The sequence below is a fragment of the Carya illinoinensis genome, chromosome 11 (genome assembly GCF_018687715.1).
Source record: "Carya illinoinensis cultivar Pawnee chromosome 11, C.illinoinensisPawnee_v1, whole genome shotgun sequence".
Lineage (NCBI taxonomy): Eukaryota > Viridiplantae > Streptophyta > Magnoliopsida > Fagales > Juglandaceae > Carya > Carya illinoinensis.
In genome coordinates, this window is record NC_056762.1 from 8,089,818 (window position 1) to 8,161,906 (window position 72,089).

The 72,089-nt window shown below is 36.3% G+C and overlaps 3 protein-coding genes, 2 non-coding genes and 1 pseudogene across 16 annotated transcripts; 4 read left to right on the forward strand and 2 right to left on the reverse strand.

The window, feature by feature from the left end:
- Positions 1-506: 506 nt before the first annotated feature.
- LOC122283573 lies at positions 507-610 on the reverse strand. Its single transcript, XR_006230971.1, has one exon. It is a non-coding gene; the product is annotated as a small nucleolar RNA R71 (small nucleolar RNA).
- A 27,672-nt stretch (positions 611-28,282) lies between these two features.
- LOC122282568 (pentatricopeptide repeat-containing protein At1g74600, chloroplastic) lies at positions 28,283-33,916 on the reverse strand. 8 transcript variants are annotated; one of them, XR_006230417.1, is made up of 4 exons: positions 30,895-33,915; positions 30,419-30,580; positions 29,735-29,796; positions 28,649-28,884 (listed from the first exon to the last, which is right to left on the reverse strand). XR_006230417.1 is itself a non-coding variant. In XM_043094504.1 (2 exons), exon 1 carries the CDS (start codon positions 33,767-33,769, stop codon positions 31,091-31,093), a length of 2,679 nt encoding a protein of 892 aa, XP_042950438.1. In that variant the 5' UTR covers positions 33,770-33,916; the 3' UTR covers positions 29,614-30,580; positions 31,077-31,090. The 8 variants fall into 8 exon arrangements, 1 of the variants encoding a protein (XP_042950438.1); XR_006230419.1 differs by lacking the exons at positions 28,649-28,884; positions 29,735-29,796 and adding an exon at positions 28,283-28,479; XR_006230414.1 differs by having other exon boundaries at positions 28,648-28,884; positions 29,735-30,580.
- On the forward strand, positions 33,877-33,957 carry TRNAL-CAG. Its single transcript has one exon. It is a non-coding gene; the product is annotated as a tRNA-Leu (tRNA).
- A 3,277-nt stretch (positions 33,958-37,234) lies between these two features.
- LOC122281841 (putative pentatricopeptide repeat-containing protein At1g74580) lies at positions 37,235-42,849 on the forward strand. 5 transcript variants are annotated; one of them, XR_006230330.1, is made up of 5 exons: positions 37,235-37,543; positions 37,646-40,101; positions 40,725-40,812; positions 40,931-41,137; positions 42,683-42,849. XR_006230330.1 is itself a non-coding variant. In XM_043093649.1 (2 exons), the coding sequence occupies exon 2, from the start codon at positions 37,710-37,712 to the stop codon at positions 40,038-40,040; it is 2,331 nt and encodes a 776-aa protein (XP_042949583.1). In that variant the 5' UTR covers positions 37,235-37,543; positions 37,646-37,709; the 3' UTR covers positions 40,041-40,102. The 5 variants fall into 5 exon arrangements, 1 of the variants encoding a protein (XP_042949583.1); XR_006230328.1 differs by having other exon boundaries at positions 42,705-42,849; XR_006230331.1 differs by having other exon boundaries at positions 40,731-40,812; positions 42,705-42,849.
- On the forward strand, positions 42,847-45,204 carry LOC122282182 (glutathione S-transferase U9-like). The gene is made up of 2 exons (XM_043094136.1): positions 42,847-43,167; positions 44,830-45,204. The coding sequence occupies exons 1-2, from the start codon at positions 42,847-42,849 to the stop codon at positions 45,202-45,204; spliced, it is 696 nt and encodes a 231-aa protein (XP_042950070.1).
- Positions 45,205-63,381: 18,177 nt separating this feature from the next.
- LOC122282184 lies at positions 63,382-68,573 on the forward strand (annotated as a pseudogene).
- The last annotated feature ends 3,516 nt before the right edge of the window (positions 68,574-72,089 follow it).

A 72,089-nucleotide genomic window follows, 5' to 3' on the forward strand; every position in this document is an offset into this window, starting at 1 on the left:
AAACGGGTAGATTGAGAAGAGAGGAAATTATTTTAAAAGAATTGATTAATACTTTGTCAGGTGATTCTGAAAATTCTCATACCATGGCTGACAATCGTAGTGTTCATGACGAACTAGAAAATGAAGAGGCACAAAATAATCCGCAAATAAGAACTTTGCGTGAATATTTGCAGCCTACAAGGACAAGTACTCCATCTTGTATGATTTTTCCTACGAATATGGAAAATTTTGATTTAAAACCGGGAGTAATCCAATTACTTCCCAAGTTTCATGGCTTGGATTCAGAAAGTCCTTATTTGCATCTAAAAGAATTTGAAGAAGTTTGTGCAACTTTACAAAACCAAACTATCAATGATGATGTTGTTAGATTAAAGTTGTTTCCATTCTCTTTGAAAGAAAAAGCTAAGAATTGGTTGAACTCCTTGAGACCAAGATCTATTGGCACATGGCAAGAAATGCAAAGGGAATTTCTAAAAAAGTTTTTTCCTACTCATAGGACCAACACTCTTCGCAGAAATATTATGAATTTTTCTCAAAAGGAAAATGAAACATTTTTTCAGTGTTGGGAACGTTTTAAAGAATTGTTGCTAACTTGCCCACATCATGGCTATGAAACTTGGCGCACCATTAGTTTCTTCTATGAAGGTTTAACATCTCAAATGCGTCAGTTTGTAGAAATGATGTGTAATGGTGATTTTCTAAATAAAGATCCTGATGACGCTTGGGACTATTTTGACCAGTTAGCTGAAAATGCCCAATCTTGGGATAACACAGATCGTTCTGATCGGTCAAATAAGCCCAAACTCAGTGCCATGTCTCAAGAAGGTATGTATGTTCTTAAAGGAAATGATGATGTGAATGCTAGGATAGCAAGTCTGACAAGAAAAGTCGAAGCCATGGAACTTAGGAAGGTAAATCCGGTTAAGGCCAGTGAAAAAGAAGAAGAAAATTGTGGCATTGGTGAGATTAGTGGACACCTAACTCAAGATTGTCCAACAATCCCTGCTTTTAAAGAGGTGTTGCACGAACAAGCAAATGTCATGAATTCTTATCGGAGACCATTTTCTTCCCCATATTCGGAAACATATAATCCTGGATGGAGAAATCATCCCAATTTTAGTTGGAGGAATGAGTCCAATATAAATCAAAATCCTCAAGGGCCATCTTCTTCTACTCCTTATGTGCCTCCACATAAGAAAACCCTTGAGGAGACATTACAGACTTTTATGCAGGGGCAAGCCAATATCAACACTCAGACAATGCAGGCCATTACTGAGATGAGAAGTTCTATCAGCGACTTGACCTCTGCATTACATGCTCAAGAAAATGGTAAGTTTCTTGCTCAACCTCAGCCAAATCCAAAAGGTAAATTTGAGGTAAGAAATTCAAATCCATCTGATTCAAAATTTGAACATGCCAAGTCCATCACCATTCTACGCAGTGGAAAAATAATTGATAAGAGTATTTCAACAACGAAAGTTGATGAGACCAACAACTCTTTAAATTCCAAGAGTGATGGTGAATTTGAGAAGGTTGAATTAGATGTGCCTGTGAAAGCCCCAATACCTGCACCATTTCCCCAAAGATTGCAACATTCTCACAAGTTGGTTCAAAATGCTGATATTCTTGAAATTTTTAAACAAGTAAAAATCAACATTCCTTTGTTGGATGCAATCAAACAGATTCCTTCGTATGCTAAATTTTTGAAAGATTTGTGCACAGTAAAGCGTACGATGAAGGTGCAGAAGAAGGCTTTTCTCACTGAGCAGGTAAGCACCATCCTCCAGAACAATTCTCCACCAAAGTACAAAGACCCGGGTTGTCCAACAATTTCCTGCGTGATTGGAAATTTTAAAATTGAAAAAGCTTTACTTGACCTCGGAGCTAGTGTTAACCTTCTACCCTACTCGGTATATGAGCAGTTGGATCTTGGTGAGCTTAAACCCACCAAGGTAACACTCCAACTTGCTGACCGTTCAATTAAAATACCGAGAGGGATAGTTGAGGATGTGCTAGTTCAAGTAGGAAAATTTTATTTTCCAGTGGATTTCATTGTTTTGGACACGGAACTTGTCTTTGATGTTTGCACTCAAATTCCTATAATTTTGGGAAGGCCATTTCTTGCGACCTCAAATGCTTTAATAAATTGTAGGAGTGGTGTGATGGTAATTTCTTTTGGCAACATGACTTTGGAGTTGAATATTTTCAATATTTGCAAACAACCTGGTGATGATGATGATGTGCAGGAAGTGAATCTGATCCAAACTCTTGTTCAAAATAAATTTGATTTGTCAAGTTTTTCTGACCCTCTTGAGGCTTGTTTGGTTCATGGTATAAACTTTGATGATGATTCTGTGCTTGCATCTATGAATTTTTTGCTAGAATCTACTCCTATAATGGACACTGATAAATGGAGAACACGTTTTGAGGAATTACCACCTCATGATGTCGTGTCTCTCCCCTTAAGTGTGCAAACACCAAAACTCGACTTGAAACCTCTACCTGCTGATCTCAAATATGCATTTTTAGGCCAAGCAGAGACATTACCAGTGGTCATTTTATCAAGACTGGATGAAATTCAGGAGAAAAAATTAATTGGTGTTCTCATTGAACATAAAGAGGCAATAGGATGGACCATAGCTGATATCAAAGGTATCAGTCCTTTGATTTGTATCCACAGGATTTATCTAGAGGACAATTCTAAACCCTCTAGAGAAATGCAGTGTAGACTGAACCCCAACATGAAAGAAGTTGTCAAAGTAGAGGTGTTAAAACTTCTGGATGTAGGGATCATTTACCTTATTTCTAACAGCAAATGGGTTAGTCCCACGCAGGTGGTACCCAAGAAATCTGGTGTGACTGTAGTTAAGAATGCTAACAATGAATTGATCCCAACTAGAGTTACTACTGGTTGGCGTATGTGCATTGACTACATAAAACTGAATTCTGTCACCAGAAAGGATCATTTTCCCCTACCATTCATGGATCAAATTATTGAACGTGTAGCGGGCCATAAGTTCTATTGCTTCCTAGATGGTTATTCTGGATATAACCAAATTGAGATTGCTCCTGAAGATCAAGAAAAAACCACTTTTACATGTCCATTTGGTACCTTTGCATATCGAAGGATGCCATTCGGACTTTGTAATGCTCCTGCTACATTTCAACGATGCATGATGAGCATATTCAGTGACATGGTAGAGCGTTTCGCTGAAATATTCATGGATGATTTTTCCATTTTTGGTGATTCATCTGATGAATGCTTTACTCATTTGGAAAAAGTGCTGATTAGATGCAAAGAAAAGAATTTGATTTTAAACTGGGAGAAGTGTCATTTTATGGTCACTCAAGGGATTGTTCTTGGTCACATTGTTTCTTCTCAAGGTTTTGAAGTGGACAAGGCCAAAATTGAATTAATTTCTAAATTGCCCATCCCAAAGAACATCAGGGATATCAGATCTTTTCTAAGTCATGCAGGTTTTTACAGGAGGTTCATTAAAGGCTTCAGCACAATTTCTAGACCTTTGTGCAATTTGTTGTCAAAGGAAAATTCTTTTGTGTGGACTGATGATTGTGAGTTAGCTTTTACAAAGCTAAAATGTATGTTGATTTCAGCCCCAATTATGCAATCACCTGATTGGAATTTACCATTTGAGATTATGTGTGATGCTAGTGATTATGCTGTTGGAGCTGTGTTGGGCCAACGTAGGGACAAAAAGCCTTGTGTTATTTATTATGCAAGTAGAACTTTAAACAGTGCTCAAATGAATTATTCAACAACTGAAAAAGAGCTACTTGCAGTAATTTTTGCACTTGACAAATTTTGCTCTTATTTGATTGGATCTCAAATTGTCATCTTTACTGATCATGCTGCGTTAAAGTACCTTTTAGCGAAAAAAGATGCAAAGCCCAGGTTACTTAGATGGATCCTTTTGTTGCAAGAATTTGATTTGATAATCAAAGATAAAAAAGGAGTTGAGAATGTTGTTGCTGATCATCTGTCTAGACTTGTTCTTTCAGATTCCGTAGAGACAGTTCCTATTAAAAACACATTTCCAGATGAGCAACTCTTTGGTATATCTCAAGTGCCATGGTACGCTGACATTGCTAATTTTCTTGCTACAGGTGAAATTCCTCACATTTGGACTCAACAAGATAAGAGGAAATTTTTTGTGGAGGTAAGAAAATTCTTTTGGGATGATCCATATCTGTTTAAATATTGCCCAGATCAGATAATTAGACGATGTGTTCCCAATAACGAATTTCAAAGTGTGATATCTTTTTGTCACTCTGGGGCATGTGGTGGCCACTTTTCTGGAAAGAAAACTGCTTTTAAAATTTTACAATGTGGCTTCTATTGGCCTACCATTTTCAAAGACACCCATGAATTTTGTAAAACTTGTGAGTGCTGTCAAAAATTGGGAGGGATTACCCGCCGGAATATGATGCCATTAAATCCAATCTTGGTTGTTGAAATATTTGATTGTTGGGGCATTGATTTCATGGGACCCTTCCCAGTTTCTTTTGGCAATCTCTACATTTTGGTAGCTGTGGATTATGTGTCCAAATGGATTGAGGCTATTCCATGCAAAAACAATGACCACAAAGTGGTACTGAAATTTCTGAAAGAAAATATTTTATCAAGGTTTGGAACACCTCGAGCCATTATCAGTGATGGGGGCAAACATTTTTGTAATAAGACTTTCGAGGCCTTAATGCGAAAATATGGTATTATCCATAAGGTTGCTACCCCTTATCATCCACAGACAAGTGGCCAAGTTGAGGTATCTAATCGGGAGATCAAAAATTTTTTGGAAAAGACGGTTAACCCAAGCCGCAAAGATTGGTCTTTACGACTAAGTGACGCACTTTGGGCATACCGTACTGCTTTTAAAATCCCGATTGGTATGTCCCCATATCGACTCATTTTTGGAAAGGCATGTCACTTACCTGTGGAATTGGAACACAAAGCTTATTGGGCAATCAAGAAATTTAATTTTGATTTGGATAAAGCTTGCTCTCTTCATAAGTTTCAGCTTAATGAGTTAGAGGAAATCAGGAATGAAGCTTACGAAAATTCTCGTATTGCCAAGGAGAGAACGAAAATTTTTCATGACAAAAATATTTTTCAAAAATCTTTTGAGCCTTCACAAAAAGTTTTGTTGTATAATTCAAGGCTCCATTTGTTTCCTGGCAAACTTCGATCCCGATGGATTGGTCCCTTTGTTGTAAAAACTGTTTATCCTTTTAGGGCCATTGAGATAGAAAATCCAGACAATGGTAATGTTTTTAAGGTTAATGGACAAAGGTTGAAACCATTTTTGGATGATTTTACTCCAGAGGTTGAGTCCACTACTCTGGAGGATCCTGCGTATCAGAATTAATTTCTGATTCCTCATTGTATATACCGTATGTGTTTGTTTTGTTTTTCCTTCTTTTGTTTTTTTTTGTGCTTTTAACTTTGACAGAAATCTACTCCTTGTGTGCACTCGAGTATCTCAAGTGAATTCTTTCCTCTCTGTTTAATCATTTTCGTCTCAATATATGTTCTGCAGTGTTTATCTTGCTTCAATTCATGCCTGTATAGCATACATCATCGAATATTCAATTGCTGAACATTGAGGACAATGTCACATTTAGTTGGAGGGAGGGTTTTCTGTTAAAAATGTGTTAAAATTCTGTTAAAAATGTGTTAAAAAAATAAATAAATAAATAAATAAATAAATAAAAAAGAAAATGATTTGTAGAGGTCATAGAACATGTGGAATGTAGTGCAAATATGAGTATATGTCAAAAGAGGGACTTATCCATTTTATTTAGTTGTTAAATCAAGGGAAAAATGTTAAAAGTTTTGCTAAAACACACACAACACATACCCGGAAGGCCTAGAAAGACTACATTGAGTCATTGTTGGTTGATTTACACTTCAATTGTTTGAGACTCTAATGAACCATATCCTAATGGCTTAGGAAGAGATCTGAAATGAATTAAATGAGAAAAGGGACAAGCCAGGGATCCAAAAAATAAAAAAATAAAAAAAAAAATAATAATAATAAAATCCTTTAGGTAGACTAGTGGTAAGGGCTGACTTGTGAAAGTGTGGATAGGCGCACATTCATAGGTCCGCTTCCCCACTAGGAAATCTAAAAACATAAAAAAAAAAAAAAAAAAAAAAAAAAAAAAAAAAAAAAAAATTCGTTTGTGTAGTGGAAAAGGCTACCTATTACCGGGGTTCTTACAAAAAAAAAAAAAAAGTAGGCGCCTTTCAAAGTGTAATAGCGTGAAAGCCGCCACTACAATGGTTTTGAATTAGAGTAAGACCATGTGGTTTTCTCAGATTGGTTGTTGTGATTGAAACTGTTAATGTCTCTTGATAATCGATCTTGGAATTCTAACCCCATTTCCATGCACTTGAAAGAAAGCAAGCTTTGTTACATGTAATTCCCTTGGTTGATTAACTAAATTGTGTATAAATCTCTTAGTTGATACAAAATTCAAATTAATCTATCTCCAGTGTTCTTAAACTCAACAAATCTATTTCATAGCATGTGATTCGCAAACTTCTTTTGAAATTGTAGTTGGAAATCTCACCTTTGCATGAATTCATTCGCTTTGTTTGCTAGAGTCTAGCAATAAGCTAGTTGGGGGTGTGATGAAGCACTAAAATTGCATGATTAAGTTACTTAAGCGAACAAATTCTTTAATAAAAAATGATTTAAGTACTTAATTATGCAATAGATCACATTATTTGAGTCAATTGATACATTCTAGTATTTTGGTGCATAAAAAGATTTATAATGCAATTGATTCACATGAAACAAGACAAGCACCTCACATGCATGCAACACAAACTCACACATGCTAAAAGCAAACAAACTCACTCGGACATCACATGCACACAGCTGGACCCACAACAGCACTCATGCAAAACACATGCACATGCAGAACAAGAAGAATCATTCGGATGTGCACACATGCAGAACACATGCAGAACAGAAAGCAGGAGAAGAATCTGCAGCACATCACATGGACAGCAACTCACACTTGCAGCAGCACATGTACAGCAGCAGAAAAATCCTTCAAAGCAGCAGACAATCACGCTGGAAAAAAATCACATGCCAACAGCAGACTATTCAAACCAAGATGCAGAAAAACACATGCAGAAAAATAGATGCAGAAAACGTGGACCTACAAACCAGCACATGCACATGCAGAATAGAAAAAAACAGACAGCAATCAATATGCAGAAAACGTGGACCAGCTCACACATTCAAACATTTAGCAGAAGATCATTCGGACCACAACATCACACATGCAGAAAATTCAACCATGCAGCAGACCAACACATGCAGACATGTAGAAAAATGCAAACATACAGACCAAACTCACATGGACAGCACACCAATGCAGAAAAGCCGGACAGCAAGAAATCACATGGGCTGCCTTTAATTTTCAACTGGGAGTTTTCGGTTTGGAAGAAAAGCAAGGGGGCAAGCAGCTGTTTTTCTTGACTTTTATCTTTCATTTTTTCTGCTTGCTTTCGGTTTGGCAGCAAGAGCTGGAGAGTTTGAGTTTTTCTTCTTTCTTTTTGATTCGGCTAGCAGCAGATTTTCAAGGTTTTTCTTTTGGTTTTACATTCGGGCAGCAGAGTAATGTAGAGGTTGGTGTGTAAAGAAAGAGAGGTGCCGTGATTAAAGGGGAGTGAAGAGTGGAAAATCGGTGGTGATTGGAGGAGGGGGTTTGGACTTTGGACGACTAGAAGCAGCTTTATATTTATATATATATGTTGCTGGACGTGGGGGAGGAGAATTGGAGAGAAGAAGGTGTAGAGTGAAAGAGATAGGTGGGGAGTTGAGAGAATTGAAGAGAGGGAGTTGGCTGTAATTATTTCTTTCTTGGAGGAAGTTGAGGTCGGTTGAAGAGAGGGAAAGAGAGACGTGTAGAGAATTTCCAGATTGACTTTGGGGATTAATGTGAAAAGAAGTTGATGTGGGGGATGGATGTGTAGGCCGGCTGGAGTAATCTAATTGGATGGGATTTATTTTGGTGGAGAAAGGGACATGATGAGATAGATGCTTGAGTTTAACGTGGAGTTGAAGTGGTTGGAGTTTTATTTTTTATTTTTGCTTCTTCATGTTTTTCGTTTGGCATCTGGTGGGGCTGTAGCTTCTTCTTGATGAATATCTTTTAATTTCAATTTCTGTTTTATCGTGAGCTTTATTCCTATGTATCAATTGAATTTCAAATTTTGTTGTTTTTAAGTTATTGCTTAGTATTTCTTGTGTTAGTTATTTAATGGAGAATACTTATGTGATTACTATAGTATTTGCAATGAATATGTTTGGCTAAATTTTCATACTAAGGTTAGAGGTGAAGTTTAATGATTTACATATTGTTTCCGAATCCATGTAAAATCTATTTTGCGAGCTTGATTGATTGAAAGATTTTATTTGGATAATTTGATTATCTATATACTCGTCTTGATTCATTGTGATTTCTGAATACAGTGAATGCTTGAGGAATCCCTATGGTATTCAAATAGATTTGTAAATGTTTTAATCATCAATCGTTCACGCTCAATCATAAGCATCTGTTTTTCTCGATCTTAAATGCTAAATCTACCAATTAAACTGAATCATTATTCTAATTTAATTGAGGTAAATTGATCGGAAACAATATCATAAATTATTAGACGGATCCTCGAAACCTTAGTCTTTTTCCATTCATTTTATCATTTTAGTTTGATTCATTTTTTCAATCTTCATTTGATTGCACGTTTCTTTTAGTAATTTCGTTTCATTGTCTGAATTTATTTTCTTTATCACAAAAGTCAATCCCTGTGGATTCGATCCTGTAAGATACTACAACACCTATATACTTGCAGGTAAAACTGCACGAGATTCTTGATTCATTAATTTGAGTCAAAGTTTAGTCGCAACACTGCACATTGCTCTGCATCATAAGAGTGCCTCCCGGTTCTAATTGCTACTCAGCTTTACTTCAGTGCTGGGTCCTGCTGCTTTTACAAGTGTGTTGTCGGCCAGCTCAATTGATTGCTTAATTCCAAAATTACCCTACGTTATTAGAGTTAATATTTCAGCATACAGGGGTAAATTGGAAAAACCAACTTTGGTGTGTCTTAACAATATGAGTGTGCCAGCTACATTTCAAACTTTTTAAGTGAAAAATATTAGAATTTATCAATTTACTTAAGTGTCATAATCTACTGCATAATTAAGTACTTGAATCATTTTTTGTTAAACAATTTATTCCCTTAAGTAACTTAATCATATAGTTTTAGCACTTCATCACACCCCCCAACTAGCTTATTGCTAGTCTCTAACAAATAATGCGAATGAATTCATGCAAAGGTAAAATTACCAACTACAATTTCAAAAGAAAATCCAAGAAGTACATGCCATGAAATAGACTGGTTGAGTTTAAGAATACTGGAAGTAGATTAATCTGAATTTTGTATCAACTGGAAGATTTATACACCATTTAGTTAATCAACCAAGGGAATTACATATAACAAAGCTTACTTCTTCAAGTGCATGGGAATGACCGAATGAGGTTAGAATTCTAAGATCGACTACCAAGAGGCATTAACAGTTTCAATCACAGCAGCTAATTTGAGATAACCATAAGTTTTACTCTAAGTCAAAACCATTATAGTGACAGTTTTCACGCTATTACACTTTAAAATGTGCCTACTTTCTTATTTAGTAAGGACCCCGGTAATAGGTAGCATTTTCCACTACATAAATATAAATCATTTTTTTTTTTTAACTTTCCTAGTAGGAGCATCAAACCGATGAATGTGCGCCTAAGCACACTTTCACAAGTCAGCCCTTACCACTAGGTAGAAAGAATTTTTATTTTATTTTTATTTTATTTTATTTTTTATCCTTGGCTTGTCTCTTTTCTCATTTAATTCATTCCATATTTCTTCCTAATCCATTAGAATATGGTTCATTAGAGTCTCAAACAACCGAAGTGTAAATCAACAAACAATGACCCAATGTAGTCTTTCTAGGCATTCCGGGCATATGTTGTGTGTGTTTTAACAAAACTTTTAACATCTTTTCCTTGGTTTAACAACTAAATAAAATGGATAAGTTCCTCTTTTGACATATACTCATATTTGGACTACATTACATGTTCCATGATCTCAACAAATCATTTTTTTCAGTTCACTTTCCAGCATGTAAAATTCAAGAATAGGAAATTTAATCTGTTTTGAACTTAATACCAACACTCCCCCAAGGTGGACCAACATAAGTGTAAGGCATGCAAACAGGAAAATAAATTCTCTTCTACCCCCAACTAGATTGTAGCATTGTCCTCAATGATGCAAAAGAAATGAAAGAATTTACACAAAGAGAGCAGTGAAGGAGTAAAACAGCTATAAGAAAAACCAAATAGGAAAAGAAAAATTTGAAGGAAAAAGGAAGAGGAATTACCTGGGTAGCTTTGCAAGGAATGCAGCCAAAGTAAAAATAAAAACTGAAGAACAAAAGAAAATAATGAAAAGAAGTGGATGGATCAAAAACCATTAATTAGGATCAAGCAAATGCAAGGTAGGTTCTTCAGGTGCAAAATTAGAAATAAAAGGCTTGAGCCTTTGACTGTTGACCTTAAAAGCATTTTCATTTTGAGGATTGACAACCTCAATAGCATCATGAGAAAAAACTGTTTTAACCAAATAAAACCCACTCCACCGAGACTTTAACTTACCAGGATCAAAAATCTTACTTTGGATGTGTTTGTTGGGTATACATCTTCAAAAAATTTGATCAAAACAATATTTAAATAAGTAAAGGTCATCATAAAAAAAATGATTTAACCTCATATTTGAACTTTAATGTCCTGAATGCTCTAATGAGATGGTGCTTGTCATCTAAAGATAACTTTATGGGTGCTACCCAAGATGGCGACTCTTCAAACATTGGTTGCCAAAGCACCCCATGATCAGTTCATGCAAAAGAAACATTAGAAGTATCATCAAGTATATTCACATCACTTAGAACACTTTCTAATGACAATTGTAAATCAATGGAAGAAAAATTCAAGTGAAAATTCTCATCAAGGATATTTTCCAACAAATTAACTTCCTAAACTTCTTCTAAATCCTAAGGTTGCCTGCAAGTATTAAAGATATTCAGCTCCAATGTCATGTTTCCAAAACTCAATTTCAAAATTCTACTTCTGCAATTAATTAATGCGTTAGATGTAGCAAGAAATGGTCTACCAAGAATTACAGGAGCTTGGAAAGTAGATGAAGTTGACAAGTTTATATCAAGCACCACAAAATCCACAGGATAGTAAAACTTATAAACTTGAATCAAAACATCCTCAAGTATACCCCTAGGCATTTTTATAGATCTATCAGCAAATTGAAAAATGATAGGTGTGGATTTCAATTCACCTAAACCAAGCTGTTCATACATAGTGTAAGGCAATAAATTGACACTTGAACTAAGATCCAACAAAGCGTGATCAATTTTTGAATTTCCTATCACGCAAGCAATTGTAAGTGCTCTAAGGTCCTTGTATTTAAGTGGTGTATTACTCTGAATGATAGCACTAACATGCTCAGTAAGGAAAGCTTTCTTATGCACATTTAATTTTCTTTTCACAGTGCAGAAATCTTTTAAAATTTTTGCATAGGCAGGAATTTGCTAAATAGCATCTAACAAAGGGATGTTAATCCTAACTTGCCTAAAAACCTCAAGAATTTCAACGAGATGCTTATCTTTATGCAATGGAACTAATCGTTGAGGAAAATGAGCAGGTATAAGACAATGAATTTTCTCATGCTCATCAGACACATGCTTTCCATCTTTATTAGAAGGGTTAGAAACCTTACCAGAATTGTATGGCTCATATGATGGAGTGTCTACCACCTTACCGCTTCTTAAAGTAGTCACCGCTTTGACCGACTTTAAGTTAGGATCCTCAGTTATTGCTTGCACTTGATGGGGCTACCCTTGTGGATTTGGTTGTGACTGTGCAGGAAATTTACCCTTCTCTTGGGTACTTAAAGATGTAGCCAGCCTTGTGAGGGAACTCCTTATGTCATTAATTGCCAATGAATTCTGGTTGTTGAGTGTTGTTTGACCTTGCATGAATTGTTGAAGTGTCACACTTAGCTACTGAACCATATCTTCAAGTCCATTCTTTTGCATTGGAGGTGCTTGAATTGCAAGTTGAGAGGGCCCCAGAGCCAAGGTTGCTGGAGCTACATTCTGGTCACCCCTCCAACTGAAATTTGGGTGACTCCTCCATCTTGGATTATAAGAATTAGAGTAAGGACCAGAATATGCTTTATATATTATGTTTACAGCATTAGATTGGTCCAACAATACTTCTTTGAAAGCAGGGATCGTGGAACATTCATTAGTTGAATGCCCATGATCCTCACATATGCCACACTTCTCAAAAAATTTAGGGACAACATGCACTTCATTTACTTTCTTCAATTCCATGGCTTCCACTTTTCTAGACAGCAAGATTAATTTAGCAAGCAAATCAACATCTTCATTTATAGTATATTTCCCATGACTAGACTCAACTTCCCTAGATCTATCATGCACATCAGTTCTGTCCCAAGATTTGGCATTTTCAGCAAGATAATCAAAATATTCAAATGCCTGTTCAGGCTCTTTGTCAAAAAATTCTCCATTACACATAGTTTGTACAAATTGGCGCATTTTAGGTGTCAAAATTTCATAAAAAAAAACTAATCACACGCCAATGTTTATAACCATGGTGTGGGCATGAATCTAATAGATCTTTGAACCTTTCCCAACATTGATAAAAAGTTTTAGAATCCTTTTGAGAATAATTCATGATCTGTCTTTTCAAAACATTTGTCCTATGTATTGGAAAGAATTTTTTCAAAAATCCTATTTGCATCTCCTGCCAAGTGCCTATGGTTCTGGGTCTTAATGAATTCAACCATGTTTTAGCTTTATCTTTCAAGGAAAATGGAAACAATTTTAGTCCAATGACCTCCTCAGTGCAGGTTTGGTCCATGAATGTAGAACAAACCTCTTCAAACTCTTTGATATGCAAATAAAGGTTTTCAGATTCCATGCCATAAAAATGTGGAATTAATGGTATCATTCCAGGTTTAAAATTGAAATTATAAACATTCAAAGGTGTAATGATGCATGATGGAGTGGTGGTCCTAACAGGATGCAAATATTATATAAGTGTCCTATTGGGATTTACCATTTCCCTATCATTATGTCCTTCTTCTTCAGCCATGTTACTATGAGTGTCAAATGATGGTTCAAATGCTGAATTAAGAGAAACAGATGATGCACTCAATGATGAGGTTGATAATTCAGTCCTAGCAAGTCTATATGTGCTATCTCTAGCCCAACCAGACATGCAAGTTCAGCACAAAATAAGATAAAAGTAAACAAGTAAAATGAGAGGTAAAGATATCACCCAGGCTGTGAAGAGGTTCACAGCTCCACAAAACGTTCTCTCAGGAAAAAGAGAATGCTTTGACAAACACCAGTTGTCCTCGGCAACTGTGCCGAAAATTTGATCAACCTATAATTATTTCTTCCAAGCGTAGAAGCTGTCAAAGTAATACAAGGGTAAATCCCAAGATCTAATTCACAGGGATAATGAGAATTAAGCAAACCTTTTATAATCATAAGATAAAATATTGACGTTTATGGTGACAAGAAATTTTGAAAAGAAGAAAGTCTTGAACTAAAATGTGGATTATTTACTAAGGAAGTGTAGACTGAATTAAGAGTATGATTAGTGGTTGTGTTGGAAGTTCAAGCTCGAATTAAACTGAAAATAAAAATAAATCTATGATTTTAAAATTATTAAAACTAAGAAACTTAGAGAAAGTGTGTAGCAAATGAATTAAACTTGTAAGAAATAAAAGAACAAACACTTGGGATGTAATTTTCACTCACTGATTTAGAGATGGATTTACTTCTCTTTTCATGTTCTCTCAACCATGCTCCCATTCTTAGAAGTCATGGTCCTATAATATAATAATGAATCCCAATTTTTAACCTAATAAAACTACTTGATAGATTATATAACAATTGTAAAATAGTGAAAGAAAGTCATCAAAGTCTTGTTACTTATTCAAGTATCAATTATGCATTTACGTCTACAACTAATATAAACCAAGAACAAAGAACTTCAATCCTTTCTAAATGTAAACTGAAATATCATCTAACAAGTTAATCATTGAAATCACATAACATTGAAGAAAATCCACTCCAAAACAGTAATAGGTTACTCATTGAATCCCAAGCTCAAAAATCTAGTCTACCCTCTCTAAATTAGTAAAATACTAAAAAATGATGATGAATCCTAACATTTTAAGTTGTTGTATGAAAATAAATACAGAATAAAAACTAAAACTCTGCCGACTAAGATTTGGAACGAAAAGGTAAGGCAACTAAGAATGAAAAACAACTAGGAAAAGCATAAAAAAAAAAAAAAAAAATGAAATCTGAGAGAGAGAGCTTCCACCGCCTCACGGTCTGCACGAAAAAGAAAAAATAAGAACTGTAAAATGAAAGGAATGCCGAACGAAAGGAAAAACTGGAAAGGAAAAAAAAAACTAAACGTAAAGTAAGGAAAAAAACAGCTCCGCTCCAAATGAAAAAAAATGAACTAAAAAATGAAAGTACCGTCTCAAGGTCTAGGACCTAGACAAAGAAAAGAAAAAAAAATATGGAAAAAATAAATCGAAAACAAGAGTGAGTGAGAGCTACTCCCTATGCCTCCTACCTACTAAAAGTAAAACCAAGTCATGACAAAAAAAAAAACCCCAAGGTCTGCCAGCCGAAAAGGAAAAAAAGAACAAAAAAATCGTAACCCCCCATAATAAAAAAATAAATGAAGAATAAAAGTTTTGTCCAAAAGCCAAAACTGCCCCTTTCTCCATGCATCTTGATATGCGTTGAGCGCTGCTGCTGTTTGAGTGAGTACCAGCTCCCTGCGTGATCTGCTGCGCATTGCTCTGCATCATAAGAGTGTCTCCTAGTTCTAGTTACTACTCAGCTTTACTTCAACGCTGGGTCCTGCTGCTTTTCCAAGTATGTTGTCGACCAGCTCAATTGATTGCTTAATTCCAAAATTACCCTACGTTATTAGAGTTAATATTTCAGCATACAAGGGTAAATTGGAAAAATCAACTTTGGTGTGTCTTAACAATATGAGTGTGCCAGCTACATTTCAAACTTTTTAAGTGCAAAATATTAGAATTTATCAATTTACTCAAGTGTCATAATCTACTGCATAATTAAGTACTTAAATCATTTTTGGTTAAACAATTTATTCACTTAAGTAATTTAATCATATAGTTTTAACACTTCATCAGTCTCATCTTAGAAATTCGAATTATCTGCATGATTTTTTCCATTCTGAATTATTTGCTTGATTTTTTTTATTGGTTTAAGGTGATTTTTAATATTATTAATGATAATTATTCTCTAGATGGAGAAAGGGAAGGAGCACACATCTTCTTTAACACCTCCTACTGTAGATCCATCAACAAATTCATCAACCCAGGTATTCATCAATTAAAGTTAAAATTCAATTTTTGTTCATTGAAGATGACTGATTTTAATCCTTAGGTGATAGCATGATCATCATATCCAAATTTCTCAATACCTCCTACGAGAAATCCATCAACCAATATACCAACCTAGGTATTTTGAACATTAAATCAAATTCATTTGACTATTCTAATAATGTCTATACTTAAATAAAAAAATTCTAAAAATGTTTATATTTATATTACTAAATCTTGAGGATTAATCATTATTGGTTTATATGTTAGGTGATACCAATACCATTTTATCCAGATTTTTCAAATTATATGCATGGTTGCCATCCACCAATGCCAAATGTGTGGTTATCACCATTTTTTCCTCGTCTTGATGTCAACCCATCTACATGGATTAGTCTAGTGATAAGTTGGTTCGTTAAGTAGTATGCTTATTTTTCACCATGTTTCTAATTGATTTAAAAATATGGACTTGTTTTGTTGGTGTAAACTGCATGGAAATCTAATGCCCACATTTCACTCATCACTTAACCCTTCAATTGGTCTACATTCTGCAAGTTCAAGTCATGTGGAATAAATTCAAAGTGCCACACATGACTCTAGAGAGGTTGAAAGTTTTCTACACCCGTTATTTCTAATATTGTTGAATCCAAAGATGACGATGAGTCTAGGACACAGAATACAGTACATACTGAAATGGGCAATAGTATTGAGCCCACGTTGGGATGATGTTTAAATCCAAATAATTACTTTCTTATTATAAGAAATATGGGAAATAATGTGGTTTCGGGATAAGTGTGCAAATGAGTAATGATGTGATTTCAAATATTTTTCCAAGTGTAGAATTGTTAAGTTGTATCAAAGATAAATACAGTATCATATTCCACAGGGACAATGGATTATCAAAACATTTGTAAACTTTATTGTAAAAAAACATGTTGACTGTGAGAGATGAAAATAAAATGGAATGCAATGTGAAGAATCTTTTTTGTGCTTTTGTTATGGTTGTATAAAAACAGAATATGTTATGCAAAACTAAACTTAAATTAAAATGGTGAAATTCACTTTTAGTAACTTAACACATGAAGCTTCTTGAAGATGAATTAAGAAAAAGTATGAATTTAATTTAGCAAAATTAAGTCAGAGATGGAATTAAAGTTTCCAACCAACAAGGCAAATTAATAAACACTTGGGTTGTGCATGGGACGTTTTATTTCAGTTCCTAGATAATTTTCTCAATTAACAATCTAGTCAAAACATTGATAAACGGAAGAAAAAAAAAAGGTTATACTCATGTTTTGCAATATTTCTTTAAGGGATTCACTATTTTACTAGCCAAACACATATTAATAATCAACTGAGAAAAGTCTTGATAATTTTCAAGTTTTTGTTGTGCCTTATATCAATAACAAATCAAGAGCAAGAGCTGTAATTTATTTTCAATTTGAATCCAATTAAAAATAAAGTGAAACTAACATTTATCAATAAAATATTGCATTAAACTAGAATCCAAAACAAATCAAATCTCATTCCAAAATCTAAGCTTCAGAAATTAGCTACATATGGTATTTCTATTAGCAAAAATTAATCTAAATAAATCCATATTAAAATCTAAGAAAATACCCAAAATGAGATAAATCCTAAAGTGTAAACAGTAACTTTCGAGATATAGTCAAAAAATTGAAATGGAAACATAATGCTGTAGACGTAGAAAGAAGAGTCTCTCTTTGAATCCGAAAATGAAAAAAGAATAAAAATCCAAATGTTGACAAACCCAAAATGAAGACCAAACAAAAAACCTCAAAAGAAAATAAAATATGCCGCGAGGAAAAAAAAAACTCCCATTTGCAAAAACCAATCTACTAAAACACCAAGAAGCCGCAACTCAGAATAAGGAAAAAAAAAGTCCAAGAGAAAGAAAAATGAAAACAAAACAAAAATGCTGTCTGAAAAACCAAAAAAATAAAACCAAGTAAAAAAACTAAGAAGAAAAAAATTGCCATAATGCCTGATTCCCTTTTTATATTTCCCTCTAGCGTGCGTGATTCTCTCATTTGCAGCTCTTGGTTTGCCCAGTACTTCAAGCCTCCAGTGTGCGTGATTCTGCATTTCGTGCATCCATGTCCTAATTCGTAGCTCCATGCACTGATTGGCAGCCTGCAAGTCATTCGTTCAGCGCTTGCATTTGCACCAGCATTGAGTCCAAACGTGATTCCCATTTTGTTCCAACCCATAGTTTCTAGGCATGCTCCTGCACCCATATGTGTTCTGCCTCTATGCCGCAAATCCGTGCGTTCCAGACCTCCTTATCTCATTTTGGTTCCCATTAGATGGGTTCTTCCAACCCATAAATCAATTCCTCAATTTACTTCTAGGTCTCGCATCCACGTAAAATTATCGTCCCACTCTTTCTCCATGGCATGAGACTTTTTTTTTTTCTTTCTTTTCATAAATGCCCTGCAACGTATAAGTAAGATACAAGTGTTTAGTTATTTCAATGGTAAATATGAAACTTTTGTGTGCAAAATATTAGCATCAATAACTTTTCCATCATGTACTAAAATATGATGCATAATTAAGTAATCAACTCTTATTTGATGTAACAAATCACTCACTTAAGGAACTTAAGTATGCATTTCTAACACTTTATCAAGTAAGTGCTATGACGATGAAATTATCATATATGTCACACTTGGTTGTGCTCATGGAAGAAAGACATGGAACCGAAGTCAAATGTTGTGAAACCACGTTTGACACCAAAAACATATTATAAGGTAAAGATAAATGCTACGTTTATTGATGGGATGTTGAAAGTGTTGAGTGTACACAACGAGCACAATCACGGTCTAAGCCAATAGAAATTAAGGTTTTTTCGCTGCAATAGAGAAGTGAGCGGGTCTATAAAGAGAGTTTTAGATACAAATGATCTAGTAGAAATCCGAATGAATAAGAGTTTTGACTCTCTTGAGCAAGGAGTGGGTGGGTAAGAGAAGTTGTCGTTCTTAAAGAAAGATTGTCATAATTACATTGATAAGGCAGGTCACCTTCGAGTTAGGAAAGGTGGTGCTGGAGCCTTCTATGAGTATTTTGTTAGGATGCAATACAAGAATGTGTAATTTTTTTCACTAACGAATTTGGATAATGACAGAAGGTAGAATAATGTTTTCTGGGCAGATGCATAGAGTAGGGCAGCCTACGAATATTTTGGCGATGTCGTCACATTCAACACCACATATTTGACTAACGGATATAAGATTCCCTTTGTACCATTTGTGGGTATAAACCACCATGGCCAATCAATCCTTTGGGGGGGTATGATTGATCTCTAGTGAGGATACCAAAACGCTTACATGGTTATTTGAAACTTGGTTGAATTGAATAGATGGTAAAGCCCCAAAGGCTATTATCAGAAATCAAGATAGAACAATGAAAAATGCGATTGCTATTGCCTTTCCAAATAGTTGACATAGATTTTACTTATGGCACATGCTAAAAAAAGTACCTGAGAAGTTGGGCTCCCACAGTACATACAAAATCAGGTTGAAAAGTCAGTTGCTCAAGTGTGTTTATGAATTTTGGATCACTGAGGAGTTTGAAGAATGTTGGGATGTGTTAATTATGACATATAACTTGCAGGAGCATGCTTGGTTGCAATCATTATACACTGAGCATACCTATTGGGCACCAAAATTCCTTAAAGATTTTTTCTCGACTGAAATAAGTACAACCCAATGAAGTAAAAGTAAGAATATTTTTTTCGATGAGTATGTTCATGCTAGGACAAACTTAAAAGAGTTTGTCGACTAGTTCGATAATATATTGAGGAAGAAGATTAAAAATGAAAATGGGACAGATTTTCAATCATTCAACGTCATAATCCTAGTTGTATCTACCTCTCCACTAGAGAAAGTGTTTCAGAAGTTGTACATGTTTCAAGAGAAAATGTAACAAGTAATAGGGATGCTTGGTTGTCTTCCAGTTCTAAAACAAAAGAACAGTGTAATTGTAACGTACCATGTAGAAGATGAAGTTCATGTTGATGATTTTATAAAGGAGGTTACCCATTCTGTACATTTTAATAAGGTTGAGTGCAAGGTGAAGTGTTCATGTGGATTGTTTGAGATGAGAGGTATCTTGTGTACACATGTTTTTGCCATTTTGAAGAATAACTGAGTTTGTACGTTGCCCGAGAAGTACATATTAAACCGATGGAGGAAGGATATAAAAAGAAGATACCCTCAAGTTTTTTAAGTCTAGTGCAATCCATTTTGGCGAACCAGTGATTGCGACTCAAGAAAGTGTATTTAATGATTCCATTTTGTTTCAACTCTGTTTTGATATTTTGGTGTTGGCATGAACTTAAATCTAGTGGATAATTAATAAATTATGTTATATTATCTTCATAGATGCTACTTGGGGTGGATGGAACATAGCCAGCTCTAGATGGGGATTTTGGTTTATGATTTGGAGATGTATTGAGTGTATTTTGGATTGTAAATAATATATGAGCAACTGATTACAGTATAACACAATTGGGTAATGGGGATGGGATTAGCCAGATTGTGATGCAAAAAATATATATGTACTATGTTGTGTATTGTAAAAATGTTGATGATATTTTGGTATTAGGCAAAGAAGTAATTTAACCTATCCTAAGAAGTTAGCATTTACCAGTTTTGATTAAGGGTCAATAATGGTATGTTTTCCATTGATTTAGGATTAAAATCTGCTTGTGATAAACTCTAAATTGTGACAAGGTGATGAAGCTCTGTAGCATAAAGCATTTAACAAGGTGATGGGAATTGCACAATTTCCTTATTCCAATCTAGGGGCTGAGAAATGTTGAAGTAACATGTCTAGGAAATGTTATATGTAATGAGATCTTGAAATGCAAAGACACATCGGAACTTGTTTTCTTTTATGCATGGCTTTCCAATCATGTTATTTGCATTTTCCCAAGCCTCATAATCATGAAAAAAATGCTGCTATCTATATGAACAAATCCATCAAGACCGCTCAAGAACTTGAAATTCAACCATAGGTTCCAAAATAAGCATTTTTAACACTAAGTTGAAATTTTTTCAATTGAACATTTTCAACACTAACTTGAAATTTTACTAATTGTTCCAAAATACAAAACAACTATTGAAATAGTCCCCTACATACAATGTACAAAGCTCTCATTAAGCAAGGCTTCATTTCGATTGTATTTAGTAGAATGATATTAAAATGGTAATAACCTAATACACAAGAAGTAGTGTGTGTTCATGCCGAATGTTTGCCTGTTGTCTTTCAATATTAACTTGTTTGTTGTGAATTCGCAACTCCCTCTTCACAATTTGCTCCTCTCTTTTTTCAAGCTCTTCTTCATTTCTTAAAAACAGAGCTTCTATCTTTGCAATTTCTTGTTCATGACCTTCACTGTTATCTGCTCATTTGAAATACTTGTAGCATGGTAGTCCTTGATTATGTACAAACAAAGAATGGGTATGCCATGAAACGTTTAATTACACTGAAAATACGTTATACTTATGTATTGTACTTTGGACACTCAAAGAATAATCACCTATTTGATAATCTAAGTAGAGCTTTATGACTGCATATGCATGTTAGGTTATTCCTCTTCGAGTGATCAGTAAGAGAAGGTGATGAAACTGACGATACCATTCCAAACCTGTCACTTAATGAAGAAAATTAAATTTGTTAAGAAAATTAGTTCACTTCTACTTAGCATGTTTTGCTTGCGTGAATGACTAAAATATGGTACTAGGGAAAGTAATGATGAATTAAAGACTAGCATGTTACCTTTTTCTTCTACAATTTAACCACACTGTTATTTTACTTCCTTGATAAAGCCTAGCTTTTTATCAGTGAAGGCATGGATAGCTTAATGATTCCTATCTTATATTGTTTGACAAAGCAATTATAAAGAGAAGGCTTGAGCCAATAAACATAATAGGATATTAAATACGCATGGCAAAAGCAGGTGGGCACGTTAGGAAGAAGATCAATGCATGATGCAGCAATAGTATTTTCTATATTCTAAACACTAGGCCTGAAAACCGACCTAGGCGGTTTGGTTTTATGGAAAAACCGAAACCGACCGAAATATGTATTTATGCCTAGAAACCGCTTGACACCGACCATGGAAGGGGGGAAAAACCGGCTGGTTCACGATTGGTGGTTTGGGCCCCTTTTTTGGACTTTTTATTTTACACAGCAGATTATATTATTGGTCTTTTTTTTTTTCTCAATTCATCATCCAAGATCTTTCAATTCATCATCCAAGATCTTGTAAATTCATCAATCATTCATCATATTTAGTAACTACTAAGTTACTAACTACTAACTAGTAACTAATAACTATATTACTTACTACATAATTAAAAATAACTGCACTAGATGTTTAGTATTACATATTATAAATTTACAAAACAAGTCAAGTTGTCTTAAGCATAGCAAAATAAAAGTAAAACAATAACATAAATAAATGAAAACAAATTGTCTTAAAGACTTAAACTTAGCAAAAATAAATAAATCTATCTTCATGTTCGCTCATTGCTATTTCTAGCCTTCAATCTTCAATTGTCAATAGTTATCACATTCGATTGTGTAGCCAACTCTATAAGAATAAATAAGAATAAAATATCAAATGTTAGTGAATTCAGATTATGAAAAATACTTAAATTAAATTACAATGAAAACAAAGAAAATATTACCTGGTTCTACTACGAAACTCTCCACACTATCCATAGCCTCCTGGATATCAATGAGTGTTGACAAATGCCTTAACCGATTTTGAGTGCAAATAAGTGTCTCAATAGTTCTCGAAACCAACGAACTCCGAAAAGGATCAAGCACACGAACTCCCGTACTAAATGCTGACTTAGATGCAACCATGGAAACAAGCATGGTCAATTAGTCTCATGCAATCCTCACAAGTATAGGATAGTTAGCCTCATTTATTTTTCACCAAGTCAACAAGTCAAACGATGCGCTAAGTGCCTCACAACCATTTGATAAATATCGATCCACTTCAGTTTTGGTAATACTAGATCCCATGGCGGAAGATGCCCTATACTACTCCTAGAACCATTTGGTCTCAACTTTGCCATCACCTTCATTCATGGATTTAGATGTTAGAAGGGGTTGAGGAACCTGGGTACTCATGGTGGAACCGAATGTAGCATTATACTCTGCATACAAATCTGCTAATACCCGTCTCACATTCGAGACCAATTCCTTAGCACGAAACTCATCATGAATTTTCTTCAAGTGGAAAGTAAGAAGTCCTAACTTGCTTCGTGGATCAAGCACAACAGCAATTAACATGAACAAGTTCATCCTATCTAATGACCTCCAATACTTATCGTATTTGGTTCTCATATGTATGACCATACTTCTCAAACAACTATTAGTACTCTCGCTCAACATAATCAATTCAGTTTGGAGATCACAAATCTCTTGTGATATCTAAAAAACTGGTGTTGGTTGTCACATATAAAGATCTAGAAAATCTAGTAGTAGCTCCATAAAACATCTCAAAAAACTTGATAAACACCCGCACTATCTCCTACTCCCTATCTTTAGGAGGTCCCATGTGCCCATCATCAAAGTAAGAGAGAAAATTATAATCCTCACTCTCTATTTTTCTGAAAGCCTTTTCAAACTTTTCAGCCGCCTCCAACATCAAATAGGTTGAGTTCCATTGTATATGTACATCAAGACACAACATTTTCTTACAATCAATTTTTTCTTTTTCTACACATTTCTTAAACTTGTCTAATCTTGTAGGGATGAGCGCATATATCTAACTGCATTTCTAACCATTGTAATGGCATCATTGCACTCATTCAAATCCTCACTCATAATAAGATTCAATATATTAGCATAACATATCATGTGCATATACTTACCCCCTAACACATTCTTTGTCAAAAACTGTTTCAAATAGGAAATTGCAGTATCATTTGAACTTGTATTATCAATAGTTATAGTAAATATTCTATCAATGCCTCAATCAAGCAAGCATGACTTAACATATCTCCTAATAGTGTCCCCTCGATGATTAGGGATTAAACAAAAATTAATTATTTTTTCTGCAATTTCCAATCCTTATCAATGAAGTGGGCAGTTAGACACATATAATTCAAATTCTGTATCAATGTCCATGTATCTGTTGTTAACGAAATCATCATGCCACCATCTTTGGACACTTTTTTAAGTTTCCCCTTTTCTACTCCATATAACTTCCTACAATATCTTGCAACTGTGACATGACATGACACTTTAAACCGAGGTTTAAGAGACCAAGCAAATTTTCTAAATCCCTATCCTTCAACAACCTTAAATGGCATTTTATCAATAATTAACATTTCTACAATAGCCAACCTCGCAATCACTTCACTATATTTGTGAGTTACAAGAGTCCTTAATAGACTACTATCACTCTCTCCAACCCTCTCCTCAGGTGATGCCTCATCTATCAATATTTTTTGGTATCTATCTAAAGGTCCACGTTTATGAAGATTTTTATGACATGAAGGCAAATAATTTTGCATCGTTGAAGTTTCGTTCCTCTTTGAGTGGCAAGCGTACATCTTGCCACAATAATTACATTTAGCATTCGGATCATCTACAGGACAGCCCTCCATCTTCATAAAGTGATCCAATATAATCGATTTGTCTGTCCCTTTCCGTTTCTTAGATATTGGACAAGTACCACTGGTAGGGGCACTAGGGGGTTTTGATGTTTGGGTCTCCCTCATATCATCTTCCAAGTTAATTGTTGGTTGAGGTTCATTTGTATCAACATCAATCGGGGACGAAGAAGAATCCATCTAATATATAAAACAAAATATAAATGTTATATGTTTATAATTTATATGATCCTATACACAGTAGCTAGTTTGCAACATGGCAAACATCACAAGTCTAAGACTCTAATCTAGGTTGTTCACTCATCTTTCCTTATGAACTATTTTTAAACTTACAGAGTCATAGACATAGTGTATTTTTATACATTCAGAGTTATAGACAAATTCAAAAAATATATTAGATGCTCACGGGCATCGATATAAATTCTAAAAATATATTAGATACATACAGAGTCATAAACATTAGACAAATCCATAAATTCACAATAGCAGTACTGTTCGACTCTGTGAAGCCATAGGTGGTGTTGATCAAGTCAATCATAAACGTTTCACATTTCCTAACTACACACTCTCTTCATATTTCATTAGGATTTTTTAAAGAGTTACAACCTCATTTAATCTTGATTCAGATACATAAAAAAAAATGGTTATGCTCTTGCAAAACAAAAAAAAAAATATTAAGATACATAATAATAAGTTAATAACAATGTCCTCATTACCAAAAAAAAAATGATACAAGTTATACAACCATAAAGGGATTAACAATCACAGATTATATAATATATATATATAATTTATATATGAGAGGGAAAGAGATAAGAATGCTCACGGGAGTCACAGAGGCGTGAGGGTTCGTCTGCGGCAACTGGGGTTGAATGGAAGTCATGACTCACGGAGACGCCGTTGAATGGGAGTGAGAGACGAGAGTGAGAGAGTGAGAGAAAATGGGGGGGGGGGGGTGGCGTTGAAACAATCTGAGAGAGTGAGAGACGAAGAATGGAAGAAGAAAGAAAAAGGGAGGGGGGAGTAACCCTAACCCATAGATTGAGAGAAATGATGCTTTAATTTTTTTTTGAAACATTTAAAAAAAATGACGCTGTTTCATATGACATGGTGTTGTTTTGTGTAAGGTATATATAAAAGTTATATAAATATAGATGGTCGGTTGGTTCAGCGGTTTTCTGTAGGGTCGAACAGGGACCGAGCCGATTGAAGTCGGTTTTCATAATTTTCTACTGCCGGCTGACTGGTTCTTCGTCCATTTTGGTGTCCAGTGGTCAATTTTTGTCTGTAGAGGTTAGTTTGACAGTTTTCTGTACACCCCTACTAAACAAACATGAATGGGGAAAAATCAAGTTGTAATAGTAGTGGTTACAATTGAATGAAACTATCATTATTGATTTACATATAGAGCATATTATATGGTTTTGAGTGAAACAAAATATCTTATTAACCAAATACCGAAACATGGTGAATCCTAGTCAACACTATAAACAAAGTTAGAGGGTCAAGCTAAACAACAAGAACAGACTACAAGAATATGAAATCTCATAGCTGTACTACTGGCAAATGGATGAATGTCTAAATTTAGAATCCCACATTCCATCTTTGTACTAATTGGAATGAAACTTTGTATCACAATACGTGATTCCACCTAATCGTGTAACCATCCTCATACCCAAACAATAAGAGTTTGACCAAAAATTCATAGCAAAACTACAAATTAAATACTTAACATTAACAAAAATGCCCAATACATGATATTTGCTAATCATGTAACTTTCACATCCCACATGCTCAATCGCAAAATTAGAGAGAGAGAGAGAGAGAGAGAGAGAGAGAGAGAGAGAGAGAGAGAGATAAAATTTTAGGTTAGGGTTCACTTTTGTTCGTGCCTTGTTTAGGGTTCTGTGATCATGGATGAGAGGTAGATGGGTTAAGGTTTCGCTATTGTAAGGAAGATAAGGGTGAGGAAGGGTGAAATGCACCGTTTCATTTTACACAAAAATGCCCCATTTTGCTAGGTAGATAGGGGTGCATAATTCATGAGCCAACTTGACTATGTTTAGGTTTTTTATTATTATTTGTCCCAAATTATGTCTTTATGCATAAAATGCCTGTGTATCATTTCTTGCTTTAGTCGTAAAAAAAAATTATAAAATTAAATTCATCAGACGTGGTATATCAAATTGTAAAATTATTTTTTATTATAAAATAAATATAACGTATTCACGAAAATACATCAATTTGTAGGTTTATTTTGTAAATTTTTTTTTTTTTGGTTGTAGCACTTCTCATTTGTGTTAGTTTACCTCAATGTTTTAAATTTCTTTATGGTGATTATTCTAGTTTAAATACTGGAACAAAACATTTTGATATCGATGCATTTCGATGTACAATTTTGAGATTAGCTATATATATATATATTTATATATAGAAAACCACATGAGAAATTAAGGGATCTCACATGTTTTTCTTTATTGTCTTTTCTCATGTCTACTTGAAAGGGATAAAATATCCCAGGTCCAAATGAATCAGTCCCCGTTCACCATAAGGTACATCAAGATGCTATAGGAAGAGAGAGTAAAGGAAATGAGGAGACAAAAAGGGAAAAGATGTAAGAGGGAAAGAAATGAAGTGACAGAAAAGGAGATAAGCAACATAAAGCTGATTTTCTAACCAACCATCGACAAGAATAAAAGGAATTTGAGAATAGATATTTTGGGGGGGGGGGGGGGGGGGGGGAGACTTGAACAAGGCAACTCCATGAGAGAGCTTCTTTAGCCTCTAGACGAAAAGTATCAGTTTTATTATTTTCTCTACGCAATAGGGGTTATCGACCCCATTTATACAGTAAGCTATGAGAGATCATGAGGTTGTAAAATACTCCCATTTATAGTGGATTTTCCCCTCCAAATGACCCTTGGATGTAAGCCCTGTGTTGAATCATGTAAATTTGTGTGTCTCATTCTTTATTTATATTTGTTATTATATTTACTACAATGAATGTACGTGCGTGCATCGTACTACTCACTAGATCGCCATCGTGAGTTCTAAATGACACTGACCAAGGCTCAAGCAGCTATCGTGGACTAGAAATGACTCTTTCTCCATTTCCGACCAGGTGGTTACAAAACATACCTTAACAACCCTCGTGCCCAGTGACGGACCCACGTTATACCTGGCCCCTCCCAAACTTTTTTTAAAATATAACATACTCTCTAGATTTTATACATAATTATATAGATATAGAAAATGGCCCCCTTAAAAAACTTATAATCTCTACATGCTCTCTAAAATTTTCTAAAATTTCAATATATCTAGAAATATCTAGTCTTAAAATTTTGTTTAATTTCTATATATTATTTATTTTCAAGAATGTGACCCCCCAAAATTAAAATTAAAACTAAGTTTAGGAAAGATAATAAGCTTATTATATGAATCCCAAAGTTTTTTGATATACAATATTGGCTGGTTTCTTAATATGGAATCTAAAGTGGAAATTTAAGAAAAATTATTTAAGATCGATGATCTATATAAAAAATAACTGAGAGATTTTATCATCTATACTTCATTAAGCAAGAAAAAGAATTTATTTAAACTCTCAATTATAACATTATATCTTTACTGTGATATGAAAATATTAAACTTTTGCATGAAATCTGATAAAATATCTTACGTACTAGAACAAAAGATGATATTCTAAAAGATCCCTTAATAGTTTACATGAATAAAAATAATAATGGATAAATATTATTTCGTGAAATATTATCGTTAGAATCTAAAACATATATTAAGTTGTGTTTAGAATTTTATTGTATGTGTATGTAGCAAATTACCGAGATATAATTTTATATGTAGTTATATTTTTATAATTTTTCAATATATTTTTTTAAATTTACATAAGAAAAATGATGTTGGCAATTATAAGATGTGCAAGCATCTCCCACTCCCTTTGAAAAAGTAGGTAAGTCTAGGACCCACATAAAAAAATTAATTTTTCATTTTTTTTCAAATAGAGTGTGTAAAACTTACACATCCTACAACTATATCTAACATTATTTTTTACAAAAAGGTGTCGCATAGTAAAAAAGTTGAGCCCCCTCAACACAATTACTAGTTCCGTCATTGCTCATGCCCCTCCCCCGCGTCTTTTCCTTTTCCTTCTCGAGTTTCAAACTTGTAACTAAGTTTCTGCATTTATACATATCCTGTGTACTTGGACTATGCATTTTTACTTGTCCTCAACAAAACTTTTCTTACCTATAAGGAAAATATATGAAATCGTCAAAAAAAAAAAAAAAAAAAAAAAAAAAAAACCAAAAAAACAAAACAAAAGCTAGCAAATGAAGTAAGAGTATTGATACAATCATAAATTATGTAAGCATAACGCACTTCTTTAAAAAAAGAGTAAAATCCACTAAAAAAAAAATTATTTTTTCATGTAGATCTCATATTTATTTATTTTATTAAAAAAGAGTACACGACGCTTATGCACACTATGACTAGTCATATAATTTCTTACAAAGGAATTGCTCATACTTTCCAGTCCGATCAACCCAAGCTCTAACATCTTTAATGTCACGTTAGATTCATTTTGGAATTTGAAGTTGTCACAAATTTCCAGTCCTACTACTTTGACCAAATCCACCGATGAGGGTTCCCAACCTAAGCCACAATTAAAATGGTTCACGGAAGCATGAGATTGGATTTGTTTAAACGACTTTCAAACTTGGTACAAATCTAATAAAAAATTAAATTAAAAAGGTTAGGCTTTATCACGATAAAGATGCATCGATTAGACATGATCAATTGATAGTCAACTCGCAAAACTTGCAACTAATCCACATGACACAAATAAAATGATCATTTTGAAGATCTGGGGATTGCAATCGAATCAAGATCTATGAATCGATTTAATATTTAACCTCCAATTTAACATAAAAATCTCTATTTGGGACAACTAAACACCATGTCTTGTTAAAGAAAACAGGGGAAAATACACTTCAGTTAAAATATACATGTATTCTATAATAACTGTCTGTCTTTTCAAAACACCATACATCCATATCTATTCTCTCTCTTTACTCCAAACCCCCCCCCCCAACCCAATAATCAAAATTTGGAAACTCTTTTTCCCCTAAACATTGTTTTCTGCAGTGCTAGTCCTTCATCTCTTCTCTGATCCAAAAGCAAGAGCAACCACATGCTAAGAACTAAGAAGAGCATATCAAACTCTGGTGAATATCCTTGCCTAAATTATTATCTTTGTATCTTTTCGTTCTTTCAGCCCTTTGATAGATAATATCCCTATTCAGACTACAAATGAGTTAAAAAGAAAAACAAAAACTAGAAAAAAAAAAAAAAAAAAAAAAAAGTCCCATTAAACACATAAAGAGGAGCAAGCTGTAGTGAGAAAGTGCAATATAAAAACTGTTGTAATCAAAAAGGAAAAATCATGTAAAGAATACATGTAGACTTTTCGCCCTTTGGGCCTGATTCTATGACAGGGTATTACCAAGATGCACGGCAGCGTAGTAGAATGCAGCCACATTGATTGAGCATAAAAGAATTTTAAATCTGTGGAATAAGATTGAAGATACAGAAACCAGCAAGTCATGGAAAGGCCCAACATCAGTTGGAGCAACAAGATATAATGCAATAAGATATAATTGTAATATTAACAATGTTGTCGTTGACACGAACCCGTTTCTCTATGCATTCAGTATACTAAAACCATCATAATCAGCTAGTATTGGGATGAGACCGCTAAAATTATGACCTAGATGTAAAATATTGAGCAATAGAATAGGAAGCTCATCCATAAAGTCATTATGGTATTGAGTTGAATATTTTATAAAGAAAGCTTAGTAATGTCATTTTGCAGGATCATGCAATTTGACGTAGTTACACAAGTTAAAATCAGTGTTTTAACAGCCCCCATTTAAGCTGTCTTTTAAAAGAGGCAGGCTTCATCAAAGCTCCCTGCGCCTCCATCTTTGGCCGTCATTGTCAAATGTTAAGTAGAAAGGATTATATATTAAAAGGGGTAGCTTGTGGAACATAGATATAAAATGGTATAGGGTGGACATGTATGAGACACATGATGCCCCGAAGTAAACATACGCCTACACCAACTTGCATGTTTGTATACCAAGATTAGAGTCAAGGAGCATAAATACAATGGGTCTCAAGGACTTACATGTGTACACAGTATGACAAGCTCCTCTAGCCCAAGCGGGTCTCTGAGTCACCCCTTTTATATCAAGTGTCCAATCCGTTGGGGTTTCCGCAGGTTATCATCAGATCAGCCAGATTTAAGGTGAGCTTAATGCTGGTCTTGGTGAGATATAGACCAGTTGTACTGCAAGGAAGTGCTATATATCAGCAAATTAATGTGTCATGAGTGAAAATATTTCTACATTTGATCAAGAAAGTTGGGCTTCACCCTAGAATATTAGTCTAGCTGTCATCTAACTTTTAGTCCCCAAGGAATACGAAATTGAAAAAGAATATAGATGTCTGTAGGCTCTAAACTGAAAAGATTAAAACAAAGGGAAGGAATAAGAACACGAGATCAAACCCCATCTACCACAGTTAATATACAAACTAAAAATGCTGAATAAGGAGAAAATTGAAAAAAAAAAAAATACAAAAGCCCTTTAAGGCATGTCTCACCAGTATGCATTTTTGGACAGAGCACAACCTCTCATTAGTTAAAATCAGTCCTTGTTGCTATACTTTCTCATGAGACATCCATCAACTTTCTTGGCCCTCCAAATTGTAAGGGTTTCAATTCCATTTGAACCTTACAAGGATATAACACTGAAAGATCTAAATCTCCAAACATCAAGACTCACCACTCATGGCAACATCACACAAAGCTCCAGCCAGGTTCCTTCTTCACCCCAGTTCCCTTCATCAGGCTTCTAATCTTCAGGACTTCTTCCCATTGGCCCACATCCGCGCAGATGTTTGAGAAGGAAACATAAGCTCCAGCATCACATGGCTCTAACTCCATAACCTTTTTGGCTGCTAGCTTCCCAAGCTCAATATCTCCATGTACTTTGCAGGCAGCCAGTAGGGTTCCCCAAACCAAAGCATCAGGTTTGATAGGGATGTCATTAATGAAGCTTTCAGCCTCTTTCAATCTCCCTGACCGACCAAGAAGATCGATCATGCAGGCATAATGACGATAACCAGGTTCAATCCCATGGTCTTTTGCCATCGAATTAAGATGGATATAGGCTTCTTCAACCAATCCATTATGGCTACAAGCCGATAGAACCCCAACAAAGGTCACTGAATCTGGTTTAATTCCTTCTTTCCTCATAAGGTCATATAACCTTAAAGCCTCAGTACCTTTCCCATGTTGAGCATAGCTGACAATCATAGCCGTCCAACCAATCAAATCAGGCTTCTCTATCTGATCAAATGCTTTGCGGCATTCTTCTATGCTTCCACACTTTGAGTACATTGTCACCAGTGAACTTCCAACAGAAATATCTGAATCCAAACCCATCTTTGCGATGAGGGCATGCATTTGAGTTCCAATATCTGATCTATTCAAAAGTGCAATGGCACCCAACACAGATGAAACCGTGAAAGAGTCAATGGCCAAATCAGCCATGAGCATATCAAAGAACAGCATAAGGGCCTTTTCAATGTATCCATTTTGGGCATAACCTGAAATCAAAGAAGAGCGTGCAACTTGGTCCTTTTGAGGTAGCATATCAAACACACTTTTTGCCAATTCAAGGGTTCCACATTTTGAGTACATGGTCACAAGTGCACCACCAACAACTACATCTTTCCCAACTCCAATACGAAGAGCATAACCATGAATTTCTTTACCTTTCTGTAAAGAACGAAGAGCAGAACATGCAGTTAAGGTTGCAGTTAAGGTCATCTGATCAGGTACAATTTCTTCAAGCAGCATTTCACCAAATAATTTAATGGCTTGATCAGCACATCCATGTTCTGCAAAACCAGCAATCATTGAAGCCCATGAAACATTGTCTCGTTCAAGAATTTGCTCAAAAACTTTGTGGGATTCCTCCAAACTACCACTCTTTGAGTACGTTGTGAGAAGCGCACTACCTACTGAAACATCAGAGACTAATCCGGTTTTAAGAGTGTAGCAATGGATCTGTCTCCCCAAGTTTAAACAGCCTATAACGCTCAAAAGACTAGAAATACAAAACTTATCTAGTCTCAGGCTTTCTTGTAACATCTTCCGAAATATTTCTAGTGCTTCTCCAGGATTCTGATTCTGAGCAGAAGCAGATATCATTGCAACCCAGACAACGGGATTCTTTAGACTTCCAACGTCTTTGAAGACCAACATAGATAGATCAAACTCTCCTATTTTAGAGTACATGTTGATCAAAGCAGCCCCCACTGCTGCATCCGAATAGAAACCAGCTTTTAATATCCAGGAATGGACTTGGATTGCCTCTTCAATCATGGCCAGCTTAGCACATGCAGTAACTACACTGGTGACAGTGTAGTTGTTTATTTCTACACCTAGTTCTCTCATATCTTTGAAAAACTTGAGGGCACAAGTAGAATCGTCCGTCTGCACAAAACCAGAGATAACCGTAGTCCAAGAAACCACATTTCGAATCGGCATCTGCAAGAACTCTTCAACAGCTTCTCCCATAAGTCCGCACTTGGCATACAAGTCAACTATAGCAGTTTCCACAAAGACATCTCCTGCACCACATTTAATCACCCACCCTTGAACTCCTTTTCCGACATCAAGTTCTTCAAGAGCAGCACAAGCACCTAAAATGCTTGAAAATGTGTAACTATTTGGCAGAAACGATCCACAACACATTTCGTGAAAAAGATCCAAAGCAACCCGGTTCTCTCCATTTTTAACGGCCCCAGAAATAATAGCATTCCAACAGACGACATTCTCACAGAAAACATCATGAAACACCCGCAAGGCATCCTCGAAGCTGCAATTTTTCGAGAACAAATCTATCATTCCAGCCCGAACATAACCATTCGAAAAGAACCCATTTTTCATAGCAAGTGAATAGACCTGCTTACCGAATATAGGGACCTGAAAAGCAGTACAAGCTGAAAGAACACTCCCATAGGTAATCTCATTGGGCTCGAAACCCAATGAATGCATCCTACAGAAAATCTTCCACGAATCCTCGAATAAATGATCTTGATTACAACCCGAAATAAGGATATTCCATGAAATAACATTTGGGCTAGCCATTGTATCGAACAACAGGAGTGCATCAACCATGCCCGCGTATTTACAATACCAGTCCAGTAAAGAGTTCGCGACAAAGATGTTAGAGTGTAATGCAGCTGATTTGAGCAACTGGGTATGTACAACTTTTGCAACTCTGACGCTACACTTTCCTGATTTTCTATGCTCACGGAAGAAGTGAAACGGGTCAAAAGGAATGAGATTTTGTCCATGTTCGGCGAGAAAATTTGACGAGTTTTCAATAACGGCAAGCGAGGATACGAGTCTGGAAGCGAAACTCGGGAATTTTTTCCCCAAGTTTTGGCCGATGAGAAAATTCATTTGGATTCATACAGAAAGGACTGACGAGATTCACGTAGAGGTTTTGAAGAAGAACATGAAATTGAGTTTTTACCTAATTATAACTGCCACACTCGGGTAAGGAGTATGTCAAGATGGCCGAGTTGGTCTAAGGCGCCAGTTTCAGGTACTGGTCCGAAAGGGCATGGGTTCGAATCCCATTCTTGACACATGTTTTGATAGTTTCCCACTTTTTCTTTCACTTCTAACTACTACACGTATTCGTAGGGCTGTAATTAGATTGAGTAAAGAAATTGTCGTATAACCGTTTTAAAAATATATATATATATATAATTAACATAAAAAAATTAATTTTTTATTAATAAATTTCATTTTTTTTAAAATAATTATACAATATTTATGTACTTTACGATTGTATATAAAATTATTCAGTTAGATTTATACAAAAATCTTATAAAATCGAGTTTCGATAATTTGATATATCATATCAAGATGTATTAATTTATAAATTTTTTCTTTTATAAAATTTAATAATATATCAAATCAAATATTTATTATTTGTGAATATGTGATGGTTGGATGTATTGACCACTTCATCATTATTATCATTTCTCTCATGTGAATGCTTGTAAAAATCACTCACCGAATTTGATAATTCTCCACTCACTCAACTCTTTGAATTCATATTAAATTTTTGTCCACCATATATTTAGGCCATCCAAGGGCACAATAAGGATTGAAAAAAAAAAAAGGAAAAAGAGATCTAAGCTTAAGAAGAATACAAGATGTGGACAAATCCTTCATTATTAAACCTAGATGGAACATCCACAACTCCAATTGACTTTGGTTCTAAGAAAGCAAGAAATATCTTAAAAACAACAACTTCCACGCCATCATTATTGTGGGAAATGCCTCATAGATTTGAAAAGTTATCTTGAAAGGGAAATCACAAACCTCTTTGATCAAGTGTTTGTGAACAACATTCTTAAGATCCAACAATCGAGTCGAGGATGGATACTCTCAACTCGTTGCCTTAGTCTGACAGAAGAGGAGCTTTCATGATTAAGACAATCTATCTCTTAAAGTGATATAATAACCGTCTTATCAACTCTAGACCCCTAGAAGGATCCAAAATATTGGATGGTTTGTTTTAATGTAAGATGGTTTTATATATTGTATAAGAGTGTGTGAATAGTATTAAGATGATGGTTTTATAAAGTTCTTAGAAAGTAGCGTGGTGGGACTCTTATAAAACTACCTCTTGAAAATTATCTATTGAAACAAAATGAGCTCAATTTGTTCAACCAACTCTCTCTCTCTCTCTCTCTCTCTCTCTCTCTCTCTCTCTCTCTCTCTCTCTCTCTCTCTCTCTCTCTCTCTCTCTCTATGCCATATGCACGATAGCAAATCAAACTCATCAATACCTTTTTTTTTAAAATTTTTTTATTTTAATTGTGTTGGCAATTATCCATAATCCTCTAGCGTGAATCAATTTGGCCTATAAACATCAAAATTATGCAATAGCCGATATCCCTCATTAGACTTGGATAGTTCTTAATCCATCATCCACTCTTCAAATTCATCACGAAGAAAGAGGCTTAAGTTATAGGCATCGAAGAAGCAAGATGTGAATAAGGCATCCCAGGCAATGAGGAAAAGATAACTCGAAAGAGAACAAACAACCTCATCCCACCCGTGTTTTAGAAAATGCCTCATGGATTTGGAAAGGTCGGAAGATATTCTTACTCATCCATTCTTTTTGTAGCTATAGGCTTTAGACATGATTTGATTCCTTCACAACCAGACTTTTTGGGTCGTAGGTCCTCTCTGTCAAAAGAACAAACACGAGCATTTGAAAGTATATATGGATGTCCACCACCACACAGCAATTCGACATGCCCATCGATGCATGGACAACCACGGCTTCGTTTGGATGGTAAGAGCCTTTCATATTATTTAATTTCAATATTAAAACATTACAAATATAAACACTTTTCAATTTCAAATTTTCAATCTTTTTTTTCTAATTATTAAGACTTTTCTAAATTTAAAAAAAAAAAATCAGTTTTTTTCAAATTCAAAATAAAAATAATATTATAACAATATTTTAACTTTATAATAATTTTATTCAATTTTTTCTATCATTTTCCAAAATCTCATTAAATATCTCAACTTAAATTATTTTATTACAATTCACATATCATCTCATAATATCTCACTATCCAAACCAGACATCTTATTGCACCGAACCAAAGCCACTCTCCTCACTCGCATAGACAACGTCGTTTTAAATAGAAAGAATCATCAATGAAGTAGACTCCCTACATATCATTACCACAATAAATCATGACCACATTGCTTTAGATTGGCAAATTTATTCCTAAATCAGATCAATGGCAATGCCATTGCAATGCTTTTTCTTTTTGTTTAGGCCTAATATGAGCTCCAAATGCTCCCCATCGGAATAGACAAACATTAGTCGTTTTGGGTTATTGCTACTGTCGTTGCCCAATGATACAAAATCTAGAATTCTCAAAATGAGATTGTAGGTGATAAGGATGATAATGCACACTTTGAAAGCGGTTCAATTATCGAAGTTCTTGCGCTCACAAGCTCGACTTATTCAACATCATACTTTCATTTTATTTTTATTTTACTATTTAAAATATTTTATTAGATAAAATGTTACTTTTATCCCACTTGGATCATATTTTATTTTTTCAAAAGAGAAATTTATAGATTGATCAATAATGTCACATTATTGAAATCAAATGAAAGTAAAATTGGTTCCTGTTTGGATATTGAGTTCAGTTGAGTTATTTATAAATAGTAGTGAGTTAAGATAATTGAGTGAGTTTTATAAAGTCTACCTAAGATGAGTTTAGATTTATTTAGATGTTAAGATCAGTTTAGATGTATTTATAAGAAATTGAAAAAAGTTATAAATCCCAAGTGTAAAGAAGTATTGAATTGAAAAAAATTATGAATCCTATGTGTAAAGATATTTTGAGTTGAGATAAGTTTAGTGATTTAAAAATTGAATGTTAGACTCGGTTTAGAGTTTGGTATAATTTGTTTTTTTTTCCCTAATCAAAACGACATCGCGCAATGTTTAGCCCTTCTGGCTAATTAGATCCCTTCCACGTTGCACTGTTCATTCAAGTATACTTGGATCCGAGCATATGATGCAGCCCGAGGACCCCCCCTAGGTCATAAGTTGGGCCGGCACACGGAAGAATTTAAGTTTTTTGAAATCCATAATCCGGGTTACACCAAGTTTATTTTTTTTAGTTTTTAAATTCTGTTACACGAGTTGTACCGAGTTAAAAATATATATATATATATACCCGACTTGCAAGTACCGGATTTTAAATCCGATATCCGTCCCTAAATATGGGCGGGTGAAGAATCCGAACAAAATAACCGCCTCCTGACCGGGTCTCAAAAAAATGGGCCCGGATGAACGTGGGTACCTTTCTACATGTAACCTCTCTCTCTCTCTCTCACTCACAAAAATACATTCTTTCCCATCATCCTTATTTGTTGCCTCTTCGGAATTCATTCACAACGCATCTATGATTTTTCTTCTTCCTCCTCCTCCTTTTTCCCCTTCAATTCACAGCTGAGACTTTTTTTCTTTCTTATTTCCGTACCCAATGACTTCTCCTTGAATTCGACTGTCTCTCTCTCTCTCTCTCCGTCCCCTGTGCTTCGTCAGTGAACAACAAGTGCACTTAAATTCCCCCACCCCCTCCATTTTTCTCTCCAAGTGCCTGCAAATCTGGTGAATCACGTGTGAGTCTCTCTCTACCCTTTTCTTATTCTTGTTTCCCCTTGAGAAGTGAATTCGCTTTATGCTTTTTAGTATATGAACGAGGTTGTCTGTTTCTTCTGTAGTGGTTTATTGTATTTACGTGGCTTCGCATACGATTGTGTAAAATCATTGTGTAGTGTTTCTGGAATGAGTCCTGCTTTACTTCCTAAACATGTCGCTGCGGTTGTCAAATACCAAAAAGATCCCCTTAAAGCACTTGCAATGTTCAATTCAGTGAAAAAGGAAGATGGGTTCAAGCACACATTATTGACTTATAAATGCATTATTGAGAAGCTTGGGTTTCACGCGGAGTTTGAGGCCATGGAGAGCATGCTCGCGGAGATGAGGATGAATACCGATAATAGTTTACTAGAAGGTGTGTATATTGGAGCCATGAAGAATTATGGAAGGAAAGGGAAGGTTCAAGAGGCCGTTGATGTGTTTGAAAGGATGGATTTTTATGACTGTGTGCCTTCGGTTCAATCTTATAATGCGATCATGAATATACTTGTTGAGTACAGTTATTTTAGTCAAGCTCACAAAGTGTATTTGAGGATGAAAGATAAAGGGATTGTTCCAGATGTGTACACTTTCACCATTAGAATAAAGTCCTTTTGTAGAACAAGTAGGCCTCATGCTGCACTGAGGCTTCTAGATAATATGGCTTCTCAGGGATGCGAGTTAAATGCAATTGCATATTGTACGGTGATTGCTGGGTTTTATGAACAGAATTGTCAAGTTGAGGCATATGAATTGTTTTTACGGATGCTTGGGCATGGTATTTATCCCGACATCACCACATTTAACAAGCTTGTTCATATTCTTTGCAAGAAGGGGGATGTCCAAGAAAGTGAGATACTTCTCAACAAGGTACTAAAAAGGGGAGTTGTGCCCAATTTGTTTACATTCAATATCTTCATTCAGGGGCTCTGCAAGAAAGGTGCGCTTCATGAGGCTGCCAGATCATTGGATGGTGTGACGAGTGAAGGTCTGACTCCTGATGTTGTCACGTATAACACATTGATCTGTGGCTTATGTAAATACCGTAGGGTTGTGGAAGCTGAGTTTTACCTGCGTAAAATGGTGAATGGTGGGTTGCAGCCTGATGGATTCACCTACAATACTATTATCGATGGGTATTGCAAACTGGGTATGATACAAAATGCAGATGAGGTTCTCAGTGATGCAATTTTCAAGGGGTTTGTGCCTGATGAATTTACTTATTGCTCACTAATCAATGGATTTTTCCATGATGGTGATATAGACCGTGCCAATGCTGTATTTAATAAGGCATTGGATAAAGGATTGAAACCTAGTATTGTTCTCTACAATACCTTAGTCAAAGGGTTGTCTCAGCATGGACTAATTTTGCAGGCCTTGCAACTGATGAATGAGATGTCAGAAAAGGGTTGCAAACCCAATATATGGACTTACAACTTAGTTATCAATGGGTTGTGCAAGATGGGGTGTGTCTTAGATGCCATTAATCTTATGAATGATGCTATTGCTAAAGGCTACATTCCTGACATATTTACCTTTAATACTTTGATTGATGGTTGCAGCAAACAGATGAAGTTGGATGATGCACTTGAGATAGTAAATAGAATGTGGAGTGAGGGTGTTACTTCTGATGTGATCACATATAATACTGTGTTGAATGGACTTTGCAAAGCTGCAAAGTCTAGAGATGTGATGGATACTTTCAATGCAATGATAGAGAAAGGGTGTGTCCCTAACATAATTACATATAACATAGTGGTAGAGAGCCTGTGCAAAGCTCGAAAAGTAAGTGAAGCTTTCAACTTACTTGAGGAAATAAAGAACAAAGGTTTTACTCCAGATATTGTTAGTTTTGCAACGTTGCTTAATGGGTTTTGTTCTAATGGTGATTTGGATGGAGCTTACGAGTTATTTCAAATGATGGAACAAAAATATAAAGTTTCCCATACAACTGCAACATACAATATACTGATCAATGCTTTTGCTGAAAAGCTAAAAGTTAATACGGCAGAAAAGCTTTTCTATGAGATGGGTGACCATGGCTGTGCCCCAGATTGTTATACTTATCGTGTTCTTATTGATGGCTTCTGCAAAACGGGGAACATTGATTCTGGGTACAATTTTCTCTTGGAAGAGGTCGAGAAGGGATTTATTCCATCACTGACGACATTTGGACGGGTACTGAATTGTCTTGCTATGGAGCACAGAGTTTGTGAGGCAGTTGGTATCATCCACCTTATGGTGCAGAAAGGCATTGTCCCTGAGGTTGTAAATTCAATTTTTCAGGCTGATAAAAAGGAGGTGGCAGCCCCAAAGATTGTTGTAGAAGATTTGTTGAAGAAAAGTCATATAACTTATTATGCATACGAAGTTCTATATGATGGCATCAGGGATAAAAAAGTACTTAAGAAGGTTCAAACTAAGCCTTCTCCTGACTTGAGAATGAGGTCTTTAAATGTTGATGGACCAATATACTGATTTAGAAAGCTGTGAGGGAGGGCTCTCCAGTGGCATCTGGAAGGGTACTGCAGCACACTCGGTACTTATCTACTTTATAATTTTTTACCTCTTAACTTAGATTAAGGGTGGTACTTATCTACTTGATACAACTATTCGATATGTATCAAAGCTTTAAATTAGTTGCCATCCCTTGTCAAAGGCACGCCATAGCCATCTAGTTTAAGAAGGAATATCCCTAAATTACTCTATTGCTAAAAGCTCTAGCTGGCGAGTGTTTGAATCTTGAGAATGGCTGCTACGCTAGAGGATAGGATTATCCAGAGTGCCCCTCCTAGGACAAATGGCAGGATCAAACCTGGCTAATGGTCTTTTGTGCTTTTGACTCAATCCTACCCCTTTGCCCTTAAGAACACCGTTATGGATCCCATATGGCATAATTGTGTTGCTGCCACTGGTTACAACTAAACAATTGGCCCATGTAATCAGGGGATAAAACAGCTGTGAACTTGCCATACTTGCTACACGTTGATCTTGCAAGTTCAGATATTTTATTTTCTTAAATTGAAATGAAAATATGAATGGACTGAACTGCTCAATGCTCTTTGTTAGATTATCTTTAAAGTTTTCTGGATTAAATTTGCAGGCTTGCTTCTCTTTTTTGGCTTTATTGTTTGCTTTTAATATCTGGTCTTAATCTGTTAGATGCAGGAAAAAGGATATTGGCATTGAAACTCGGCTAGTCGGAAATTCAATCGCGAATTGACTACCAAGGTGACTCTGCGGTGAAAGGGTGAGTAATGAAACTTGTTGGTGCTTTTTCTGGCTTAGATTCATCTTATTTTTATTTCAGTAGTGTGTGATTCATACCTGTAGATTTTGTGATATAGTTATGGTCGCCATTGTTCCAGGCATTAAATCCAGAATATGTTGGCATCATGCTTGATAGAATATGAAGGGGACCTTCTGAAATATTCAGGATGCAACATTACCATCTCTGGAGCCAGCGATCGGTAAAAGCTAAAACGGTGAAGACAATAATGCAAATTCAGAATGTAAGCTAGAAACAGTGAACCTTACAATCTTCCCAGCGTTTCGAAAATTAAGTAATGGATATTGTAAGTTCTCTCCCTGTGGACTTGGAAAGCTCCTTTGCTTTTTTTAATAAGGTTCTCTAACTTAAAAAAAGAAAAGAAAAGAAAGTAATTTGATATTTCATTTAATTAAAATAATAATTTAATTTGGAGTTCTTGTAAAAGTATTGTTTTTCGTGTACGTGTACACTTGTGTGTGTGTGTGTGTGTTTTTTTTTTAATGAAAACCTAGGCAATGATTCTATGATTTTGTTTCTTGAGAAATTGAAATCTTTTTTTTTTTTTTTTTGTTCAAAAGATATTTAGATTAAAGTTGAAAGTTTTCTTTGAAGAATATTTTAAAAAAAAGGAAACCCAACCTAGAAATTAATGGTTCGATAAGATTAATGTAAATGGTTATATGACACTACACGTGTTGCAACTTATGCTATAGAAAATACGAAAAGATGCCAATACAATTATTAAAGTTAAAACAGATACTTGAAAACTATAATCAATAAGAAAGTATTTTAATCACAATGCCAAAGTCATTTAAATGAAGAAGGTTTATTTTATAAGTAGGTGGGTGGGCAAAGGTGATGATGTAATATCATCAACAAAGGAGGTTATTGTTAAGATATAATATTAATTAATAAAACCTATTTTTTCTTGTCAGCTTAAATTTTTAAGACAAATGATGATTTTACATGGTATTAGATGAGAGATCTTGAGCTCAAACCTTGTTCTGCTTTATATCTTTAGTCAATCTCACATATGCAGTGTCATCTTCAAGCTCACAATCCTAATATGGGCAGGGGAACAAAAAAAAAATTAAAATTACCTCGAGACCTCTAATTGCAATTATTTTGTGAATATGGTTGACCAAGGTTTCCTCGTTAATGGTTTGGTCAATGACCTTATCACCATTCTTTGTTTGAATTAATAATTCATAGTTGTTCACTTGGAAGGGCTGGCTTGGCTACCATCATTGTGTGCATAAGTTCATCTCCTTAATTGTTCTGCAGTCAATGTAGAGTCACTCTCAAACATTGGTATCATTTCATCATAAAGAAGATTTGATAAACATATTGAAGATGGTGCAAGGATTAGGAACATGAACTCATTCTCTAAACATGGATGCTTACAAGATCTGAAAAACACAAAACTGAGAAAAAAGAGCGATAAAGATTATACAGACGAGGAAAATCGAGTGATCCTCAATGGAGTGGGGGATCGTCCATGATTAGAGATCGGTAACATTTCATATCATGGTAAAATAAATTTGATATTAATTCAATCTCTCTTTTGGTATCTTCTTTCTTTCATTATCTGGATTTGTTCAATGGCTCCAGTCACCATCGTAGCCCCCCCCCTCCCCCTTCTTTTTTTTTCCTTGGTCTGCACCATAATGCCACCAATTCAAGAACCTTCAAATACCATAAAATAACTTAAAAATGAAAAATAAAATAAAAAGAGAGACACGTATTAATGTAGGAATACATGCATTTTAATTAGCATTGATTAAGACTACGTGAATAATCTATATATTTGCTGGATGACCATCAGGCTATATTTATTGATTATGACTAGGATGATTGTATCCATGACGTAGGAAGATGTTTTCTTTTTCTGCAAGAAATTAAGTTAACAAGCAATTGGAGGGAGGTGACTTTATATATTAACCTTCCATGGCGTTGGACCTCAATATCCGAAGAGAAATCAGAGCAAAGAGACACTAGATAAGAAAGAGAGAGATGGCAGAGGAAAACAAAGTGATTCTGCATGGATTCTGGCCTAGTCCTTTTGTCAAGAGGGTGGAACTAGCCCTTAAAATTAAAGGTATACCCTACGACTATGTGGAAGAAGATCTGCCGAACAAAAGCTCACTTCTGCTCGAATACAATCCAGTTTACAAGAAAGTTCCTGTCCTTGTTCATAATGGAAAACCCATTGCAGAGTCGATTGTCATCCTCGAATACATTGATGAAACCTGGAAAAATGGTCCTTCACTTCTGCCTGAAGATCCCTATAAAAGAGCCGAAGTTCGCTTCTGGGCTAGCTTTCTCCAGCAGCAGGTATATTAAGAGAAAATGATGTATACTGATTGCTTATTACTTTGTGAACATGGGTGTTTTTTACAATGAATTTTGCATTTCAGTTTGTGTCAAGAATTTTCCACTCCCAAATTTATTAAGTGAAAAATATAATTTATATAATAATGTAAGGGTACGGTTTATAAGAAACTTTCTTCCACACGTCTATAAATTTGATAAGTCGGCTTAGTTTTGATATAGAAATAGTTTTAATTTAGGGTTTTGCTACACAACACCCCAACACCCCACCTTTTTTTTAATTTTTATTATTTTATTTTTTATTAAATATTTAATATATAAATAATGAATAAAATAATTAAATTAATTTAAAAAGAATAAATTTAAAAAAAAATATTAAAAAAATATTAAAAATTTAAAAAAGGGTAGGATGTTGGGGTGTTGGGAGGTTGTGTAGATTTTTTCTTTAATTTATCTCATCTCACTAACTAAACTACACCTAACTTAAAATACTGAAATTTGTCTCTTCATTAAAAAAAAAAAAAAAACATTCTTATCATATGTTTAAGGAATACATGTCAGTTTTTTAAATAGGTTATAAGAGGAAAACTCTGTCCGTATGTATATAAATTAATATATCTTGTGACGTGATATGATAAATAGAATTTTATTATAAGTGCATCAGTACTATTATTTTAGTCGAGTACTGCACTACATCTACAAAAAAATTATATAAAATAATCTCATAAACTGACGTGATTTCATCTAATCTGTTAGATTTACTTTAACTTTACAACCTGACAAATCACATCAAGCCATGCACATTAGTTTATAAAATTTCTTTTGTGTAATTCTTTTGTAACTAGAGTGTTTCCCATTTTAGTCTCTAAAATCTTGGTTCATCAATTTGATTTCTATCGTGAGTATATTAGTGGGGGAGAAACCTCGAAAACTTTGCTGGAGTGAATTGTGGAGTCGATATATAGCTAATTTGGAGGCATTAAAAACTATATTGCTTAATGTGAAGGGAATCTGCTTATCAAAGACACATGGAATACATTCAAGTAGTACAAAATTCAAGAAGCTTCATTAATTTTTAAAATGAGTAATATAAGTCCCGCGTACTCATTTTAAAAAAATAAATAATAATATTTTCTCTTTTTTTTTTGAAATAATAATATTTTCTCTTTTAAGTGAAGTGAAATGGATCGATAATACCAGTTTAATGTAAAATACAAAGTATGTTTTATTATTTGATACCATGTATTTTAGCAGGCGAAATGACTAAAATATGGTTGCTCACTTTCCGTACACCCTTAGAATATATTTAGAGCATCTGAGACGAAAAAAGATTCTCTCAATTATTGCTAATAAAAATATACAGTATAGATTTAGTGTAGAATAAGAGATGCTCATAATTTTATTATATTATATATTTTGCGAGTGAAATGACTAAAAGATATTGATCATTTCATAACCTCATGAATCATGATATCATTAATTTATACTAATTAGTGGATAGCAGCTGTGAAATGAAAATGATAATTTTCCATCAGGAACATACAACTTGGTGCAGAACACATGATAATGAACGATCTCAGGCCAATTTAAGAAAAGAACAAAGCCTTCAGGCTATTACAGGATTTAATTTATTATTAACGCTTGTAAGTTGTGCCATACGCGCAGTTGCTTCAGAGGGCGATCTTAGTGGTAAAATCCGATGGAGAAGCACAGGAAAAAGCCATCGAGGAACTGTTTGAGAAACTAAAGCTGTTGGAAGAGAGAATTATGAACATCTTTCCAGAGGGCACTGCATCCATTAACCAAGAGAATATGGGACTTCTGGATATTGTACTTATATCCTGTTTTGGCTACTATAAGGTTCTGGAAGAAGTCCTGGGGTTCAAGGTTATGGACCCAGAGAAGACTCCACTGGTGTTTTCATGGCTGACAACCCTACTTGAGATACCTGTGGTGAAAGAGGCGATACCCTCTCATGAAAAGGAAGTGCTATTTATAAAATATGTCAGACAGAATGCCCTTAACCCCACTGCCGTTTGACCTTATAAATTGATTTTGATTCTCAGCTTCTGTTGCAGCAATAACCTGGGTATGTACGAAGGTTGTCTTTTCATGTTATCTTTATTGTAATAAGGCCTGTGGCCAGTTCTGTGTAATAGATTATGGTTCAATATCAACAGCATTTGCTAGCTAGTTTAAAATATTCCATCGCCTTGTAATATGACACTATACAAAGATAACCCAAAAGGAAAGGAAAAGACTCGTCAAAGTTTAACAAGGAGACTTCATATATATATATATATATATATATAGAATGGATCGGTCTTGAACATTCATTCTATATATGCAATTTGAAATGGAAGAGAGGGAGATAGAGACAAGCCTAGCTAGGGTTGGATCCCACATTCAACCTGGGGCTGATCCGGTCTCGCCATGCATTTTCTCATGCAATCATGATAATTAACCATGCTTATCATGTTCTCGCCATGGCATCAGTTTTCTAAAACAAGGTTATCTCCTTTTTAAGGAAAATAAAATTCTGGTAATACTGTTTCTAGTTTTTTTTTTTTTTTGTTATTTTTTTTTACAAATTCTGAATCCCTTTAGTCTAAAAAAAAACATTTTCCTTTCTTCATTTTTTCATAAAGAGTGATGTTGATGTCATGTTTCATATCCTGGGCAACTCAACAGTTCCTCTCGAAGACCTGCAAGATCCACTAAGATGAGGGCTCGAGGTGGTGGGGGACACCTCCGATGCCTAAGTCAAAATAATCTTTTTGGAAGGAGTGCACTAGGAGAAAAAGTGTTCAGATCACTTTCCCTGAGCCCAGGACGTGCTTGTATTCCTGGTTGTGCTGGTCCCCACTCACTGCTAGTAGATCATGCAAGAGCGTACTGAGTGCTGTACTAGTGGCAGGGTCCTCCTTTGTCATGTTAGTCGTCACCTTGCCGTATAATACATGGGTCGCTCTAGTTTTCTTCGTTTGTCCCTGGTTGTAAATACTTATCAAAAAAGGAAAAAAAGTTTGTCTCTTGTTGTAGATGAGGGGGAGGTGCACACGTTGTCGCGGTTACAGGAGTGAGTGGGTGTTTGGCTCTAACCTTGCGTGCTTGTTCCTTTGGCCATTTGATGTGATGTGCCTGTTGTTTGACGATGTGGGCAGTGGCTCAAGTAGGTGGCATGACTAGTCACCATATTTGACTTGATGGGCTTTCTCTGGCCCTATCTGGCCTTCCTTCTTTAGTTGCTTTTGCATTGGGACTATCCATTAACTAGCTTGGGCCTTGAGGGGGAGAAAAAACCCCATGCAGCCCAAGGAGGAAAATAAACTCTCCTAACAGTACCTCGCGAATTCCCACCACACATATGTGGTGAGAATTCAAAAATTGTTTGTCGTGGTTGATGTGACTCACTTGCCCATTATGGCGGGTTATGTCTACGTTGTGGGCGTCAGTTATTGCTGCCACGCATGAGGAGGGGGTTTGTCTTCTACTTGGTTATGGATTGGCCATTGTCCTCCACTCATGCAATTCTCTCTCTTCTACGCCCAGGGCATGCACGATGGTTTATCTCTCCCATCATTACGCACAACGAGGATCTTGGAATTTGCTCCTGACATTTCCCCTTTTGCAGTGCCTATCACTTCCCAGCATTGGAAAGCTCAATCAATGCATGCCTCTATTTAAACCCAATCCCTTTGTCGTCATCACTCCCCTACTGTTTCTTCTCTATGTGCTTCATCCTTGTGTACTCTTACTCTCCCTTACCTCTTATTCGAGTTCCTTCCTTCTTAACCATCAATTGTCTCTAGCATCCATTTTTTACTCACCTTAGATGGCTCCCAAAAGTGCCCCTCGCCCTGGCACCAAGAAGGACCACTTCGTGCATCCCAAGGGGACCACTGGTGACCTTGAAGTGTGACATAACCTACCGCTGGAGAGAAGTCGTTGTTCTTTGAGGGTCAAAATTGGGAGTCGATGGCCTTTCCCGTTGACCTCCGTGCGCTGAGGGGACCTTTGACATTCTCAATTCGGTAGTTTTGGAGGTCCCAGGATGCTATGTTGCGGCTATCGACGTCGATTATTTAGAGATGAAGGTGACTCTTTTCCCCCTTATGTTTGTGAATATGCTAAGACTATCGTTTTGTCGCCCCATTCATGACGTTTTGGACCACCTCCGCTTGGCTCTAGCCCAACTTCACCCAAATGCCTTGAGCTTTTGGTCACGAGTTGCATGATTTATCACATGGTGCTTGGCACCGAGGCTGGGGAGTATCCCGGCCTCAATACAGGGAATTCCTCTATGTTTACAGGTTATTACATCTCAAAGGTAATTTGTGTAGCTTTAAGGAGCGTGGCTAGAAGTGGATTGTCAACATGGAGGAGCGCTATTCACACATCAAGGACTAGACCAAGCACTTTTTCTTTGTGTTGGGGTCGGGCTGTGAATATCTTGATGGGTAAGCCGTTCAACAGGAATTACCAATTCAGGTCGTTTGGGGACTACAAGATAATAACCATCGCTTTGTCTGAGTGGGAGGATGCTAGGTTGGCAACCGTCCTGGCTTGGGTTAAGGACCATTCTGATGACTCTATGACAGACGTAGTCTTGACCAATGTCAACATTTCCTGCCATCTTTTTATGCTAGACCAATCCTACGTTTTGGGTAGGTGTTTTCTAAGGGAGTCTCCTACTTCCTAGGGACACAAGAGACATTCTAGTCCCTCTACAGCTGGTGGTAAGAGGAGGAGGCTACATGTCACCCATGATATAGCCAGGGCATCTTTGAGGGGAGAGAAGAAGGTGTCTCAAAATGAGATCCCAGTCCCACGCTTGAAGGTGTCAAGTAGTGGGATCGTAGCAGGCTTTTCCTTTGGCCGAGCTGTGGCCCCATCTTTTCCCACCCCACCGATCATCCAAGTTTCGGTAGCTCAAGCTACTGCCCTAGTTCTTACCCCACCAACTTTTACGAGAAGGAGCCATACGACGATGAGGTCGACCTTTGGATGGCTTTCTTCAAGGCCTTCCTTAAAGCTGCCTCGAGAGGGACTCTTGGGTTGGAGGTGTCGTTTGAAGACATCGCTGAGCCATCGTGGTCGGTTCCCATTGAGTTTCAGTCAGATATCCCTATCATCACAACTTCCACCATGGTCGTTGGGAGTAAGGCTGTGCAAATCCTATGCCAACTTTGACTCCATCAGACCTCTGCTATAATTCCAACTACGACTGAGTCAGAGTATTCAGAATTTGAAGTCAGAGTCGGAGTTCCTCCGAGAATGTATGTCAGAGTTGGAGTTAGAGTTTGGAGGCATGTATAGCTCCGAATTTTGACTTAAAAAAAAAAATTAGATGTGTTTTAATTTGAAATTTTATTTTTATTTTTTTTAACTAACTAAACGAAGCTGTTTCATTTCATGTGGAATGGCGTCGTCCTTTAAGCGGTACGACCCTAGTCAATTGCTGGCCTTTACTATGAGCAGTCCTTCCCATCATAGAACGACCTTGTTAAAGTACTGCTTAGCTCTCCTCTTGTTGTTTGTCATCTGCACCTTGGCTTCTTGCCTTCCCTCTTCTAGCAAATCTAATTGTTCTCTTAGCTTATTGTCATTGGCATTTGGGTCGTAGTGTTGCACTAGGTAGGACGACATTCCTATCTCTATTGGCATCACTGCCTCGCTGTCATATGTTACGGCAAATGACATTTCTCCAGTTGGAGTTCTAACTGTCATTAAATATGCCCACAAGACTCTTGGTAGTTCCTCGGCCCACCTTCCCTTCTAGTTCATAAAATTTTTCTTTAGGATTCCCATCAGGGTTTTGTTAGTCGCCTCAACTTGTCCAGGATTGCAGATGGCCTAGGAAGAGTATTTGAACTTGATCTTGAGTTTTGTACACCATTCTTGGTAGTGGGAGGAATCAAATTACCAGCCGATGTCTGATATGATGCTTTAAGGAATGCTGAAGTGGCGGACCACTGATTTTTATAGGAGTCTTGTGATGGCTACAACGATGATCGTTGCCAGAGCTTCCGCTTCTACCCTACGGATTAGTAAAGTAATCCACCACGACAACTACAAACCTTACTCCCTCTTTGCATGGAGGAAGTGGCTTGACTAGATCCAATCTCCATTGCAGGAATGACCACGAAGACATGATTGACGTCAACTCTTCTTATGGACAATGCGGGACTGAAGCATGCGTTTGGCACTTTGAGCATCCTTTTACAAAATCCTCAATGTCTCTGAGGGCATGGGGCTAGTATTACCCCTTCCTAATTACCTTCGCAGCTAACACCCTGCCTCCTATATGGTTACTGTAGATCCCCTCGTGTTCCTTAGCTAGTATGTACTTGACCTCATCCTGCAAGACACATCTCAGAAGTGGTTTAGAGAACCTTTTTCATACAGGACTTCATCTATCACCATGAAACTTGTTGCCCTATTCCTGACATTCCGTGCTTCTCCCTTATCACTTGGCAACTCGTTGGTGTTGAGGTATTTCAATATATCCGAGACCCACTCTGGTGTTTTAGGGCCAATGACCAAGACTTTTATTCCTACAGTTGGGAAGTCCACTATTCGAGTTACCATGTTTTCTAGTAGGCGTGATTCTTCTTGTCTTGAGGCTGTTTGCACCAGCTTGTTTACCTCTTGGTTCTCTTCTCTCGGTATCTACTGAATGTGCAAGTAGCAGAAAAACTCGCACTCCTCTCCAACCAACTGAAGGTATTTCTTCAACTTTTTACCTTTTGTGGCGAACTCACCTCGCACCTGGGTAATGACTACTTATGAGTCTACCCTAACTTCCACTTTTGTTGCTCCTAATGCTCTGGTCGTTGCCAATTTGGCTAGTAGGGTTTTGTACTCAGGTTCATTATTGCTTGCCCTAAAGGTGAGCTTGATCACATTGTTGTGTTCTTCATAGGCCCCTATGACAATGTGCACCCCCATGCCCTCACTAGCCCGACAGGATGAGCCATCAGCATAGACCTGCCATGGCTTTCCTGTGGGTGTTATTGGCACTTCTTCTAGAAAATCAATGAACTCGACCAGAAGTCTGCCAACACGTATCCTTTTATTACAGTGCAAGGGAGATATTCAATGTTGAACTCGTTCAGTTCAAAGGCCCAGTTCAACAGGTGGCTCGAGGTGTCTAGTCTCTATAGGACCTTCTTGAGGTGGGTGTCTATGAGTACCTTCATGGGTTGAGCCTCGAAATAGGGCCTCAGCCGCCTAGCGATAAGTACCAAGGCAAAAGCCATCACGTCTATCCTTGGGTACCTCACCTTAACTCCTCTGAATGTGTGACTAGTGTAGTAAATAGGCTACTATCGGCCCTCTTTTTCACAAACTAGGATTGCCGACACCAACAAATACACCAGCAAATCTTCTCCCAGTTTTGCCTAACTAAGGAGCGGTGAGTGAGTTAAATATTTCTTCAACTTATAGAATGCCTGGCTGCATTCGACATCCCAGTCTTGCACCTTCCTCAAGACTTTAAAGAATGGTAGGCATTTATTAGTAGAACAAGAAATGAATCGGCTTAGGGTAGCCACTCTCTCGGCCAACCTTTGCACCTCGTTGATGTTCTGAGGATGAGGCATGTTCATTATCACTGAAAACTTTTCTGGGCTGGCTTCAATTCCCCACTCGGAGACCAAAAAGTCCAGGAACCTTCCCGACTCCATTCCAAAAGCACATTTCAATGGGTTGAACTTCATCTTTTACCAGTACCATTTCGGGATAGTCTATATATGGATAAATTAGTTATATATGCATAAATTATATTTCAAAATAATATCAATGCAAATTTTAAAAAGTTAAAACACATATAAGAATCTTCATATGTGAGAAATGGATTAAAAATTACGAAAAACCAAAATTTTTACATTAATTACATCATAAGAATCTTCATATGTGACAATGTTATCGATCCTAGGCATCTCCATGTGATCCTAGGCCCATGTTCCTCCTACACGACCAAGCTAGTGAATATGCGTTTCCCTCCATGTGCTTGAGTTAACCCATTGCCTCTTTGCCTGGCATCGCGTCAGTCCTTCCCCATTCATGGGCCTTCCCTTTTGCCGACCAACTAGCTTTCTTGTTGGCCTACTCTAGCTAAGTTTTCCTATGATTCGTCAGGGCCCACAATGTGTCTTCCGCATTGATGAATGGTTTGGGAAGGACTCACGCAGTGTCTCGTCCATGAACTCCCACAACGTAGTGGGGTCTTTCACGTAACTCTTCCATGAACATATTTCTCAGCCAGATGCCTCCTAGTAGGGCAGTTAGGGTAATTTTCTCGTCCTAGTCATCCTCGTAGTCCGTTCTCTATTGAATCGAGACAAGTACGCTTTTAGACTTTTGTAGTCGCACTTTTTAATAGACAAAAGTTATGCTGCCGATCGTTTCCTCTTCTTGCTCACCATAAATTGTGTCAAGATTAGGTGCGCTAGCTCTCCGTGCTCGTTGATCGACCTCAGGGGTAGTGACTTGAATCACCCCTTCACTGTGCCTTTCAACATAAAGGGAAAAAACTCGGCACGTGATCTCGCTTGGGAACACATGAAAAGTCATGTGGGTTTTAAATGTCTCCAAATGCTTAAGAGGATCCTTAGACCCGCCATACATATCCATTTGATGAACTTTAAAATTTTACAAAAATGGTGCCGCCATGCTTTCCGAGATGTATGGTAAGTCGGTGCCAGTAAATATTTGGTCTATGGAGGATGATGTGCACATCTTCTTGGCCATTTCTGCACAATTACCCATAATCTCCCGCAACTCATGGTGCATCTACTTCCTTTCCTCTTTTGCCACGTCTACCTCCGCAGCTTTCGTTAGGGCTCGCAGTGTGTCTTTCACGTTGAGGAAGCTATTTGTGCAGTCCATGAACTCCCACAACGTCGTGGGGGTCTTTTGTGCCAACTCTAATATGAACTCGTTTCTTAGCCAGATGCCTCCTAGTAGGGCAACAATGGTGATTTTCTCATCTTGGTCATCCGTCGTCATCCGTTCTGTATTGAACTGGGACAGGTATGCTTTAAGACTCTCGTCTTCGCATTGCTTAATAGACAAGAGATATGCTACCGGTCATTTCCTCTTTCTACTCGCCATAAATTGTGTCAAGAATAGGCATGCCAGCTCTTCCTACCTGTCGATGGACCCTGAGGGTAGCAACTCGAACTACCCCCTTGTTGCGCCTTTAAATGTTAGGGGAAAAACTCGGCATGCGATCTCACACAAGAATCCATGAAGAGTCATGTGGGCTTTAATTGTCTCCAAATGTTCAAGAGGATCCTTAGATCCACCAAACATCTCCAGCTGATGGGCTATAAAATTGGGCAAAATTGGTGTTGCCATGATTTCTGTGATGTGTGGTAAGTTGGTGCTAGTAAGCAATTGGTTTACGAAAGATGATGCGCTTATCTTCTTGGCCATTTTTGTATACTTGTCCATGATCTCCCGCAACTCATGGTGCATTTGCCTTCTTTCCTCTTCTGTCGCGTCTACCTCCGCAGAACTTCGCAACTCAGCATGCTCATTTTGGCTTGGTCCTACGTTCTCCATAAACTCACCAATCGCTCTCTACATAACTTCATTTTCTTGCTGAAGGCTTTGTACCTTCGTGGTTGGTTTCTTTATCATGTCCTCTATCTCGACTAGCCTTGCCTCCATGTTCCTCGAAAATTCTTTCTATCCTCACTTGGTTTGTGAACGCTTTGATGCCAGCATACATGTTTTGCCTAAACTTTGACTCAAACAAGTGAACCAAAAATTTCGTGCAGTTTTACCTACAAGTATACAGGTGTTGTAGTACCTAGTAGGATTGAATTCACATGGATTAACTTATGTGATTAAGGAAATAACTCAAACAAAAAAAATAAATTACTAAAATGAATGTGCAATCAAGTAGACAAGAAAATCACTGAAAGGAAGATTTTTAAATTATTAAAATAAAACTAAAATGATAAAATAAATCAATATAGAGGATGACTAAATAAATCAATATAGAGGATGACTAAGGTTTCAAGGATTCGTCTAATATTTTAGACTATTATTTCCGATCGATTTATTTCAATTAAACTAGAATAATAATTCGTTTAATTGGAAGATTTAACATTTAAGATCAAGAAAAATAGTCACTAATGATTAAGCCTGAACGATTGATGGTTAAAATATTCACAAACTCATTTGAATGTCATAAAAATTTTTTTCAAGCATTCACTGTATTTGGAAATCACAATGAATCAAGATAAATATACAGATAATCAAAATATCTAATAATAAAACCATTGAATCGATCAAACTCACAATATAAATTTCAGTGTCGATCCGAAAATAATATCTAAATCATTAAACTTCACCTCTAACCTTAGTACGAGAATTTAGCCAATCATATTCATTACAAGAGCTACGAAAATCATAACAATATTCTCCATAAGACAACTAAAATAAAACACACAAATTAACACTAGAAAAATAATCTAAAACATAGGGCAAAAGTAAAGAGAATATGAGAGCCCTAAACGAAAAAAAACTCCCTATCCGTTTAGTCCAAAAAAAACTCTCTCCCATCTCCTATTTCTTAACTCGTTTTTTTCCCTTCTCTAGCTAAGCTCAAAACCAGCAAGCCCAAGAGACCACCTGCTGTCCAGTTGCTTTCACAAAAGCTCCAAACCTCTCACAAGTCCAAGCCCCAGCAGATGAAAACTTCTCTCCCATCTTGAATGAAGTCCAGCATTCATTCTGTCCAATCCATAGTGTCCAGCATCCAGTCAATAAAAATGTAAAAGTCAGTACTCTCCCACATGAAACTCCCTGTCGGAAAGTCTTTCCATCTCCCCCATCCAAGACTCACACTGTCTGTCCGTAAAGCTGCTGCTTGACTTCACTTCCTTTTGTCCAACCAAGCCCGAAGCTCTCTATTTTTTCCTATAAAAACATAGCACCTCCAGCTACCGAAAGTCTTTCTCAACCTTTCTTTCTCTCTGGCTGCTCCCCTTCCGTTCTCTTTCGAAAAGTCTCTCACAATAAGGAAAAATGCTCATTTGACAAAGAAGCCAAGTCGTCTGTTCAGTCCCATCCAAACGTCCAGCTTTCTTTTTCCCAACCTATCTTCGTGCCCCTGGTCCTTCCGTAAACTTTTTCCGTCTTTTTGTAAGCATCCCCAGCTCCCGTAGGTGAAGTCCAAAGCCCCACCTATGAGAAATGAAAAATCACCCCCCAGAAACCAACTCCAGTCCCTCGTGTCCGTAAGTCATTTTCTTTGTGCCAATGTCCACCTTTTCTTTTTCCCAGCCTCTCTCCATGCTCTTTTTTTCCTTTTTTTTCTCCATTTATGTTCCCTCTCTAAGTCAATAGCTCAATGTCCCTGACGAGAAAGTGTAACAGCCCGCTAGAAATTCAATTGTGAAATTTCTATTAACTTTAGGAACCTCGTGAAAACCCCATAAGTTTTCACAAATCCATTAATCGTATAGGTTTTTGTCTAACTACATAGTTAGTGTTATTATTTACCATGGTATCAGAAGTGTGTTTTTGATTATTGGAGATAGTTAGAAGTGTCAAAATGTATTATGGTTTGTGCCATTAGACTCGGAGGGTTATTTAAAGTCTTATGGCGCAATAACATTTTTTCATATTTTCGGACAAAACGTCTGTTCAAAACTATAGATATTATTGGATAAAAAGAAATATCTTGAGTTAATTTTCATGAATATTATTGGGTAAAAATATTTTGAGTTGATTTTTATAGATATTATTATATAAAAATATCTTAAGTTGATTTTTTGTAGATACTATTGGATAGAATATTATGAGATAATCTTTTATAGATATTTTGGGTAGGAGAAAACTACACTCAACTCTCAACTCCAGCCTCATCTCTTCCATATCTCATCCATAAGTATCTCCAGCCACCTCTCCCCACGAAATTATCTTCATTTAAACTTTCCATTGAAAGAATATCAAACACTCTCTCAGACAGCTTTTAGGAGGTCTTTTGCACACCTATTTCGAAGCTTTTTTAAGTGTTTTAGCATAAAGTATTCTTCATATAAGTTGTTCCTTTTTGAGTCTAGTTTACAGGGATATCTTATTTGCCCCATTTGAAGATCATTTGGTCAGTCAAATATTATATAAACTATAGAAAGGTCATTCTGGGAGATAAACTAGAGAATATGTTATAGTTTGGAGTTTTTGACCAAGCTAATGGATAGATATTGGTCCGAAATTTTTATGGAGTATTGTTAACATGTATATGTGACTATTGGTTGAGGATTTTTGCATGATTAAAGGTTTTGATGAAAGATTTTCTTAGATTTAGAAACTTAGAAACTGGAAGAAGAAAAACAGTTTCTGTTTTGAGAAAGTTTAACTCTTTGGTGGTCTAAACCTATTTTAATGACTTTAATAATTTTATTGGAGGATCCTAAGTATCTTATATACATGTTATATTATTATTTTGAAGATATTTGATGTTAGTTTCAAAGATATGAAATTTTATGCAAAGAGATATTCAGATAAGCCAAAGTGTGGATATTCTTGGCTAAATTTATGTTTTGGTTAATTTCTAACCATGTGATCTTGAATTAGAAGCTTATATATGTTTTAGGACATCTTTTTAAACCATGTGATGGTTTGGTTTGAAGATCATATATTTATAAGTCATAGATCAAGAGATTCATCAAAACTAGTTGAGGAAAAAGTTTCTGTTTTTGGACTAAGTGTAAAACTAAAAACTCCAAATGTTATTTTGTGATTTTGGTGACTTTAGTTTGATGATTTAAAGCATGGTTGATGTTAGGATGATATTATGAATATGTTAGAAGTAAGATTTGATTTTTGAAATTCTTGGAGATGTTTTGATTTAAGGTTAAAACTTGTGATTCAAGTGCTTGGATTTTTTTTACAAAAAAGTTTGGTGTTAATTATTAGCTTTTTCTAAATGGATGTTTTAAGTATGGTTTTGAACTTAGGATTGGAAGATTTTTGTTGCAAAATTTTGGTTTAAGCATGAGTTTTGAGGTTGGAAGGAATTGCAACAAAAATCAAGGGAAATGGCCTATGGATGTTTCGGCCATAGTGTGTCCTTCATAGTTATGTTTTGTTTTAAATTTTTCTGAGTTGATATTTAAGTTTAGGACAAAATTTACATGAGGAATGTAAATTTTGAAAACTTTTGGAGTTAGTATGCTAAATCCTTAAGTTATGGGTAAAACGGTCATTTTCCCACATGTAGAGAGTAAAATGAAAATTTTACTCTTTAAGTTAGTATTTTCCATATTTCAAATTATTAGTGATTTAGTTCTAACTTTTAGAATCACTAATTACAGTTCCTCGTGATCGCACTTGAAGTTTTATAAGAAACGCGGAGATCGAGGTAAGTTAGCTTTTAACTTACTAGCAGTCTACTGTGTATGTGTGCTAAGTAAAGGAACTACAGTGTATATATGTGTGTTATCATATATGTCATGCCATGCCAAGTTATCACGTAATTGTCTATTATATTGAATTTATTCTGTCATCAATTTTTATCTGTTACATAATATATTCTGTCATGTATTGCTGTACAATACAAGTACATCATGCTAAGTATGCCATCTATTACATGTATGTCAAGTCATGTAATATTCACTGTTGCAAGTATGTCATGTTAAATATGTTGTCTATTATATGTTATGTCATATTACGAAATATTTCTATCTCAAGTTGGTCATATATTTCAAGTTATGTTCAAGTCACGTTATGTTACGTCAGGGCTTCAGTCCTTTCGTATTCTAGTCACATTTCATCTTGATTACTTATGTATGGGGTCACAGCAATTGTGATGCATACACTACGTGAGACACAACAATTGTGACACATAAAATACATGGGGCCACAATAACTGTGGAGTGTGTATTTAAGCAGTTAAAGAATAAGTTTCCGTAGAATACATGGGGCCACAACAACTGTGGAGTATGTATTTTTCATGTTAAGTCAAGTTTGGGGGCATCACAGGGTGGTATCAGAGCAAATACGTCTCTGGGCAGTAAATCCACATGTCCTTAGGAAATGCACCAAACATTAGGTTTGAAATTTTAGTCGTCAGTAGGCTTGAATTTCTTAAGGTATGAAAGGTAGTATGTGGTTTTTATACATATACTTGTGTGTTTCAAGAAGGGACACATGACTCGTGATAGAATACCTCGGAATCCTAAGGGAGATAACAATCAAGAAGATCAGAATTTCCCGATGGATGAAGGATTAGTTGAGGTAAACATAGTTAACGTTGATCTGATTGCAATTGATGGTAGTATTGCATTATTGTTATTTTGGAGTAGGTCAAGTCTTTGGGGTTGGTAAATTGTACATTGTTTGATTCAAACGAGTCATTGTTTTTATTAATTGTGGTAGTGCTTGAGAATTCAGCTTGGAAGCTGAATTGTTACCCTAGTAGTAAAAGTAACAATTTTCATTAGAAGTATTATTGTTCATACCAATGTAGATATAGAATACCTTTTAGTAATATGAGAAAGGATATGTAGGATTGATGAATGGTATTCCACATATTTGGAGAATTGTTTTGATTATGAGAATACGATAGAAATTGTGTTTGGAAGAGTAATTTGATTAGGAGAAGTTTTATCCTTAGTAGGATTCATTTATGATAATAGTATTACCACGCCGCCAATAAATGATTTCTGGCAAAGCACTATCTTTATGGATACATAGATCGATCTTCTTTTGAAGACTATTATATGGGGAGTAAAATCTTGGTCTTGAGGATTTATGTGAACATTAGGAACAAATCATTTAGAGTTAGAATAATTGATAACTCATGATGGATAGAAGAGTTACGACAATCATAAGAGAGAAAGTCTCAAGTTTAAGTTATTAACTGGTCAGTTATCGAAGTACCACCTAGGAAGATGACTGATTGTTGCGATTATAAAGAAGTAAGTTAGTCCTAGACCAGTAGAACTCCTTGAGGTTTTTATTAACTTGAATATTACTGAGAGTTTGGATATGCATGATTAAATGCATATTTATATGAGTCATTGGATCATGTCATATGTCATATATATGAAAATCCCTGAAAGAAATAAAATGGAGCACAAAAAACATCTACCAGAAGATAGAAACACAAATATGTCATTGGATTATGTCATGTCATATATATGAAAATCCCTGAAAGAAATAAAATGGAGCACATAAAATATCTACCAGAAGATAGAAACACAAATATGAATATTTGTGAAGTATTATTTTATTATCATAAAGCAAAATTACAGAAATTTGAGACTCTTTGCCTCAATCTTTAAACGCTCTTACTCTTCAAAAATCTGCATGCCTTTCCTATCTAAAGGAGTAGCCACTCGAAAAGAAGAGTTAAGCAAAGATTTTAAATCTCTGTTATCTCGCTTTACTGCTTCTATCTTCATGTTGGATTCCATAAGAAGCCTCTGAAGGATAGAAATTTTCTCGTGGAATTTGTCAACCCCACCAGTCCTGGATTGCAGTCGCTGAGAATATGCGACAATGGCTGATGAGTATCGAGTACCGAGACTCACAAGCTCGTAGATAAGTTCATTATCTGACTTATTAGTCAGATCATTATTGGATTGCATTATAGCACCTATGGAAGAAGCATAAACAACTGGTGAACGAGGTGCATAATACCTCATGTTTTGGTAATGAGAAGATTGCTGAGCCATTGCAAAGTGAGTAAGCAGAAAGAGATTGCAGAGTAAGAATGCAGACTAATTTCAGAAAAGTGAAGAAGATGAGATGAGAAAGAAGATGAACCGAATAATTCTTTTATAGAGAAAATTATGACGAATCATCTCTCATGAATCATTTCTCTACAAGAGACAAGAGCAATGTAGTATCATAGTTGCGGTGCCTGACAATTACAGAAGAACAAAGTAGTGTCGTAGCTATGCGGCGCCTGACAACTACAGAAGACCTATAAAAATCATGCGCATCAGAGTTGTCTGGTCTAAAACAGAGGGCCACCGATTTAAAAAAAAACAGAGAGAGAGAGGATAACGGCTTAATTTTGATGAATTCTCTACTAACTTTGGTATTTACAAGAACACTTAAAGTATATTGCCTATGTTTTTCTAAAGAAGAGTTTCGGAAGATTATTTACTTGAAGTTTTAGGTTTGGAGAGTGTCGATACAACTTGGCCAACCTGTTGTAAACGTACGGAATATAAAATATTTTAGCTCAATCAATACGAATGACACACTATTCGTGGATCACACAGACGATGCCACTCTTGATGTCATGTTTTGGATCCTGTGCAACTTAGTGATTCCTTTCAAAGACTTGCAAGATCCACTAAGATGAGAGCTCAGGGTGGTAAGTGACACTTTCGATACCTAAGTCAAAATAATCTTTTTGTGAGCTGTGTGCTTGGAGAAAAAGTGTTAAGATCCCTTTACTTGAGCCTGAGAAGTGCTTATACCTGGTCATGGTAGTCCTCACTCACTGCTAGCAGATTGTGCAATGGCGTATTGAGTACTATACTAGTGACAGGGTCCTCTTCTTTCATGTCAACCATCACCTTTTCGTATTTTACGTAGTTCACTCTTTCTTTCTTTGTTTGTCCCTTGTTGTTGGTGAGAGAGAGGTGTGCACACTGTTGTGGTTATAAGAGTGAGTGGACATCCAGCTCTAACCTTGCGTATTAGTTCCTCTGACCATTTAATGCAGTGTGCCCGTTGTTCGTTGGTGTGGGTTGTGGCTTGGGAAGGTGACCTGATTAGTTATCATATTCGACTTTATGGCCTTCTTCGGCTTGTTCTGGCACTCCTTCATTGCTTTTGCTGATGGTCATATTGGCCGACATGGTCCTCCTCTTTCATTTTAACCGTCACCTTGCCATATTGTATCTAGGTCGCTCATTCTGTCTTCGTTTGTCCCTTGTTCTAGGTTAGAGAGAGGTGTGCACACTATCGTGGTTACAGGAGTGAGTGGACGTCCAACTCGGACCTTGCGTGTTTTGTCCATTTAATGCAGTGTGCCCATTGTTCACGAGTGTGGGTTATGGCTAGGGATGGAAAGTGACACTGTAAGGGTTCTGAAGAGGAAGGTTAGAATGCTCTTGTTTCAACCTTAGTTTCTGTCATGAGCCATGCACAAATATTAAATTGTTTCAATCATTTGTTCTCTAAATTTTTCATAATAGATGGGAAAACTTTTTCAATTTAACTATGACCATGCGATGTTTATGAGATATTTTAATATTTGTTTTAACTTTCTTCTTTTGAAAGGGTACCACTTAAGACAAATAATGGCTGTTGTGTATAGTTTTTAATGTGTACAGTATAATTGGATTGCCATTTTCATGGAAATGTGCTGAATGATTGAGCTTCTTGATTGAACCTCACGATTTAATATTTCTAAAATTTTAATATTGCATTTTTCAAGATTTGATTAGCCTACTTGAACACGAGGATTACATGACTGGTCGGGTTTCTTCCAGTGTGCTCATAAATAGGAGTTGTTTGGCAAGGCACATTGATGAAGAGGAAGGTGCTACTAAAAGGCTTCGAGATGGCGATGTTTTTTGTAGTTTAGGAATGAGTAGTTGTGTATGTTTTATAATTTAGTGTTCAGGCAATGTAAATATGTCTGAAAATATGTAAAGAAAATGTAGGAAAGAAAGTGTTGTTTTAATTATTGCCATTAGTGCATTCTGCTTGATCACTCACTTGGTTTGGACAAGTAGCAATTTGTTGGAATTTTACTCAAAACTTGAAAGCAGGACAATTTTTGGTTGATGAGTAAGCTGAAGGCATTTAAATTTCAGAACATGCAAGAGCCTCGGCAAGAGAGCATCATGAATTATGCTGATTTAACTAATGGATTTTGATTAATTTTATAAATTAATCTCTAAAATCAGAAGCTAAATAAATAATACAAAATCATAGCAAAAACAAATTTTTATTACAAATTTGCACAATCATGACAGGTTCTTCACTTTTTATTTATTACAAATTTGCACAATTATAGTAAAAACAAAACAATCCAAACATCTATAGAATACGCATCTCAAATAATAAGTGAAAACATAGCAATGTTCCACACTAGACTGCTTTCATTATAGATTAAATGATCATAGTCGATCAAATAATAAGACTTGGCTAAAGTCGATTGAAGTGCAGAATTTTGTTTTCATTACATATGTTGCTTTAGCAACATATTAGTTACATGTTGTTCATCAAAACATGGTCATAACATGCCAACCATTCAAAAACCATCTAATCTAATCCAATATACACAGGTTGCTTTAGCAACATATTAGTTACATGCTATATTCATCAAAACATGGTCTTAACAAGCCAACCATTCAAAAACCATCTAATCTAATCCATATATAACAGTATGTTTACATGGAATTTATCCAAACCAAGAAAACACTATTACAAATGTGATAACCAAGTACAAAAAGAATAATTTTTGCTTTTCCTTTTTCAGATTCTTCGCTATCTTTCTCACTTTATCTTCCCCTTTCCGAACATCATACTCGCGATGTAGTACATCATCTCACGTCTTCAAAGCTTTATTCTCTTTTGCACTAAAATTCTCTTCTAGCAAATAAAGTATATCCGTCCATACGAAAAATTCACACATTTCATTTCCCTACACACAGTGCAAACTCCCAATTAACATGATAAAATACCAACCGCAATAGCAAATTATTATGCAAATATGACAAATATAAAGTTGCTTTACCGTATTATAATTTGGGCAAGCAAAAATCTTCTTCTAAGATTTTTCTTCATGTGGGACGTCTTTAATGTAGGTTTTAAATTACACCAACAAGTTTGTGACTCAATTTGAGAATCATTAACTACAGATGATGAATGAGATGATACCATGCGTGCTTCAGGAAAATCAAAGACATTCAAGAACAAATTGTGAGAAAGTAAGTAAGTGATCATTTGCAAAATGGACATATTTGAAACTGAAAGTAAGTGATCATCTGCAAAATGGACATATTTGAAACTGAACTAGTAATACATGATCTGTTAAATAAGATTTCGATCACAAAATCCAGACATTTGCATCAAAATGGATAATCATCAATTATCAAACATTATTAATTTACATTAAATCGATACATTTACATACACCATAATTAGAATAAGGAACATGATTTTTCAGTAAACCAAAAATATATGAATCCATAATCAGATCAACCTACAACTCCAAAAATCCGTAGCATTATGTTGGATTGCTGAGAAAACAAAGAAGAAATTGTTTGTAATTATAAAGTAGAGGAGTAGACTATGGGATAGGGAATAAACCTACTCCAAAGACAAATTGTAAAATGCCAACTCCAGAACCAAAAAATGAGAGAGAGATAATTCCATTGTAAAATACTAATCATATATTGTAAAATACAGAACTAGAGACAAATTGAAAAATACAGAATCAAAGCATAGTCACCCATGAGTCAAGACAATCTGTAAAATTTTTACCTACTCCACTTTCACAATCTGTAAAATCTCTACTCCAGTTTCACAATCTGTAAAATATGGGGGAATGAAGTAGAGGAGTAGACATCTCGTGACAAAACATTTACCTTTTTCAACGGGAGTGAGAGAAAGGAGCTAGGTAGCAGAGCTCGAATGTGCAGAAGGTTTTGGTTGTTGAAATCGAGAAGGTTCAGAGGGGGGTTTTACCGTACGACATAGAGTTTCGGGAGGGAGAGAACATGGATGGGTTTCGAAGCTTCAGAGGGGGCTTTCACCGAACGGCATAAGGTTTCGGGAGGGAGAGAACATGGATGGGTTTCGAGAGGAAGAGAAGCTGCAAAGAATAGAGGTTAGGGGACCTCCGTCAATGGCTATGCTTAGCCATCGATGGCTCCAAGGGGTTGGGGGGCTTCGATGGCTCAGTGGGGGTTGGAGGGCTTCAGACGGCTTCGAAGGCTCTTGGGGGGAAATGGAAAATTTGACCGAATGAGGGGGAGAATCTAACCGTTTTAATCTAACCGGTTCAATCGAATTAATGAGCCAGTCTACACGTCATGGCTTCTATGGCTGCAACAGAATAGTGGCTGTTGTTTATATAATATCGAGTCCTGAAACTAACGATGTCATAACAGACATATCAGAGTGATATACGGACTCGATCCCAGATTCCTCAGTAAACGCAAATTATACTCCAGAAGAATATTACGAGTACAGGAAGCAGAACGAAGAACTGGAAAAAAGATGGATACTTCAGAAAACGCAAATTTAGATAGCAAGACACCATTGATAGAGGTCGGTCACCGTGAAGATGAAACGAAGGAATCAGGTGGTCACTGGTGGGAGAAAGTGTTGGAAGTGGAGGAGGCCAAGAAACAAGCTTTGTTTTCTTTGCCCATGATTCTTACCAATGTTTTCTACTACTTAATCACCTTGGTTTCCGTCATGTTTGCCAGCCACCTTGGCGACTCCGAGCTTGCCGGTGCCACTCTTGCTAACTCCTGGGCAACAGTCACCAGCTTCGCTTTCATGGTAACTCTCTCTATCATGCATATGTGTATGTATCTGTCTATGATTGTTCCTACAATTTTCCCAATCTTTTAAAACTTTATGATAGAGCTTATATCTTAGAGAAGAAAGGAAACAAATTTAATTTCGTAAGGATTCAAACTGGGAATCCAAGAAAGTAGTCCACACGCTCGGGAGGACAAAAAGGAATAATCCCAATTCATACCCATATGAGCGAAAAGACATAAATAAGCCGAAAGGAAAAGTAAGCACAAAGACCCATATGCCAGCGTATTGGAAAAACTATTGAGGCATAAAGTCCTCACGTTTGAAAGCCCCCCCACTGTTGGATTGAAGTCTTCAATGGGATCAAACTTGATTTACATTAAAGCCCCCACCAAATCTTAGTACTAATATATATGGATTTGAAGAGCAATTTATCAGTTTCTACTTTATCTTTCTCGTTCCAACAGAGCAATTTTCAGCAATTACTAACATGGTTATGAGCTTTCACCATGTCCTGAAGAAGTAATGATAGATAATAGCCTGACTAAAAAATTGTAGATTGTGATATAACTGTGAGCAAGATGAGTTAATCTCTAATTAAATAGGTAGTTCATGCTTTATTTTTATCAGCGAGCTGTTCCTATTTAACCTTATAGTGAAGCTCCATTCGCTTTATTGTTATCATTTTAGGTTGGTTTAAGTGGAGCTCTTGAGACGTTGTGTGGGCAAGGATTTGGTGCAAAATTATACGGAATGCTGGGGATTTATCTGCAAGCCTCTTGCATCATATCCTTCATATTCTCTATTATCATATCCATAATCTGGTTCTATACAGAGCCCATACTGATCTTTCTTCATCAAGATACCGAGATTGCAAAGACAGCCGCTCTCTATTTGAAATTTCTCATTCCTGGACTATTAGCATATGGCTTTCTGCAGAACATCTTGAGGTTTCTTCAGACAGTCTATGGCTATGCCCCTGTTTGTATGCTCATTGCTACCATTGGTTGTTCATATTGGCATTGTATATGCTTTAGTACATTGGACAGCTCTTGGTTTCAAGGGAGCATCTTTGGCAGCCTCAATTTCATTATGGCTGTCATTTCTTATACTGGCCATGTATGTCATATACGCAACTAAATTTAAGGATACATGGGAAGGATTTTCATTGGATCCCTTCCATTATATTTTTACCAACTTGAAACTAGCCCTGCCCTCTGCAGCAATGGTGTGGTAAGTGATCTGAACTTCTATTCTATATTTGATCTCTCTAATTTAACAATGGCATAGCCTCACTCGAATAGGCAAGTTGATGCTTAGAACATAAATAACCTACAAAGTCCATAAGAAATATGATGCAGCCTAGTTAAGATTTTCTAAAACCTTCTTTCTATTGGAACTGTACTATGAAAAGACCAAATTCCGAAAGGAAGTAAGGAAACCCAGTCCTGTTTCAAACTTGCATGCTGTCCAAAAAAGTCTTAACACGAATGGTTTCATTTTTAGCGGACTATTCAGCCAGAAGCCACCTGACAAGGTTATACAATCATGGTGTCGTAATTTTTATGGCCATCTCTACTTTCAAATTTGTCAGTTTGGAGTACTGGGCTTTCGAGATTCTGGTTTTCTTGGCAGGACTGATGCAAAACACAGAAACAACTACATCATTAATTGCAATGTGGTGAGTTTATAATCTTTTCGGCGTTTTCACAACCTTGAATCTGTTACAGACCTAATCTTCCCGCTTTACCTTTTCTTTTCTTTTCATTTTTGGATCATATCTCCAGTGTCAACACAGAAACTGTTGCCTACATGATCACATATGGTCTGAGTGCCGCTTCAAGGTTGGTTGAATAACTTCTAGTAGGTTTCTGCTGTTCTTTCAAGTTCTAAGATTTCTGAATTCTGTCTCATGTATTGTTCAAAATAAAACTTATTATGGCAGCACAAGGGTGTCAAATGAGTTAGGAGCAGGCAATCCCAACCAGGCCAAGAGTGCCATGGCTGTAACTCTCAAGCTCTCTGTTTTTCTTGCACTCACAGTTGTTTTGGCTCTTTGCCTTGGCAATAACATCTGGGCCGGATTCTTTAGTGACAGCCCTACGATCATCCTGGAATTTGCTTCAATGACACCCCTCCTTCCAGTTTCAATCTTTGCCGATTCTGTTCAAGGTGTCTTGTCAGGTTTGAACTCCAATTTTCTTTTATAAGCAGCTGTGGCTAACCTATCCTCTCAATTAAATAATGCTAACGATTTAGACACTGCAGGCGTGGCCAGAGGATGTGGTTGGCAGCACCTGGCTGTGTATGCTAACTTGGCAACTTTCTACTTCATTGGTGTACCAATTGCCATCTTCCTCGGTTTTTAGTTGAAACTACAGGCAAAGGTGAAACACATATCTTATAGTAGTCTGTTTACAAAATCGCATATACTGCAATTCATTCATAGCTGTTGGGAATTTGAACCTCCAAATTCACCCCCCTAGGATCTACCCTTTGCAGGAATAACAAGAAAAATAGAGAAATAATAACAACACAAGAAATTTATGTGGAAACTCCAAAACAGGAGAAAAACCACCAGACCCAGAGAAGAAAATTCACTATGTGAAAAATTGTTACAATCACACAATTTTTCTCCTCACCACACCTACAAAGCTACCCCACTAGTAAAACTTTAACTTTACACCTCTTCCCCTTTTACAAAAGGTTAATAGAGGAATTTAACTAAAGTCAAAAGTTACTAGATAAGCTTTCAACTGGTGCACTTAAACTAAGAGGCTAAGCCTCTTATTTATAATCCTTAAAACATGCCCCTTTGTTATTTCCCACCGGTGTGGGACTAAACCATGGATAAAAAAAACAACAATCTCCACCTTGCGACTTTGACTAGTCCCACAGCCAAACTCCACCTCAATGAAGATCTTCATAGCTTCCGCTATCATGCTTCACCATAAAAGCATACCCACTCAGAATAAACTAATTCCAAACATTTCACTTCGGCCCATGTCGAAAATAACCTTGCTGAAAACTATGGTGTAACTTCCACGTTTGGCTCTCCTGGAAGTTCATCAGCCATCGACATGAATTTCCACCACACACCCTGCATCAATGCCAAACCAATGCCTGTGTGCAAACTTGTGGACCCGCTAATATTAACACATCCTCTATCATGACAACTTTGGGAATTAGCGGCATGCCATGAGGATGTACATGTCTCTTTTTAAAGATCACAATCTTCCATGGAGAGAGACACAATATTAGCATCAATATCAGTATCTCCATTTACTGACTTGGAGCCATTTGTCGAACCCGCTCCAGCTCTTGGACAATTTTTCTTGACGTGCCCAGATTGTCCACACCCCCAGCAGACTACTTTCTTCTTCATGGAGTTCTTCATCTTCCCATTTCCAGCTGCTACCATCGCTAAGTTCTCAAGTGGAACATTACTTCCACTACTTAGTCTTCTCTCTTCAGAAAAGATTTTACTGGTAACCTCTGAAAAAATTATTTTCTCCTTCCCATGTATCAAAATAGGTTTCATGTGCTCATAGGAAGGTGGAAGAGACAAGATGAATCTCAAGGCTTGATCCTCATCATCAATTTTAACTCCAATAGCTTCTAGCTCAGCGACAATGCCATTGAGAACACTTAAATGATCTGAAATAGTTGTACTTTCACTCATCCGCAGTGTATGAAACTGCTCCTTCAGGTACACACGATTTGAGACGCCCTTCGTCTGATACAACTCTTCAAGTTTTTCCCAGAGTTCCTTTACCGTAGATATTCCATATACATTTGCAAGAACATTTTTGGCCAAGCACAGACGTATCGCACTTGCTGTTCTCAAATCCAGATCCTCCCAATCATTGTCGCTCATTTTAGATCTGCTCATTTCACCAGTCACACTAGTACCAGTGCTGACTTCATGTGTTGGTCTGCCCTTCAATGCCTTGTGTAATCCTGATTGAATCAAGACATCCTTGACTTGTACTTGCCACAAGCCAAAATTGATTCTCCCATCAAATTTCTCCACCTCAAATTTGACAAGATTTGAAGGCCTACTTCCTGGCATTGCTTTGATGAATTTACTGTAGAAATGAATAGTACCTCACTAATTCAGTTCCCAGGAAAGATTGGAGGGTCACAATGGACACACTTAAAATTTCCAATCTCCTAGACAGAACTTCTTTAGACTGTACGTATCCACACTACCACACCAAAGCTCCACCCCACAAAAAGAACCTAGTGGCTCTGATACCAATTGTTGGGAATTTGAACCTCCAAATTCACCCCCCCTAGGATCTACCCTTTGCAGGAATAACAAGAAAAATAGAGAAATAATAACAACACAAGAAATTTATGTGGAAACTCCAAAACAGGAGAAAAACCATCAGACCCAGAGAAGAAAATTTACTATGTGAAAAATTGTTACAATCACACAATTTTTCTCCTCACCACACCTACAAAGCTACCCCACTAGTAAAACTTTAACTTTACACCTCTTCCCCTTTTACAAAAGGTTAATAGAAGAATTTAATTAAAGTCAAAAGTTACTAGATAAGCTTTCAACTGGTGCACTTAAACTAAGAGGCTAAGCCTCTTATTTATAATCCTTAAAACATGCCCCTTTGTTATTTCCCACCGGTGTGGGACTAAACCAAGGAGCAAAAAAACAACAATAGCAATTTGGAAGAAAACAAAAACTTGGGGAAATATGTTTTAACATTTGCTTAACGTTCCTCATTCGGGCCAGGGTTTGTGGATTGGCTTAATTTGCGGCCTCTCCTGCCAAGCTGCCACCCTCTTGTTGATTACATTGCGTACAAACTGGGCTAAACTGGATCTCACCCAGAACACTAACAAAGAAAATGTAGTTTTGGTCTAGCTGAGTGCCAAGCTGGTGTTACAAGTAATATTCTTGTTTTGGGGGAAAACTTTAACCTGCGATAGAAATTCAGTCACAGTTTAATATGCTCCATAAAATAGTAACGACAGAAGTCGAATGAAATATGTAACAAGGTCTAGTTTCTGTTTTTGACCTATTATTGCGTTTGATCTCACGTCTTTGTCGTCCGGTCCCAAAATGGGTCGCCTCCCCAAAACAAACCCTTCAGTTATCATCCTCCATAAATTACCATAATAGTTTAAAAGGTCCCAAGCCGCCTCTGGCCTCTCACATCACACTTTGTTAATTGTGACAATTTAGGAGGCTACCGGGGCTAATTAAAGAAGAAGAAATACAACCGGATCGAGAAAATGACTTCAGGGAAAGTTGCAACGCTACTGCTCCTCATTGCCATGATTGTCTTGATTACTTCCTTTCATGAGGTCCGAGGCATCCCCATTCAAGCAAACAACTCGGACTCTCATGGTAAGGTCCGAGACCTCCCCTCTTTCCTCGGTTATGGGAAGGGGTCCTCTGGTCATGGGAAGGGGTCTTCTCACAAGCACCGACACTTCCTTTATCGTAGTAAGCAGAGAGGCTTCTCCGTTCAAACGTGGGAACGGATATATAAATGCACCCACGATTGCCTGGAACAGCAAAGTCACCCCCCCACCCAATGCAGTAACTATTGCTTTGTATCGGTGATTATTTTCGGTAAAAAATAGCTGCAATGATTGTGTCTATATATATATATGGGGAACTACGATCATGTTATATCAAGTTATTCTATGGTATTATAAGAAGAGAAATGATATTTGCAGTCGTGATTGTGCAGGCGGCATGCAGTCGCTTTGAAAAAAATGAATTAATATGGGACCCACATGAAAAAAAAACTAACTTTTTAATCATAGACTCTACTCTTTTCAAAGTGATTACACGACGTTTATAATTTTACAACGTTATATAACATTGCTCTTATAAAAATAATGATAGGTACTACCTCACTGTTATTCATCTATTATTCTTTTGCAAGAGAATAGCAACCTATCATTATCATTTAAATAAAAATAAGAGCTGACTACGCTTTTTTAATATTCTTTGGGATCTTCAAATACAAATAGTTGGGGAAAAAAAAGTATATATATATATTTAAAAAAAAAAAAAAAACTTAATTTGATACTGTGATCATCTTAATCAAATCCTTACGTTCTAATGATAATGTCCTCTGGCCCTAGGAGTACTGCTGACTAGAATGAGGACGTTTGTCTAACGGTTGTTTGATCTGGATGTCAAGCTGATCATCTATATCCTGTTTAGTATTAAGGAATACACTAGTTTCACAATGGATTTCTATTGAAATTCTCTACCAAAATTTTTATTTAATAATTAAGTAAATATTTTTAAATAAATGTGTGACTTTTTATTTTAAAAAAATGTCTAAATAGTTTTAAAAAATGGTAAAAGAAAAAGTGAAAAAACTTAAAAATTTTAACTTACTCTAATAATCATGACATTTATATAGTTCAATTTAAAGCCACAACATCGAGGATTTATTATTATTTTTAATACTATTAATTATTTTTTTATTATTACTTACATATTATCTGAAACCAGGGCAATATTCAAAGTAGCTAGATTTGCTTTACTAAAATTTTATAAATTATCCAATGAAATCTTGTTTCTTAATTTTTATTTCTTTTCGTGCAAGAAATAAAGTCAACTAATTGACTTCGCTGATGCAATCCCTGACGAAAGAAGTTTTAACATTTTATTTCCTTTGCCCCTCTTCCGAGAAAGTTGACAAGGCGAAAAGGAAGGCCGATAAGCACTACAAATGAAGCTTTGGCCATTGTTGAAACTCAATAGCCAAGAGAAAACATGAGAAAGAGAGGAAGACAGATATGGCGGAGGCAGACCAAGTAACGCTGCACGGAATTACATGGACTAGTTCTTTCGCATAGAGGGTGGAACTGGCCCTTAAAATTAAAGTTATACCCTTCAAGTATGTGGAAGAAGATTTGAAGCACAAAAGCTCCCTTCTGCTCAACTACAATCCCATTCACAAGGAGGTTCCTATCCTTGTTCAGAATGGAAAACCCATTGTTGAGTCATCTGTTATCCTCGAATACGTCGATGAAACCTGGAAAAATGGTCCTCCGCTACTACCCCACGATCCCTACTCACAGAATAAAAAAAATAGGTAAAGTATTCAACATAAAGGGAAAAAGCTTGGCACGTGATCTCGCTCGGAAACACATGAAGAGTCAAGTGGGTTTTAAACATCTCCAAATGCTTAAGAGGACCATACATATCCATCTTATGAACTTTAAAATTGTAGAAAAATGGTGCCGCCATGCTTTCTACGATGTATGGTAAGTCAGTGCTAGTAAGTAGTTGGTCTATGGAGGATGATGTGCAAATATTCTTGGACATTTCTGCATAATTGCCCATAATCTCCCGCAACTCATGGTGCATCTACTTTCTTTCTGCTTTTGCCGCGTCTACCTCCGCAGCTTCCATTAGGGCTCGTAGTGTGTCTTTCACGTTGATGAAGCTATTTGTGAAGTCCATGAACTCCCACAACGTCGTGGGGGTCTTTTGTGTCAACTCTAATATGAACGCACTTCTTAGCCAAATGCCTCCTAGTAGGGCAACAATTGTGATTTTCTCGTCCTGGTCATCCGTCATCATCCGTTCTCTATTGAACTGGGACAGGCATGATTTTAGAGTCTTGTTGTTGTGTTGCTTGATAGACAAGAGGTATGCTGCCGGTCATTTCCTCTTTCTGCTTGTCATAAATTGTGTCAAGTATAGGCATGCCAGCTCTCCCTACATGTTGATGGACCCTGAGGGTAGCAACCTGAACTACCCCTTTGCTGTGCCTTTAAACGTTAGGGGAAAAACTCGGCACGTGATCTCCCACAAGAATCCATGAAGAGTCATGTGGGCTTTAATTGTCTCCAAATGTTCAAGAGGATCCTTAGATCCGCTAAACATCTCCATCTAATGGGCTTTAAAATTGGGCAAAACTAGTGCCACCATGATGTTTGTGATGTGTGGTAAGTTGGTGCTAGTAAGCAGTTGGTTTACGAAAGATGATGCGCTTATCTTCTTGGCCATTTTTGCATACTTGTCCATGATCTCCTACAACTCATGGTGCATTTGCCTTCTTTCCTCTTCTGTCGCGTCTACCTCCGCAGCACTTAGCAACTCGACATGCTCGTTCTGGCTTGGTCCTACGTTCTCCATAAACTCGCCAATCGCTCTCTACAGAACTTCATTTTCTTGCCGAAGGCTTTGTAACTTCGTGGTTGGTTTCTTTATCATGTCCTCCATCTCGACTAGCCTTGCCTCCATGTTCCTCGAAGATTCTTTCTATCCTCGCTTGGTTTGTGAACGCTTTGTTGCTAGCATATGTGTTTCGCCTAGATTTTGATTTAAACTAGTGAACAAAAGATTTAGTGCAGTTTTACCTCCAAGTATATAGGTGTTGTAGTATCTAGTAAGGTTGAATCCACATAGATTGACTTATGTGATAAAAGAAATAACTCAA

Excerpts from the sequence above, each read along its gene's own strand:
- LOC122282568 (XM_043094504.1), bottom strand. The coding sequence starts at position 33,769 with ATGAATTTTCTCATCGGCCAAAACTTGGGGAAAAAATTCCCGAGTTTC.
- LOC122282182 (XM_043094136.1), top strand. The coding sequence starts at position 42,847 with ATGGCAGAGGAAAACAAAGTGATTCTGCATGGATTCTGGCCTAGTCCT. Across the intron at positions 43,168-44,829 it reads CTAGCTTTCTCCAGCAGCAG|TTGCTTCAGAGGGCGATCTT; the intron begins GTATATTAAGAG and ends CCATACGCGCAG.
- LOC122281841 (XM_043093649.1), top strand. The coding sequence starts at position 37,710 with ATGAGTCCTGCTTTACTTCCTAAACATGTCGCTGCGGTTGTCAAATAC.